Source organism: Oncorhynchus masou, chromosome 31 (genome assembly GCF_036934945.1).
Source record: "Oncorhynchus masou masou isolate Uvic2021 chromosome 31, UVic_Omas_1.1, whole genome shotgun sequence".
Classification (NCBI taxonomy): Eukaryota; Metazoa; Chordata; class Actinopteri; order Salmoniformes; family Salmonidae; genus Oncorhynchus; species Oncorhynchus masou.
This window is the reverse complement of record NC_088242.1, coordinates 46,295,070-46,365,219: the sequence shown is the minus strand read 5'-3', so window position 1 is coordinate 46,365,219 and position 70,150 is coordinate 46,295,070. Positions and strand designations below refer to the sequence as shown.

Sequence of the window (70,150 nt, the reverse complement as noted above, 5' to 3'; positions counted from 1 at the left end):
GAAATACAGTGTGGACATTGTTAATGTTGTAAATGATTATTGTGGCTGGAAACGCCCCAATTTCTTTTTTAATGGAATATCTACATAGGCGCACAGAGGCCCATTATCAGCAACCATCACTCCTGTGTTCCAACCAGTGTTAGCTAATCCAAGTTTATCATTTATCACTTTTGCAATTATTTTAGCACAGTTGAAAACTGTTGTTCTGATTAAAGAAGCAGTAAAACTGGCCATTTTTAGACTACTTGAGTATCTTGGGGCATCAGCATTTTTGGATTCGATTACAGGCTCAAAATGGCAAGAACAAAGAACTTTCTTCTGAAATTCGTCAATCTAACTGGCTCTAACCAGAATAGACAGAGCAGTGGGAGGCCACGGTCCACAAATGAGCAAGAGGACAAGTACATTAAAGTGTCTAGTTTGAGAAATAGACGCCTCGCAAGTCCTCACTGGCAGCTTCATTAAATAGTACCCACAAAACACCCGTCTCCAAGTCAACAGTGAAGTGGCGACTCCGGGATGCTGGCATTCTAGACTTGCGAGGCGTCTATTGTTGTAGTAACCGAATAGTTGTTAGATCAAATCTCTGAACTGACAAGGTAAAAATCTGTAGTTCTGCCCCTGAACAAGGCAGTTCACCCACTGTTCCTAGGCCGTCATTGAAAATAATAATTTGTTCTTAAAACCTCTTGGGGCTAGGGGGCAGAATTTTCACTTTTGGATAAATAGCGTGCCCAATTTCAACTTCCTGCTACTCATGCCAAGAATATAAGATATGCATTTTATTCATAGATTTGGATAGAAAACACTCTGAAGTTTCTAAAACTGTTTAAATCATGTCTGTGAGTATAACAGAACTTATGTAGCAGGCAAAACCCTGAGGACTAACTGTTCAGAATTATTATTATTTTTTTGCCTCTCTCTGTACCCTCAGTTGTTATTGCCAAGGGATATTTCTTAGGAACCTGTTTTCAGTTCCTATCGCTTCCGCTGGATGTCACCAGTCTTTGGAATTTGGTTGAGGTTATTCATTTGTGCAATGAAGAAGTAGGCCAACTAGGAACTGGGTAACACTTTTGTGAGTTGCGCAAGACGTGAAAAGTGGTGGTGGTTTGTTTTCATTCCTTATTGAACACAGATTGCCCCTTCTACAAATTGATTGATTATTAACGTTTAAAAATACCTAAAGTTGTATAAGAAAAGTAGTTTGAAATATTTTGGCAAAGTTTATAGGCAACTTTTGAAATATTTGTAGTGACGTTGCATTTTTTGTAAGCTGTTTTTTTCTGGACCAAACTCGCTTTATAAATGGACATTTTGGATATATATGCACGGAATTAATCGAACAAAAGGACCAGTTGTGATGTTTATGACAAATATTGGAGTGCCAACAAAAGAAGCTCGTCAAAGGTAATGCATGTTTTATATTTTATTTCAGCGTATGTGTAGCGCCTGCAGGGTTGAAATATGCTAACCCCTTTGTTTACTGCTGGTGCCATCATCAGTTAATAGCTTCTTATGCTTTTGCCGAAAAGCATTTTTTAAATCTGACATGTTGGCTGGATTCACAACGAGTGTAGCTTTAACATGTGTGATTTAATGAAAGTTTGAATTTTATAGTATTTTATTTGAATCTTGGCGCTCTGCATTTTCCCTGGCAATTGGCCAGTTGAGACATTTGCATCCCGCCTATCCCAAAGAGGTTTTTAACTAACGTGCCTAGTTAAATGAAGGTAAAATAAATACTTTTGCACGGGGGCCTTCCTCTCATTGTATTCTGGTTAGAGACAGTTTGCGCTGTTCTGTGAAGGCAGTAGTACACAACCTTGTACTAGATCTTCAATTTCTTGCAATTTCTTCATTTCTCAGAACAAGAATAGATTGACGAGTTTCAGAAGAAAGTTCTTTGTTTCTGGCCATTTTGAGCCTGTATTCGAACCCACAAATACTGATGCTCCAGATACTCAAATAGTCGAAAGAAGGCCAGTTTTATTGCTTCTTTAATCAGAACAACTGTTTTCAGCTGTACTAACATAATTGTAAACGGGTTGTCTAATGATCAATTTGCCTTTTAAAATTATATAAACTTGGATTAGCTAACACTATGTGCCATTGGAACACAGGAGTGATGGTTGCTGATAATGGGCCTCTGTATGCCCATGTAGATATTCCAAACAAAATCAGCCGTTTCCAGCTACAATAGTCGTTTACAACATTTAGCAATGTCTACACTGTATTTCTGATCAATTTGATGTTGATTTTAATGGACAAAAAAATTGCTTTTATTTAAAAAACAAGGACATTTCTACGTGACCCCAAACTTTTGAACGGTAGTGTACAGTTGAAGTTGTAAGTTTACATACACCTTAGCCAAATACATTTAAACTCCGTTTTTCAATTCCTGACATTTTAATCCTAGTAAATATTCCCTGTCTTAGGTCGGTTAGGATCACCACTTTATTTTAAGAATGTGAAATGTCACAATAATAGTAGAGAGAATTACTTATTTGCGCTTTTATTTATTTCATCACATTGCCAGTGTACTATTGTTTGTACAGATGAACGTGGTACCTTCAGGCATTTGGAAATTGCTCCCAAGAATGAACCAGACTTGTGGAGGTCTACAATTTTTACTGTAAATTATAAGTGAAATAGTAACTTTCAGTACCTCACCGTGCGAAGATAACAGCACCAGACTTTTTCTAAAATGTTTTATGACGTTGGAGAGGGATTGGGCGGGATCTTAGACCCTAACAAGGGCCCCAGGACCAGTGGATCAAAATAGCCCCTTAACATCAAAGCTCCACCAACATATTTTACAGTAGTTATGGGGTTATTTTCTGCCTATACATTATTCTTTCGACGCAAAACACACCACTGGTGTGCGTGGCCAAAGAGCTCTGGCATTGGCACTTGGATTGGAACGGGTGCCATGGTCAGATGACTTGAAAATAGCTTTTTGGCCATACACGCCAGTGGTGGGTTTTGCGTCAAAAGGAGAATGCATAGGTAGAAAATGACACTATACCTACTGTAAAATATGTTGGTGGAGCTTTGATGTTATGGGGCTATTTTTATTCCACTGGTCCAAGGTCAACAACATCATGAACTTTACCCAGCACCAGGAGATTTTCTGGAGTTACATCCAGCCTGGACGTTTTGATTAGACTTAGTATAGTACACATTTCTTTAGGTACCACCAAAATAGGGTTGAATGGCGGGAACACGGTTACCGAGATTCACATCCCAAAAACACTTTTCCCGGGATGGATAAATAACTGCGAGAAACCAGTCACATTATAATACATTATGTATATGAACAACATGGCATGAAAAGGAACTGTTAAATTATATTTGATGTCTAAATCTCTACGGCCTCTGCATAATGAATCAACGCTCAGGGTTGGGACAGATAGCCCATCTCAGTAATGAGCGCACTTCACAATGAATATAGACCTATAATCTCATCATAGGGACTTTTTGTCTTGTGACAGGTAGGCCTATATTGTCTGCAGCATAGCCTATGCTACAGTAATACAAAGACCGAATGCACGTCCATCTCCACCTGTTTTTCGGGGGTCACCATGTTTTTTTAATTGTAAAGATATATATATTATATTATATTTTTTTGCAGCTGGAGAATTTTAAAAACAGCCTTTCACTTGAATATCTTTGCTTTAAATCAGTGCACACGCAAGCACTCTCTCGCAGTCTTTCTCTCTCTCCATCAACTTCATTAAAATTGCATCCAAAATAGATCATCCTGTTCTGGATTGGTCTATAGCCCAATATATGCATTCAGAAAGTGTTAGGAAAGTATGCAAACCCCTTCACTTTTTACACATTTTGTTACGTTACAGCCATATTGTAAAATGTATTAAACCAATCTACACACAACACCCCGTAATGACAAAGTCAAAACAGGTTTTTTGATTTTTGTGCCAATGTATTAAAATAAAACACAGATACCTAATGTAAAATAAGTATTCATTCCTTAGAATTAGATTTGTACAGAAAGTTAATTAGTTAATTTATTTTTTGGTACTTTGCATTACTTGATTTATTTTTACCCAAATGTTTTCCTTTTTGTGATCCTTATTATCCACCCTCACAGTAGGTGGCGGAATGCACATCTAATTGTTGCAAACGCCATTATACCGTAGAATAAGTAGTGCATGTCAGAGCAAAAACCAAGCCATGGGGATGGAAGGAATTGTCCATAGAGCTGAGACAGGATTGTGTCGAGGCACAGATCTGGGGAAGTGTACCCAAAAATGTCAATAGCATTGAAGGTCCCCAAGTACACAGTAGTCTCCATCATTCTTAAATGGAAGAAGTTTGGAACCACCAAGACTCTCCCTAGAGCTGGCTACCCGGCCAAACTGAGAAATCGGGGGAGATGGGTCTTAGTCATGAGGTAACCAAGAACCCGATGGTCACTCTGACAGAGCTCCAGAGCACTCCACCAATCAGGCCTTTATGGTAGAGTGGCCAAGCGGAAGCCACTCCTCAGTAAAAGGCACATGACAGCCCGTTTGGAGTTTGACAAAAGGCACCTAAAGGACTCTGACTCTCCCATGAGAAACAAGATTCTCTGGTGTGAGGAAAACTAAGATTGAGCTCTTTGGCCTGAAAGCCAAGGGTCATGTCTGGAGGAAACCTGACCAATACCATCCCTATGGTGAAGCGTGGTGGCAGCATCATTCTGTGGGGATGTTTGTTTTTCAGCGGCAGCTACAGGGAGACTAAGCAGGATTGAGGGAAAGATGGATGAAGAAAAGTACAGATAGATCCTTGATGAAAACCTGCTCTAGAGTGCTCAATAACCCCAAGACTGGGGCGAAAGTTCACCTTCCAACAGGCCAATAACCCTAAGCACACAGCCAAGACAATGGTTTTGGGACAAGTCTCTGAATGTTCTTCAGTGAACCAGCCAGAGCCCGGATTTAGACCTGATCTAACATCTCTGGAGAGACCCGAAAATAGCTGTGTAGTGACGCTCCCCATCCAAACTGACAGAGCTTGAGAAGATCTGCAGAGAAGAATGGCAGAAACTCCCCAAATGCAGGTGTGCCAAGCTTGTAGCGTCTTATCCAAGAAGACTCAAGGCTGTAATCGCTGCTAAAGGTGTTTCAACAAAGTACTGAGTAAAGTGTCTGAATACTTATGTAATTGTGATATTTCTGTTTTTTATTTTGAATACATATGCTAAAATTTCTACAAACCTGTTTTTGCTTGGTCATTATGAGGTACTGTGTGTGGTTTGATGAGGGGAAAAAACTATTAATCCATTTTAGAATAAGGCTGTAACGTAACAAAATCTGGAAAAAGTCAAGGGGTCCAAATACTTTCTGAGTGCACTGTATAGATGTCCTAGCCTGCTTCTTTCAGGTTATTCATTCATTGCAGTATTAGCCTTATATTTAGCTAAATAATGATGGGTTATGTATAATAAGCTTGTAACTTATAGCCTCTGTCTTTTCCGCAATGCGCATGCACCTGTGCTCCGCTGGCCTCCTTAAAAAACGCTCCTTAGCTCTTGGAGTCCCATGCAGGAAAAGCTAGACCAGAATAGCTTGCTGGACATACATTTCTTATACCAATAGACTATTTGAAGAGGGACGCCAGCTCCTTTTTGCTGAATGCTAAATACTGCACCCAATAGAACTCACGGGTAGTTTGAAAGAAGAGCGAACTCACGATGGCGGTAGGCTATAGCAGTTACTTATTCAGCCCCATTAACCATTCAATTTTTATGAAGAGTAGTGAAGGCCTTCTTCATCTACTTATAGTCCTGTATTATTCAAGGATATCATTAGAATGATGAAGATAAGGACAACAGAACTTTTTTCATTTAACTGTTTAAAGGGAGGAAGGAATGAAGGAACAATGGAGAGAAAAATAAGAGGTAGGCTAATAACATTAGGGGAAATATTATGAAAGGTGTATATGCGTCAGCCAACTAATTATACAAATGAAAATCAACTTGGCTAGCCTATACTTGTAACTATGTAGGCCGCATGTGCTGCACCAGAATCGCATGTTCTCTTCTGCTTTATAATGGATTGAACGATGTGCGTAATTTCAGTCTATATAATCCAGTATAATACAGTGCAGTAATACAGTTCACACCAAAAAATATTAGCCTACTGGAGCTAGTTTAATTTATTTTACCCAAGAGAGCATATAGCTAGCTACATCTGAGCTTTTATGTTTTTCTGTAGTGCGTAACGTGCAGTATTGGATAATGGCCAGTGGTGTAAAGTACTTAAAAGTATTTTGACTTAAGTACTACTTAAGTAGTTTTTTTGAGTATCTATATTTTACTATTTATATTTTGGACAGCTTTTACTTCACTACATTCCTAAAAAAATATATATATTATATCCCTTCTTTCTTTTCTCTCCAAAACTCTTGAACGTGCCGTCCTTGGCCAGCTCTCCCGCTATCTCTCTCAGAATGACCTTCTTGATCCAAATCAGTCAGGTTTCAAGACTAGTCATTCAACTGAGACTGCTCTTCTCTGTATCACGGAGGCGCTCCGCACTGCTAAAGCTAACTCTCTCTCCTCTGCTCTCATCCTTCTAGACCTATCGGCTGCCTTCGATACTGTGAACCATCAGATCCTCCTCTCCACCCTCTCCGAGTTGGGCATCTCCGGCGCGGCCCACGCTTGGATTGCGTCCTACCTGACAGGTCGCTCCTACCAGGTGGCGTGGCGAGAATCTGTCTCCTCACCACGCGCTCTCACCACTGGTGTCCGCCAGGGCTCTGTTCTAGGCCTTCTCCTATTCTCGCTATACACCAAGTCACTTGGCTCTGTCATAACCTCACATGGTCTCTCCTATCATTGCTATGCAGACGACACACAATTAATCTTCTCCTTTCCCCCTTCTGATGACCAGGTGGCGAATCGCATCTCTGCATGTCTGGCAGACATATCAGTGTGGATGACGGATCACCACCTCAAGCTGAACCTCGGCAAGACGGAGCTGCTCTTCCTCCCGGGGAAGGACTGCCCGTTCCATGATCTCGCCATCACGGTTGACAACTCCATTGTGTCCTCCTCCCAGAGCGCTAAGAACCTTGGAGTGATCCTGGACAACACCCTGTCGTTCTCAACTAACATCAAGGCGGTGGCCCGTTCCTGTAGGTTCATGCTCTACAACATCCGCAGAGTACGACCCTGCCTCACACAGGAAGCGGCGCAGGTCCTAATCCAGGCACTTGTCATCTCCCGTCTGGATTACTGCAACTCGCTGTTGGCTGGGCTCCCTGCCTGTGCCATTAAACCCCTACAACTCATCCAGAACACCGCAGCCCGTCTGGTGTTCAACCTTCCCAAGTTCTCTCACGTCACCCCGCTCCTCCGCTCTCTCCACTGGCTTCCAGTTGAAGCTCGCATCCGCTACAAGACCATGGTGCTTGCCTACGGAGCTGTGAGGGGAACGGCACCGCAGTACCTCCAGGCTCTGATCAGGCCCTACACCCAAACAAGGGCACTGCATTCATCCACCTCTGGCCCGCTCGCCTCCCTACCACTGAGGAAGTACAGTTCCCGCTCAGCCCAGTCAAAACTGTTCGCTGCTCTGGCCCCCCAATGGTGGAACAAACTCCCTCACGACGCCAGGACAGCGGAGTCAATCACCACCTTCCGGAGACACCTGAAACCCCACCTCTTTAAGGAATACCTAGGATAGGATAAAGTAATCCTTCTCACCCCCCCTTAAATGATTTAGATGCACTATTGTAAAGTGGCTGTTCCACTGGATGTCATAAGGTGAAGTCACCAATTTGTAAGTCGCTCTGGATAAGAGCGTCTGCCAAATGACTTAAATGTCTTAAATGTAAATTTCCCTGACACCCAATGCTTAGCAGCACAGGAAAATGGTTAAATTCACACACTTATCAAGAGTACATCCCTGGTCATCTCTTCTGCCTCTGATCTGGCGGACAGACTCGCTCAACACAACTGCTTTATTTGTAAATTACGTCTGAGTGTTGGAGTGTGCCCCTAGCCAGCCATAAATAAATAAAAAAACAAGATAATTGTGCTGGCTTAATATAATATAATATTTATACTTTTATTTTTGATATTTAAGCATATTTAAAACCAATTACTTTTACTCAAGTAGTATTTTACTAGGTGACTTTCACTTTTACTTGAGTCAATTTTTATTAAGGTACTGTATCTTTACTTTTACTCAAGTATGACAATTGACTACTTTTTCCACCACTGATGATGGCACAATCATTTGTGCTTTTTTGGTCTTGGTTTCATTAAATGTTAATATCAGGCTCAGATAGCATCAAGTTTTAATTTTCATGCTGATCAAAGCTCTAATCAAACCCAGACATATTTATATGCTTTATAATGTTTTTGAATGTCACTTCCGGTTTATTCTCAGGATGGAACATTTGTAAAATACTGGGAAAATAACCCTACATCAAAAAATATGATCTGGTTAGTTAAGACAGAAGGTTGGTTGGGCATATTTTATTTGACCTTTATTTAACTAGGCAAGGCAGTTTAGAAAAAATTCTGTATGTATACCATGTCGGCTTGGGGGTTTGAACCTGCAACCTTCTGGTTTCTAGTCCAACGCTCTAACCACTAGGCTACCCTACCGCGAACGTCTAGCAATCTGAAACTGGTCAGCAAGTGGATCTTCAGGCAGAACAATAACCACAAGCACACAACAAAATCCACAAACAAATCAACATTTTGCAAGTCTCTGGATTTGAACCCCATTGAAAACCTGTGGTTTGAATTGACAAGGGCAGTCCAAAAGCACAGACAAAGGATATCAAGGATCTGGAAAGATTTTGCATGGAAGAATGGTCTAAGATCCCTCCCAATGTGTTCACCAATCTCATAAAACATTTTAGAAAAAGTCTCAGTGCCGTTATCCTCGCAAGGTGAGGTATTAAAATGTATCGAAAACAGGTATATTACTTGTTAAACAAAATCTCTTTCTCTGAGCAATTTTATTGGGATAAAGTAATATAATAAAAAAATAGCATACAATTATAGCTTAGTATTTTTATTTATTTTATACAGTCTTTTTTGCTCATCTTTATCAAGGTTGCCAATAATTTTGGACCTGACTGTACAGTAAGTATATTATGGTGTATATTGACTGCCAGTGTGGACTAAAGCATGCTACAGATGTATGCATCTACAGAACCCGAGCTATTCTGAGGGTTGGAGAACCTAATATGAGCCAACCAAGAGTAGTACTCTGACGGAATGGGTGAAATCTAATCTTGGTCTTGGCTTGGCTTCTGCAGGGTGCAGCAAAAGGTCAGGCCAGGAAACCACCTCACTAACATCAGGGAGGACCATTCTGGTCAATTAACATCAGTATTACACCTACCAACAGGTTTGGACCTCTTGGTGTAGCGGTAAAGGTGTTGGTCTGACAGCCAGCGCGACCCGGGTTTGAGTTGATTTCTCTGGTTCACTACAGTACTCATTTCCCACTGGTCAAAAACTGGTTGAATCAATGTTGTTTACACAATTTCAACCTCAAAAATCTATGCGATGACGTTGAATCAACATGGAAAACTGATTGGATTTTTTAAAAGTCATCAACGTAAGGGCATTTTGTATTTTTTCACCTAATTTTTAAACTAATTCCAATGACATGGTGACATTTTTTGTTGATTTCACGTTGAATTCATATTAGTTGACAACTCAACAAAATGTAAATCAAAACTAGACATTAAACTTATGTCTATGCCCAGTGGGTCTATATCCCATATCCCAGTCTATATCCCATTGCATTACCAAACAATTATGCAAACTAAATGTCAATGCTTAACTGTTGACATTGAAAAATGAATAACGTTACAACATTATTTTTTCAGATTAGATATGTGACCAGTTCAGTGACGCTGTACTCGATGTTCACCTGAAGCAGGACCCATATGCCAAGGTAGACTGTGGTGAGTGGAGGAGTGCATCTCACCACTAGAGAGCAGCCGAGGACCAACTTCTCAGCCTTTGATCAGGGAGCATAATATACACCATATACACAAAAGTATGTGGACACCCCTTCAAATTAGTGGATTTGGCTATACTCTCCCTTCCTTTCCAATGTTCAGTTTTATCTAAGAACATTCTGCCCTTCCACACACACAAATAATCCACATTCATGTGCACATTCTTATAAGTCATGGTGATCGACTTTCATTGAACCCAGTCATCGATATTGCTTTACACCGTGAGCTTGATGACATAGAGAACATGGATTCCAAGGGCTGGAATCTTTCCATGGTCTGCTTTTGCTCTCCTCCCGCATGTTTCCATGGACAAATGATTAGTCTTCAGGCGAGTCCACTGTCCACCTGTCATTCCCCCTGCCCTTTGGAAAAGCTCTAGCTCTAAAACGATTGGTCCTCTTTGGAAGCAGAGAACACTCTCAAGGTGCTATTTGGAGTTCCTGGGGTTCAGCAGTGACCAAAGGGAAGTGCCACATTTCATCTTGTCGTAGGAGATCTATCAAACCATGACATGAATTATAGGATGTGAAGGCTTTTCTTCCATCCAAGCAGTAACACACCTGATGGAACAACGCTGTCTCACACCCATTCAGATAATATTAGATTTTTTTTGTGTGCCTCCAATTCGTAGGATATGTTTACGAATAGTCCGGTGGTGGAATAGCGGTCCTACAGCATCATACATCTTATTGCGTTAGCATTTGTGGCTAGGTCAGCGGTTAGGGTTAGTTAGGTTAGCGGTTAGGGTTAGCTAACATGCTAAGTTGTTGCAAAACGCCATGGTTGTGGTTAGCTAAAGTTGTCGCCAAAATGATTTGAACATGTGTAATCGATGTGAAATGGCTAGCTAGTTAGCGGTGGTGTGCGCTAATAGCGTTTCAATCGGGTGACATCACTTGCTGAGACCCTGAAGTAGTTGTTCCCCTTGCTCTGCAAGAGCCGTGCCTTTTGTGGCGCAATGGGTTACGATGCTTCGTGGGTGACTGTTGTTGATGTGTGCAGAGGGTCCCTGGTTCGAGTCCGGGTAGGGGCGAGGGGATGGATGAAAGCTATATTGTTACACATGCGGCATTTGCATTATACGTACCATGCCAGTCCAATCAGCCTCCCTACTTTAGTTTATGTCTTAAGTAACCAGATAATTTTGAACATATCATACGTTTTGGAGGTACCCCCAAAACAGTGTACTATAGTACTAGTCAAAACATCCTGACTGGATGTAACTAAGCAGCATGGTTCAGAATAAAGATTGTGACTTGATTAGAGATTCTTGTAGAGGTGTGTTAATGCTGGGCTGGAACAAGCTGGGATGGAGAATAATGTAGTTCCACACACTCACTGTCCCAGCTCTCTCTTCATTTTAACCTTCTCTTCACCTCCCTCCCTTGCTCCCTTTCTCTCCTCTCCAGGTGACAGTTCACTATACCCAGGAGAACAGGGCAGTGATCCCTCGTAGAGTTCACACTGTGGTCATCCCAATGCAGCACGATGACTACGTGACCCTGGAGGAGCAGAAGGAGAAGGTCATAAAGGTCGTGGTGCCCTCCAAGTACCTGGACGACAACACTGTCTATCACCTGCATCCCAGTGGACGCTTCGTTATCGGCGGGCCCCAGGTAACAATTGTCATTCTCATTTGTTAGCTCAACCTGGATTGTTAGAACCTTTCTGAGCTATCAAAGAGCCTCACCTTGTTAGGACAAAGTGAATGTTCCTCCCTCCACTGAAGAGATCTGCCCAACTTCTTGATATCTACTTCCAGTTTGCTTCCAGTTATCAGCAAGAGTTCCTTCTTCTCCAGCAGTTCAATTAGGAAGGACGGCTGAATGTTTGTATTATCTGGGTGGAGATTCATGTAGAATCCACAGCCTGTGAACACACTAAGTGTCTGCTTGAATCTTGAGGGGCTACAACCTCTGGTCTTTGTCCGCTTTCACACATTCACACATCTCTGTTTATGACAGGGTGATGCTGGTGTGACCGGTAGGAAGATCATTGTGGACACGTATGGTGGCTGGGGTGCCCACGGAGGCGGGGCCTTCTCTGGTAAGGACTACACCAAGGTGGACCTGTCTGCCGCCTATGCGGCACGCTGGGTTGCCAAGTCCTTGGTCAAGTACAATCTGTGCAAGAGGGTGCTGGTGCAGGTGAGAGATTCAACCGTATACTTCTCTAACTTTTGGACACTGTCAACCGAACAGTGATGAGTGGACATCCTGTATTTGTGATCCAGGTGTCCTATGCCATCGGAGTGGCTGCCCCATTGTCAATCTCCTTGTTCACCTATGGTTCCTCCCAGAAGAGTGAGAAGAACCTGCTGCATATCGTCAACAAGAACTTTGACCTCCGGCCTGGGTTCAATGTCAGGTGGGACACAATTCTTTATCTATTGCCCCTTAGTCATACATAGGGCCAGGAGTTTTTCCTGATCAGGCATCCAGGCCAGGAGAAACTCTGGGCCTTAGTTAAAGCACCATCATTCCTAATCAGGTCACATACCAAGAAAATCTTATTGCCCTAGTCTCTTATATGTATATATTCCCTGACCTTCAACACTAAGTGGCAGCAATGAGATTTGACTGGAATACCTTGGATCTTTGTCCACAAAGACCCATCTACCAGAAGACAGCCTGCTATGGCCATTTTGGCAGGAAGGAATTTCCCTGGGAGGTGGCCAAGATCCTCAACTTCTAGTGTGTGGCGCGTCGAGCATGGGGCAGCAGTGACATGGGCAGCAGTCTGTCTTGCTGTTACCCAGTACGTGACAGCCAAGCCGGCAGCTGTTAGGGGTATGGGGAGGGTAGGCAAGGGTGGAGTAGGAGGGAGTGTACTCTCTCTTTGGGTGAAACCCCAAACATCTTGGTCATCAGACGGGGGTGCATAAGGGACGGTGGCTATAATTCACAACATCAATATCCCCCTCCACCTCAATGTTCATCAGATACGTGAGATGGCTGTTTGGTATTTTTTAAATACAGTACATGCGGCAAGTCTCACATACACAACTTCCTTTTTGGTGCAGTTTTCATTAAGTTTTTCTTTGGTTTCAGTCAGTAATGCCTAAAGCATTAAACTGGATTAAATACATTGTGGGTTGACTCCACTTTAGGCTTTTTGTATCCGCTAAAACCGCCTTTTGTTATAAAGTGAATGACCAAATCTGAAGGTAGCAGTGACGTCTTACTACTACTAATTGATACCATACCAAAGTACACGCATTAACGACACTGTATTTTACATGTTGTGATTGACACATGAAGTGGTATTCTTTATTAATTTCCTTTTTCAAAACTTTTCATAATGAAATTCAGGGAAGGGTCGTCAAGTAACGTCGATCAATTAGAGAGGTTCAATAGTTAAGTTGAATGCTTTATGTGAAACTTCATTCAAATGTATGCTGTTTTACTGTTACTGCTCTAAAACCTTGTAAACTCAGATCCTTCATACACAGTTTGTCAATGCTGGAAAATGTAAATGGGCTTTGGAACAATAAAATATTTGAAGAAACATTTTTTTTTTTTTAAATGTATCCGTTATTTTACCAGGTAAGTTGACTGAGAACAAGTTCTCATTTACAGCAACAACCTGGGGAATAGTTACAGGGGAGAGGAGGGGGATGAATGAGCCAATTGCAAACTGGAGATTATTAGGTGACCATGATGGTGTGAGGGCCAGATTGGGAATTTAGCCAGGACACCAGGGTTAACAACCCTACTCTTTCAATAAGTGCCATGGGATCTTTAAGGACCTCAGAGAGTCAAGACACGGTTTTAACATCACATCTGAAAGACAGCACCCTGGGGCATTGGGATATTTTTTAGACCAGAGGAAAGAGTGCCTCCTACTGGCCCTCCAACACCACTTCCAGCAGCATCTGGTCTTCCATCCAGGGACTGACCAACCCTGCTTAACGTCAGAAGCAAGCCAGCAGTGGTATGCAGGGTGGTATGCTGCTGACATAACATGTATTTTCATTAGTCTCCACAAGAGTTCATTAATATTCTTTGCTATGGTATTGATAAAGCGCACTTTGGGAAATTATTAATTAGAAAATAGGTTCTAGGTGATAGACAGATTTAGTTTAGTAAATTAGAATAGTCAAAAATAACATTTTGAATAAAATGTTTATAATAATATTTCTTATTCATGTAATACATTTGGACAAGGACACACATTCAACAGAAAAGTGTTTCTCTGGTTTGCTTCCCAGAATAATATATTTTCCACTAAAACTCATCTCTGTCAGATGACGCTGCAACAAATACATTCATCAGGGCGCCCCCCACTGGTTTCAATGTGTTATGCAACACCAAGTCAAACGTTTTGCATAACCCCTCACAAAATGAAGTGACAAGGGACACTGCACCAGGACAAAAAACCTTCGGTCACTCTATTTGCCTTTCATACAATACAACAATTAAGCCTCTGAAATAAGACATATCTCTGATCACAGAAAATAACAATATCCCTATTGTTTGACTTTAAGAATGCTTTTCCCTTTAAGGCATTGAGCAACAGTTGGAGATGTAACAAAATTTTCCTGAGTAGAAACAATGCAGAGTTCAGTGAATGGCCAAACATAATAACAAACATACCCATACTGATCCAGCCACATTCTCCTTAGTCATGATAGCTTTCCAGGTACTCAAGACATCGGCTCTGACACAAGGCAAGCCAACACGTTCTCGTAATCAAGGGTGATTACATAATGATGAAAGGAAAGGACACGGAAGGTCTGTGTGTGTGTCTGCCTCCCTGCCTGTGTTCCAAAAGGCACTAGTAACATCACATGTTGTGCAATTCACACTGTACTGTCTGCTGTAACACAGTACAAATATGGCAAGAACATGATATTAGTCTTTGGTCATTGGTTAGAAAAGCTTTGGGTGTTTTAGCCATCTGCAATAACTAGCAGGTCAGTTTTCAGTGTCCGTCGTCTTCATGCCCTCTGGTGGACTATGATCGGTCAGGCATCCAATCTTCCCACTTCCTCCCTGTTTGTGATTGGTGTATGACCACGTAGCCTTGCTTTGATAGGCCGACAGCATGGCTATGCCATCTGGTTGATAGTGGTGGTTGGGCCCTCCTGCCTCCTCAGCCTTTTGGTCACTGCTAGAGAAGCCCTGGACACCCCCTCTTCTGGCCAACACCATCAGGGTGTCCCAGGAGATGTCCTCAAACTCAAAGGCAAAGGTCCCAAAGAAGAGCATGATGATGATGCAGAAGAGCCACTCAAAGATTGCGGAGGCGTGCTGTTGGGCAAAGCTCTCCTGGATGAAGAAGACACCGCCTGGGAGAGACAGAGGGTTAAGGAGAACAACGTAACCTATCTAGACAGAAGGAGAGCTGAGAGATAGCATGTGGACACACACTTGGTAGTTGACAGAACATACCACCCTGCATCCCAATCCTGGCTTGCCTCTGAAGCTAAGCATGGTTGTTCGTGGAGACCAGATGCTGCTGGAAGTGGTGTAGAAGGACCAGTAGGAGGCACTCTTTCCTCTGGTAAAAACAACTATATATATTTTTTTCCAAAGCCCCAGGGCAGTGATTGGGGACATTGACCTGTGTAGGGTGCCATCTTTCGGATGGGACATTAAACGGGTGTCCCGACTATCTGTGGTCACTAAAGATCACATGGCACTTACTGTAATAGTAGGGGTGTCTTGGCTAAATTCCCCAATTTGGCCCTCATACAATCATGGTTACCTAATCATCCCAAGCTTCCAATTGGTTAATTCATTCCCCCCTCCTCTCACCTGTAACTATTCCCAAGGTCGTTGCTGTAATGAGAATGTGTTCTCAGTCAACTTACCTGATTGAATAAAAATTAAATACTAATGCTTCTACTCATCTCGACAGCATGTATGCAAAACATGTATTTATCAAGCAGGGGGCCATGTAACACATAACTACTGCACATTCTTTCTCCATTTCGCTCTTTCACAGTGACAACCATCATAAAAGATACTGATGGTGATGAAGGCTAGCAGGCTCATCCCGAGTCGCAGGTGGCCCACATTGTACTCCCCATGGGTCTAGGCCAGCCGGTATGTCAGGGCTGACTGCAGACATACAAACAAAAAAAAGCCACCCCTGCCTGCACCCACGTAGTGTAGCACTTTGGCATAATCCACCTGCAACATAAATACATAAATGGACTCTCGCAGGCAGGTGGGAAGCACACACATATGTATATATGTACTTCCAACACATGCACGCGCACACACGCGCACACGCACAGATCAGCATGACCCAATAAAACTAGTCACTGTTAAAAGAGTATTACTCCATTATTGGTGAGACTGACACAAAATGACTAATTTCCAGGAAAATAGAACAATCTGCAGTCATTGAAAAGTATTTCCCAGTAGATTGTCGACTTGATTCATGATTCATGAAGATGACTGCTTGTCTAGCTTGCTAGCTAAGATTTTGAAGTATGACGTTGACATGATCAGCCCAATCAAAGCTACGATAGATATAAATGTGATTTCACAGAATTTTATCTGTGGCCAATGACCTTCAGGCTTCTTGGATGGGCAATTCTATCTAATATAAATCTATGGCAGAACCTACAGTAGGGTGTATGAATTTTCAAGCTCTCCTCGTAGATCTTGCGGTGACGTAATGTCCCCATGAGTGACAGAACACTGATCCAATCATGACACAACTAGAGAACATTATCAACCCCTACACTCTTTTTTTTCCGCTGGCTGACCCACCACAACAGAAAGCACTGAACTAGGCTGAAACACAGGCCATTTGTTTTGCAATTTTATTTAAAAAAATTGCAAACCAGGTAGGGCTCAATGGAGCATCTGAATGACAAGTCACCACTGAGTTTTCTGTGTGTGTGTGTGTGTGTGTGTGTGTGTGTGTGTGCATGTGACTGGAGCGTGTAAGTACATCTTTGTCTGGCTCAGTCCTTACCGACTGCTCTAATTTGAAGTGAATACAAAACAACCTTGTCGATCACACAACCACTCTCCTGTCCATCACACTAATCACACCTACAGAACTTCAGAACCCTGGGAACAGAGTGTGACTGTGATCAAAATAAACTCTCCTATCTAAATCTGCATTTAGAGTGTCTGTATTACTTCATGGTTGCCCTAGCCATGTATGATGGGCCTCATTTTCCCAGGGATGGGCCTCTTCCTCAGGGCAGTAGGTAAAATAAGGACAACTATCCCTGTCACAAGAGCCCAAGTCCTGAGATTGACCTCAAGAAGCCTACAGAGTGTAGGAACGCAGCAGCTTGCCAAAACCTCATGTTTACAAGACCTTTCCAAAGGCCTGCCTCAAACTGATTATCTCCAAGAACATCAAGAGAGATGTGTTTGGAAGACCTACAAAGAGATGAGTAGCTGTGCGGGAGATGGAGATCAGACGTGCTGAAAGACCACAACAGGACAATGTGTTACTGAACGAGACTGCACTCAAAGCCAGGCTGTGGGGCACCCAGAGTTCACACAGCTGGAGGTCCAGGCTGTAGGGATGATACTAGTTAGGAGGAAAATGTATTCTCTCCTCCCCTCCATCATTCTACAGTCAGGAAATCAGAACTTGAGGGGGAATGATTTATAGGCTCACTTCCCACCACAAATGTGGGCCTTGGTTCAAAGTAACAGACAGCTAGGGATGTTCTTCGGAATCAGCATGTGATGTTGGAAATCGACCGCTTGAGAAGAGAAGGTAATCTACCTACAGGTAAATGCCTAAATAAAGGAAACACTTGAGTAAATTAGGGATACAAAGTACATTAAAATAAGGTGCTTCCACACGTGTGGTTCCTGAGTTAATTAAGCAATTAACATCCCATCATGCTTAGGGTAACGTATAGAAATGCTCAGTTGCCCAATTTTTGGGCTAGCATGGCTCGAAGAAGAGATCTCAGTGACGGAAAGGGGGTTCTCAAATGAGTATGGGGGTTTAAAGAGTGTGTGTGTCAGTGGAAGCTGCTGAGGGGAAGATGGCTCATAATAATGGCTGGAATGATGCAACTGGAATGGCATAAAACACGTGGAAATCATGGAAATCAAAACAGCGTTTTCCACCACCATCAACAAAACAACCAATTAATGGAATTTCTCGGGGAAGAATGGTGTCGCATCCCTACAATAGAGTTCCAGAGACTCGTAGAATCTATGTCAAGCTCTCACAGTCTCATGTAAAAATGAGATATACAGTATATTCATCTTTCTCAAACATTTTGAAATTGTTGCAAACGTCAAATTTTGAAGTGTTTAAGGTTAAGTTGAGGCATTAACGCCGAATGGTTATGGTGAGGTTTGGGATAGGCTTAAAACAAAAAATGTAAAAACAAATTTTTATCGCTGGATTCGATCTTGCAATCGTAACCCAAACCTTAAACTTTACCTTAACCATTTGGAGTTAATGCCTAACCTGAAAAATTCTGAGTTAATGACTAAACTTAACCTTAAGCACACTTTCTATCGCTGGATTTGAACTTGCAACCTTTTGAATCAGATGCTTATGTCCATCCATCATCCATGTCCATAAGGCCCTAATAAAACAGAAACCTACTTGAAGGCATTGCCCCTAATGTCCCGTTTTCACATCTACCCACGTCCTCAGACCTCAGATAGCCTTTGAATACTTACTTGTATCATGGATTACCTGGTTGGCCAAGGAACATTGAAGCTGTTCTGGCAGCTTGTGGTGGCCCAAATGCCCTTTAAAGACACTTTATGTTGATGTTTCCTTTATTATGGCAGTTACCAGAATGTTAGAAAGAGGCCAAGGAGACCTTGTGTTGCCATGGCACCCACCTACAAAACACTTCTTGCAGTTCATCAACCTGCATTGCGGTCAGCAAGCTGTCAAAGAAGCATGTTTACTATACAGTACAGAGCACCCAGAGGAGACCATTTCCATTTATTTTGGGCATTATATGAAAATTGTCATGAAAATATTTTTGTAATTTATTGAACCTTTTAAATTATGTTCATGACCAAAATATGTGTAATGGGCCATGCAGCAACAAAATCCCCCCTCAGAGTGACTAAACCACACCTGAGGGAACTACAGCTTACTGGGAACATCAAACACTTGGCAAGACTTAAATAAAGTAATTGTGATTTACAATGCCCAGATGTAGTGAAAATCCCACAGGCTAAGATAATAATTACAAGTGCCTTTTTGGAAATAAAGGTAATTTTCTACGTATGTAATACTGTAATAAAATTGTATGCAATCATACATAAAATGGACATGCTGTCTTAGTTTAGAAGTGTGGAGTTGCATCTTGTTACTATCTACTATACCACAGACAGTAGCCTATACAGTGGTCAAACCTGAGCACAGGCCTCTAACAGTTAAGCACATTTCACCTTCATCCTACACATCTCAAGAGCTTAGTGAGAGAGATGCTCCACTGTGGGAGTGATGTCACTTCTGTTCTTACCTGGAAGTTGCCCACCATGATCAACCAGATCCAGCCAGTGGAGAGGCTGGCCTTGTAGAGGACACAGTTCTGGTGCTTCTCTATGACGTGGGCATACCGCAGCAGTCCTATCAACATCACTGGGGGAGGGAGGAGAGAGGGATAGACAGATGAGGGAAAAAAATGAAGATTTTAATTTTGACCTAACTATCAAGCAGAGAGAGCCACTCATCTGTTGACAGTTCACTATCAAATCTGCTAGAGCATGGAAGCAACATCAAACAAACTCTATATGTGCCTCTTGGCAGAGTAAAGGAAAGGAACGGGGGATACCTAGTCAGTTGTACAACTGAATGCCTTCAACTTAAATGTGTCTTCCACATTAAACCCAACCCCTCTGAATCAGAGAGGTGGGGGTAGGGAGCAACCTTGTACATCTTCCCAATCCACTACATATTCCTCCACTTTTGGTGGTGAGTTGCAGATGGAAAATATGATTGAGTGCACATCACTAGGGACAAGACGTGCCAACTTTACCAAGTTGTTAAGAACTGGAAACCACGTTGTGTGCCAATTCCTAACGGCTGTTTTCCAAGCTGCCCAATGAAGGCTTCTCTGCAGTCGCACAACACTTCCAAGAACAGCAAACCGTTCTCCCACAATTCCATTGGATGCACATGGTGGTGGTCACATCTGGTGTCCATATCACCACCAAGCGAGTGAGTGTGTAAAGATGTGTGTGTCGTCAGTGAGAACACGGGCTGTTCTTTAATAATACAGCGGATAATGCTATAAAAAATCCCTGTTTGGTAGTGATTTTTCGGCAAATTCATTAGTTAGGATCTACTTTGTGGTTAGTGCGGTTTCAGACATGATCATTCTTCTCATCTGTACGCCACACCACACCTCAGAGTTAAGTAAATGCTCTCACAGTGCGTGTGCTCTAACAAAAACAGGGTTTTGTTTGTGGGAGTGGGAAGAATTGAGGAATGCTTTGATGTGTGGGAGATTTCCAAGGTGTGTGTATGTGTGTCACCTGTAGTAAGTAAAACAAAGAACACAATATCACTGTTAGAGTATGCTACAATCCTGCTAAAAGAACAGTAAACATGACCCTGTCCTTTTCTCTCTGACCCCTGACCTGCCTGGTTTTAAAAGGGTTAAGAAATGGGTCTCACGGGACTGGATGACCTCACAGGTTTTGCTTGTCATACTGGGTTTGTTTATGCTTTCAACAGGTCATTAAAATATTTGAAGTACTGTAGATGTGCAATTAATCAGAACACTGTGTTCTAGACCCAAGGAGTTAATGTTTGTAATACAATTCAAATTCACTAAATTCTTTGCTTCTACTGTAAGCTGCAAAACATTTTCCAAGATGTTGACTATGATGATGTATTACTGGCTACATACCACATAACAAACCATGAGCTTTAAGAAAAGTTTGGTGTTTTCTCTTATGACCATAGTGATCACTGTTTTACAGCCTGTGTTTGTAATGGCTGCTCAGTGAAACAACCTGTCCGGATTTGTCTTTCACACTTGCTAAAAAACTTCAATGAGCAAGCCTTCCTTCATGAACTGGCCTCTGTAAAATGGTACAGTGGGGCAAAAAAGTATTTCGTCAGCCACCAATTGTGCAAGTTCTCCCACTCAAAAAGATGAGAGAGGCCTGTAATTTTCATCATAGGTACACTTCAACTATGACAGAAAAAATGAGGGAAAAAAATCCAGAAAATCACATTGTAGGATTTTTATGAATTTATTTGCAAATTATGGTGGAAAATAAGTATTTGGTCAATAACAAAAGTTTCTTGATACTTTGTTATATACCCTTTGTTGGCAATGACAGGTCAAACGTTTTCTGTAAGTCTTCCCAAGGTGTTCACACACTGTTGCTGGTATTTTGGCCCATTCCTCCATGCAGATCTCCTCTAGAGCAGTGATGTTTTGGGGCTGTTGCTGGGCAACACAGACTTTCAACTCCCTCCAAAGATTTTCTATGGGGTTGAGATCTGGAGACTGGCTAGGCCACTCCAGGACCTTGAAATGCTTCTTACGAAGCCACTCCTTCGTTGCCCGGGCAGTGTGTTTGGGATCATTGTCATGCTGAAAGACCCAGCCACGTTTCATCTTCAATGTCCTTGCTGATGGAAGGAGGTTTTCACTCAAAATCTCACAATACATGGCCCCATTCATTCTTTCCTTTACACGGATCAGTCGTCCTGGTCCCTTTGCAGAAAAACAGCCCCAAAGCATGATGTTTCCACCCCCATGCTTCACAGTAGGCATGGTGTTCTTTGGATGCAACTCAGCATTCTTTGTCCTCCAAACACGACGAGTTGAGTTTTACCAAAAAGTTATATTTTGGTTTCATCTGACCATATGACATTCTCCCAATCTTCTTCTGGATCATCCAAATGCTCTCTAGCAAACTACAGATGGGCCTGGACATGCATGTACTGGCTTAAGCAGGGGGTCACGTCTGGCACTGCAGGATTTGAGTCCCTGGCGGCGTAGTGTGTTACTGATGGTAGGCTTTGTTACTTTGGTCCCAGCTCTCTGCAGGTCATTCACTAGGTCACTAGGATTTTCTGGATTTTTTTTCCTAATTTTGTCTGTCATAGTTGAAGTGTACCTATGATGAAAATTTCAGGCCTCTCTCATCTTTTTAAGTGGGAGAACTTGCACAATTGGTCGCTGACAAAATACGTTTTTTGCCCCACTGTATATAAATAAGCTTGATCCCTCTGTCGAAGACGCTTGGACTTCTTTTTTTGGTATTTTCAGTGGTATTGTTAACAAACACACCCCCATAAAATAAAATTTGAATTAAAAACAGGTTCAGCCCCTGGTTCGACCGTGATCTTGCAGAGTTACTCCACCTCAAGAATTGCTTTTGGAGAAAGGCTCGGCAAATGCATATTCAGGCTGACTGGCTGTCGTTCAGGCAAATGAGAAATAAGTGTACTCAGGCTATCTGGAAAGACAAAGGTAGTTACTTTAAGGAGTAGTTCTCTCTCTGTGGGTCTAACCCCAAGAAGTTTTGGAAAATGGTTAAAGACCTGGAGAATAAACCATCCTCCTCACAGCTGCCATTGTCCCTTAATGTTGATGATGTGGTTGTTCCTGACAAGAAGCACATCGGTGAGCTCTTTAAATCACCACTTCATTAAGTCAGGATTCCTATTTGACTCAGCCATGCCTCCTTGCCCGTCCGTCTCTCACCCCTTCTAATGCGACTAGCCCCGAAGCTTCTCCCTCTTTTTTTTTTGCTGTTATAGGCCTATTTCTATTTTGCCCTGTTTACCGAGTGTCTAGGACAGGCTGTGGATTACTTCATTATTCCTGCTGTCGCGCATATTGCTCGGAAAATGGTGGGGGAAAGGCCAATATAACTATACAGCCAATTCCTTCATCAAACAACAGTGTTTCACGACGCATCAGTGACATGGCAGGAGACAATTACTGCTTAGCATACAAGCCAGTGAATTATATGCGTTACAGCTGGATGAGTCAACAGATGTGGTGGGCCTGGCACAGCTCCTGGTATATGTCCGTTATGTTTATGGGGGGTCAGTTAAGGAAGACATCCTCTTCTGCACGCCACTGGAAACCAGGACAACATGAGAGGATAGTTTTAAAGTACTGGACAGCTTTGTGACATCAAATGGACTTTGGTGGTCAAGATGTGTTGGTATCTGTACTGATGGCGCAAAAGCCATGACAGGGAGACATAGTGGAGTGGTAACGCTTGTGCAAGTAGTTGCACCCGACGCCATTTGAGTACACTGTAGCATCCACCGAAAGGATCTTGATGCCAAGGGAATGACTGACAGCTTGAACGGCTTTTTGGACACTACAGTGGTTAACTTTGTTAAAGCAAGGCCCCTGAACTCTGGTGTATTTTCTCCATTAAGCAATGATATAGGCAGCGATCATGTAACGCTTTTGCAACATGCAGAAGTGTGCTGGTTATCAAGGGGCAAAGTATTGACAGTTTTTTTTATTGAGAGACGAGCTTAAAGCTTTCTTTATTGACCATCATTTTCACTTGTCCGACCGCTGGCATGATGACAAGTTTCTCACACGACTTCCCTATTTGGGTGATGTTTTTTCTCGCCTGAATGATCTGAATCTAGGATTAGGAGTCTCCACAACTAGGACTCTCCATAACTCTATTCAATGTGTGGGACAAAATTGAGGCTATGATTAAGAAGTTGGAGCTCTTTTCTGTCTGCGTTAACAAGGACAACACACAGGTCTTTCCATCACAGTATGATTTTTTTGTGTGCATATGAACTCAAGCTTACGGACAATGTCAAATGTGATATAGCGAAGCACCCGAGTGAGCTGGGTGAACAATTACGCAGGTACTTTCCCGAAAAGGACGACACAAACAACTGGATTCGTTATCCCTTCATGTCCTGCCTCCAGTCCACTTACCGATATCTGAACAAGAGAGCTTGATCGAAATTGCAACAAGCGGTTCTGTGAAAATTGAATTTAATCAGAAGCCACTGCGAGATTTCTGGAAATTGCTGCACTCAGAGTTTCTTGCCTTGGAAGATCGCACTGTTAAGACACTGATGCCCTTTGCAACCACGTACCTATGTGAGAGTGGATTCTTGGCCTTCACTGGAATGAAAACTAAATACAGACACACACTGTGTGTGGAAAATGGTTTAAGACTGAGACTCTCCAATACAACCCAGCACTGCAGAGTTATGTGCATCCTTTCAAGCACACCCTTCTCATTATTAACCTGTGGTGAGTTATTCACAATTTTTTTATAAACAAATAAGGTTTTATATCTAAGATGGCTAAATAAAGAGCAAAATTATGGATTATTATTATATTATTATTTGTGCCCTAGTCCTATAAGAGCTCTATGTCACTTCCCACGAGCCGGGTTGTGACACAAACTCACACTCATTCTTATGTTTAATAAATGTATCATACATAGTGTGTGTGGCAGGCTTTCAATGATGGCAAAAAACAACATTTGAGAGTGCGCTGACCCTGTTGCTAGAGTTGGCACGCAGTTGGACGTTGAACTTTTGAAGGGGTACGGGACTATAAAAAGTTTTTGAACCACTGCGGTAGACCATTTCAATCTTGTGGGCCGGCTACAGAGTATTAGTGTCTCTGAGGGGTCTTTGGCCTGGTTTGCTAACTACCTCTCTCAAAGAGTGAAGTGTATAAAGTCAGAACATCTGCTTTCTCAGCCACTACTTGTCACCACAAGGTTGTACCCCAAGGCTCGATCCTAGGCCCCACGCTCTTCTCAATTTACATCAATAACATAGATCAGGCAGTAGGACACTCTCTAATCCATTTATATGCAGATGATACAGTCTTATACTTAGCTCACCCCTCCCCAGATTTTGTGTTAAACGCTTTACTACAACAAAGCTTTCTTGGTGTCCAACAAGCTTTCCCTACCCTTAACCTTGTTCTGAACACCTCCAAACAAAGATCAAAGGTGTGATTACTACCTCTGAGGGTTTAGAGCTTGAGGTAGTCACCTCATACAAGTACTTGGGAGTATGGCTTGACAGTACATTGTCCTTTTCTCAGTACATATCAAAGTTGCAGGCTAAAGTTAAATCTAGACTTGGTTTCCTCTGTGGTAATCACTCCTTTTTCACCCCAGCTACCAAAATAACCCTGATTCAGATGACCATCCTACCCATGCTAGATTACAGAGACATAATTTATAGATCGGCAGGTAAGGGTGCCCTCGAGCGGCTAGATGTTCTTCACCATTCGGCCATCAGATTTGCCACCAATGCTCCTTATAGGACACATCACTGCACTCTATACTCCCCTGTAAACTGGTCATCTCTGTATACCCGTCGCAAGACCCACTGGTTGATGCTTATTTATTAAACTCTCTCAGGCCTCACTCCCCCCTATCTGAGATATCTACTGCAGCCCTCATCGTCCACATACAACACTGGTTCTGCCAGTCACATTCTGTTACATGTCCCCAAAGCACACACATCCCTGGGTCTCTCGTCTTTTCAGATCGCTGCAGCCAGCGACTGAAACGAGCTGCAACAAACACTCAAACTGGACAGTTTTATCTCTCTCTCTTCATTCAAAGACTCAATCATGGACACTCAGTTGTGGCTGCTTTGCTTGATGTATTGTTGTCTCTACCTTTTGGATTGTTGTCTCTTTGCCCTTTGTGCTGTTGTCTGTGCCCAATAATGTTTGTACCATGTTTTGTGCTGCTACCATGTTGTGTTGCTACCATGTTGTTGTCATGTTGTGTTGCTACCATGCTGTGTTGTCATGCATTGCTGCCTTGTGATGTTGTTGTCTTAGTAGGTCTCTCTTTGTGTAGTGTTGTCTCTCTTGATGTGTATTTTGTCCTATATTTATTTGTAATTTTTTTAATCCCATCCCCGCAGGAGTTCTTTCGCCATTTTTGGTAGGCCGTCATTGTAAGTAAGAATTGCCTAGTTAAATACAAGTTAATAACCTGTTATGGCTGCAATCCTCCTATCGGGATAAGTGTCATCAACAACCGTTGAATAGCATAGCGCTACATACAATAAATATTTATATTCATGAAATCACAAGTGCAATATAGGAAAACACAGTTTAGCCTTTTGTTAATCCACCTGTCGTGTCAGATTTTGAAATGATGCTTTACAGCGAAAGCAATCCAAGCATTTGTGTAAGTTTATCGATCGCACAATAAAACACTAAGTACACTTAGCATCAGGTCACGAAAATCAGAAAAGCAATCAAATGAATCGTTTACCTTTGATGATCTTCGGATGTTTTCACTCACGAGACTCCCAGTTACACAACAAATGTTCAGTTTGTTCCATAAAGATGATTTTTATATCCAAAATACCTCAGTTTGTTTGTCGCGTTATGTTCAGAAATCCACAGGAAAGAGTGGTCACGACAACGCAGACGAAAATTCCAAATAGTTTCCATTATGTCCACAGAAACATGTCAAATGTTTTTTATAATCAATCCTCAGGTTGTTTTTAAAATATATAATGGATAATATATCAACCACAAATGTCTTTCACAGTAGGAGAGGGAAAGGAAATGGCTGTCCGAATTCTGTTGCGCAAGCAAAACTCATGTGACCACTTGACGCGATGTTATTGTTCTGGCTCATTTTTCAAAATAAAAGCCTGAAACTATGTCTGAAGACTGTTGACACCTTGAGGAAGCGAAAGGAAAAGGAATCTGGTTCATATCCCTTTAAAATGGGAGGCTATGGAACATGGAGTTTTCAAAATAGAAGCCACTTCCTGTTTTGATTTTCCTCAGCCTGCAATATCAGTTCTGTTATACTCACAGACAATATTTGGACAGTTTTGGAGACTTGAGTGTTTTCTATCCAATACTAGCAACTGAGACGCTGGCCGTTTAAAATGGGCACCTTTTCATCCAAGCTACTCAATAATGCCCCTGAAGTTAAATAAATGCACACACGCACACACGCACACACACACACACACACACACACACACACACACACACACACACACACACACACACACACACACACACACACACACACACACACACACACACACACACACACACACACACACACACACACACACACACACACACACACACACACACACAGGTTAATGACAAGTTTCCCAATTCCTGTGTTTTCCCTTAAAAAAACATATAGGAAACAGGTGTGCCTTAGAGACTTGTTCATGTTTAACCTTATTTGATATATTTTTCAGTGAGCAATGCCCTCTGGCCTCTAAAGGTCCAAAGGAATAACCATAAAGTGCAATTATGTTGCACCATATTTCAAGACCCTCAAACCACTAACTAGCCCTTTGTGGCTTTAGGTGGTGAGTTATTTTAGTCTGTTTGAGTAGGTGATCACTAGCTCTTCAACCGGCAAGCAGTTCCTCTAACCGCTACTCGACATAAGAGAGGCCTGTTCAAACAAACTGAACCTTGGGGGATATTACATGTACTGTACTGTTTGATTATCACTTCAAAACCAGCCATTCTAACTGTACTGGGGAGGGGAGAAACTTGTTTGTGTGGATCAACTGTACAAATTATACAATTGCAAATACTGTACATAATTCAACCTGAAAATAGACTATTTCAACAGGGTTCAATAAGCTAATCATAGGTTTAAGGTCTCCAGTCCTTATTCGGGAAATTCCTCGACAGTTAAGGTTTCTGAGGCTGAATATTCCAAAAAGGCACAGTCTGTGTCAAAGAAGCAGCGCTGCTGTAGTTTCCCACGGTCGGGCTGCTGCTTTTAGTTCACGTGAGGTTGGAGTGGGGGACATACAAAAAGTGCTCCTTTCAGACAGTGGAGTACAGGGGTTAGCAGGGACCATAAGGGGTTCGGGCATAGCTTTCTGTTTGTGGAACACAAGTCAGCATAGTGACATTTCAAAGGCTCATGGAGGATCAACTTATCAAAACGTTTCACTTCCTGCCAGAAGGCAGAGGTCTCATCCTCATTGACAGCAGATTTCTGTTCAAGGCTAGCAAGTGTGGGCATATCTCTTTAGAGTAGAATATGGTAGAATGCACAGTAAAATACCATCAATGTGTTTTATTGCTGTAGCTAGTAAGCTAGCTCAAGTTTACACAAGCTGTTTCGGTCTTAATTGCTCATAAATATCTTTTTGTATTTGTGTTTAAGGCAGTAGCTACTCTTCCTGAGGTCCAATTACACAATAAAAAAAATACATAACACATTGTTACATACTACTCTACCATAACATATCTACAACACAAAATCAATAATACAGCAAAACAACAATATCAAATCAAATCAAATCAAATTTTATTTGTCACATACACATGGTTAGCAGATGTTACAGTTTTTTTCGATTGCTAAACGACAGTGGACACAACTGGAGTCACATGTGCAAAACTCTAAGTACAGTCTGCACAGCAGCAGTTCATGTGGACCAAACTCTAGTTCGTTTTTCATTGCTTGAACACAGTTTTCAAAACTCTACACACTTATCCCATGACTTTAACCACAACCTGCACAACACTGTGGATTTACAGCACTTTGTTCAAATGCTAACACACTGCTGTCAAAACTGTGAACCACACATTCAAAACGGAATAGATTTCAGCCTTGTGCCTTTCAAACACTGCTGATTGCAATTTCAGCTGAAAGGCTAAGCACGTGTCTTGTTTTACACTTGTTAGTGAACACACACACATATTACAGTATATATAGGTAGAGCTCAGAAAGACTCATTTTGGAAATGGAACAAGGAAGATGGGTTCGTGGAGGGAGAAGGGTGGCAGGGAGAGGGCGGATGCGTGGAGGAAGACAAAGAAGACAAAGAGCTGTTATTTCAGATGAAATAAGGGCTACACTTATAGACCATGTCGTGAACCATGGTCTCTCATTGAGAGAGGCAGGGTTGAGGGTGCAACCCAATCTGCAAAGATCCACAGTGGCATCTGTAATGCGAATTTTCCATCATACAAACAGGTGAGAGTTACATCCTTACAGTAAATGAAAACATTACAGGAATCTATTTTGTATTGCAATTATAGAATATTTACACAGATATATATTACAGTAAGTTTGAAAGTAAAATATATTTTTACAACAGGACCCAAAGGCTGCCCCCAACAGGGGGAAGAGGAAAAATATTTTCAGATGCGCAGGAAAATGCTATTGTTGACATGGTTGTTGTCAACAATGCAATAAAACTGCGGGAGATTCAAGATAGAGTGCTGGCTGATAATGATATATTTGAAAATGTTAATTCTGTCAGCACAACAACTATTGCTCGAGTCCTAAAGAAACTCCAAGTTACAATGAAACAGTTATACACTGTACCGTTCGAGAGAAACAGTGAACGGGTAAAAGAACAAAGATACCAATATGTCCAGGTAAGACGTCTGAGGTTACGTACACAGCTATACAAAATATTTACAGTAAAAAAAACACTAGCATTTCTACAGTAAAACTGTGCACTTACTGTTTTTCAGAGAGTAATGGAGGTGGAAGCACTGGAAATACCACATTCATTTGTATTTATCGATGAAGCTGGATTTAACCTTGCCAAAACACGGCGCAGAGGAAGGAATGTTATAGGTCAAAGGGCCACTGTGGAGGTTCCAGGCCAAAGGGGGGGAAATATCACCATGTGTGCTGCAATGGCCAATGATGGTTTGCTTCTCAACACACCACTCATTGGCCCATACAACACAGAAAGGCTTTTTGCTTTCCTAGAACTGCTCTATGCTCAGCTAGTGCCAGCAGAACAGGGGAGCCAGTAAGAAACCCCCAAGTTTTTGTCATAGTTTGCGATAACGTTGCTTTTCACCACTGCAGCTGTTACAGATTGGTTTGCAGCACATCACAGATTTATGGTTTTGTACCTGCCTGCATATTCACCCTTCCTCAAACCAATAGAGGAGTTTTTCTCTGCCTGGAGGTGGAAAGTGTTTGGTCACCACCCACATGACCAAATGTCTCTTTTGGAAGCCATGCGTGCCGGATGTGAAGACACGAGTCCAGAGGACTGCCAGGGATGGATAAGGCACTCCAGAAGGTTCTTCCCCAGGTGCATGGCAAGAGAAAACATTAGATGTGATGTTGAAGAAAACCTGTGTCCTGATGCTAGAGAGAGGCAGGATTAGCCCCTCAATTATTTGTTCGAATTACAGTATGTATTTTTAGTTTCTACCTTTTTTTTCTCATTACTGTAATTCCGTAAATTATTACAGACTATTGAAGCAAACTGCTCTAATTTTCATTTACCTTAAATTGTTATGTTCTAAAAATGTTAATAAATCATGTGAAAGAAATGTCACTCTTTTCTTTGAAGAAAATATTACTTTGTATGAAGTCACTGAAATTGTTCAAACTGTAAAGATGAAAAGTTTGTATTTTCTGTATTGGTGTTTGATGCTAGTGTTTTTACTCTCAGTGTGTTCTGAGTGACAGTGTGTGTTATCTCAGTGAGGGTTGTGCATAGTGTTTGGCTGCACTGAGCGTGTTTTGAGCCATGTGTTAAGAGTTGTGTTGCTTGGAATGAGCTTTTCAGGTGATGTGAACTGTTTAGCTCAGGTGACTGTTGGTAGTGCAGACTGTAGTTAGAGTTTTGCACATGTGACTCCAGTTGTGCCCAATGTCGTTTAGCAATCGAAAAAAACTGTAATGCGAGTGTAGCGAAATGCTTGTGCTTCTAGTTCCGACAATGCAGTAATAACCAACAAGTAATCTAACTAACAATTCCTAATCTACTGTCTTATACACAGTGTAAGGGGATAAAGAATATTACATTACATTTAAGTCATTTAGCAGATGCTCTTATCCAGAGCGAATATGTACATAGTGATATATGAATGAGTGATGGTACAGAGCAGCATAGGCAAGATACAGTAGATGGTATCGAGTACAGTATATACATGTGAGATGAGTATGTAAACTAAGTGGCATAGTTAAAGTGGCTAGTGATACATGTATTACATAAGGATGCAGTCGATGATATAGAGTACAGTATATACGTATGCATATGAGATGAATAATGTAGGGTAAGTAACATTATATAAGGTAGCATTGTTTAAAGTGGCTAGTGATATATTTACAACATTTCCCATCAATTCCCATTAGTGGCTGGAGTTGAGTCAGTGTCAGTGTGTAGGCAGCAGCCACTCAATGTTAGTGGTGGCTGTTTAACAGTCTGATGGCCTTGAGATAGAAGCTGTTTTTCAGTCTCTCGGTCCCAGCTTTGATGCACCTGTACTGACCTCGCCTTCTGGATGATAGCGGGGTGAACAGGCAGTGGCTCGGGTGGTAGATGTCCTTGATGATCTTTATGGCCTTCCTGTAACATCGGGTGGTGTAGGTGTCCTGGAGGGCAGGTAGTTTGCCCCCGATGATGCGTTGTGCAGACCTCACTACCCTCTGGAGAGCCTTACGGTTGAGGGCGGAGCAGTTGCCGTACCAGGCGGTGATACAGCCCGCCAGGATGCTCTCGATTGTGCCTCTGTAGAAGTTTGTGAGTGCTTTTGGTGACAAGCCGAATTTCTTCAGCCTCCTGAGGTTGAAGAGGCGCTGCTGCGCCTTCTTCACGATGCTGTCTGTGTGAGTGGACCAATTCAGTTTGTCTGTGATGTGTATGCCGAGGAACTTAAAACTTGCTACTCTCTCCACTACTGTTCCATCGATGTGGATAGGGGGGTGTTCCCTCTGCTGTTTCCTGAAGTCCACAATCATCTCCTTAGTTTTGTTGACGTTGAGTGTGAGGTTATTTTCCTGACACCACACTCCGAGGGCCCTCACCTCCTCCCTGTAGGCCGTCTCGTCGTTGTTGGTAATCAAGCCTACCACTGTTGTGTCGTCCGCAAACTTGATGATTGAGTTGGAAGCGTGCGTGGCCACGCAGTCGTGGGTGAACAGGGAGTACAGGAGAGGGCTCAGAACGCACCCTTGTGGGGCCCCAGTGTTGAGGATCAGCGGGGAGGAGATGTTGTTACCTACCCTCACCACCTGGGGGCGGCCCGTCAGGAAGTCCAGTACCCAGTTGCACAGGGCGGGGTCGAGACCCAGGGTCTCGAGCTTGATGACGAGCTTGGAGGGTACTATGGTGTTGAATGCCGAGCTGTAGTCGATGAACAGCATTCTCACATAGGTATTCCTCTTGTCCAGATGGGTTAGGGCAGTGTGCAGTGTGGTTGAGATTGCATCGTCTGTGGACCTATTTGAGCGGTAAGCAAATTGGAGTGGGTCTAGGGAGTCAGGTAGGGTGGAGGTGATATGGTCCTTGACTAGTCTCTCAAAGCACTTCATGATGACGGAAGTGAGTGCTACGGGGCGGTAGTCGTTTAGCTCAGTTACCTTAGCTTTCTTGGGAACAGGAACGATGGTGGCCCTCTTGAAGCATGTGGGAACAGCAGACTGGTATAGGGATTGATTGAATATGTCCGTAAACACACCAGCCAGCTGGTCTGCGCATGCTCTGAGGGCGCGGCAATATTAAAATGTATGTGTGTAGAGTGTGTGTTTTAGCATGTGTTTGCGAAGGCTGTGTGTGCACCTGTGTGTTTCTTCACAGTGCACGCTCTTCCATTTAAGGTATAGTTTTATTTATTATTTTTAACTCTGATTTTACTGCTTGAGTTACATGATGTGGAATAGAGTTCCATGTATTCATGGCTCTATGTAGTACTGTGCATTTCCTATAGTCTTTTCTGAACTTGGGGACTGTGAACAGACCTCTGGTGGCATGTTTTGTGGGGTATGTATGGGTGTCAGGGATTTCAACATCCACCCTGAGCCAGGAGAGATTGACATGCATATTAACAATGCTGCCTCTCCGTGTACATCTAAGGGCCAGCCATGCTGCTCTGTTCTGTCTCCTCTTTGTGGCACTTGACCATATGACTGGACAGTAGTCCAGGTGAGACAAAAGTAAGGCCTGTAGTACTTATTTTGTTGATAGCGCTGTTAAGAAAGCAGAGCAGCGCTTTATTATGGATCGATCTTAGCTACCATTGCATCAATATGTTTTGACCACTTCAGTTTACAATCTAGCCTTACACCAAGCAGTTTAGTCTCCTCAACTTGCCCGATTTCCACATTATTTATTACACGACTAAGTTGAGGTTTAGGGTTTAGTGAATGATTTGTCCCAAGTACAATGCTTTTAGTTTAAAAATATATATATATATTTAGGACCAGGTATTTTCTTGCCACCCACATTATGAAACTGACTGCAGCTCTTTTTTAGTTGTTGCATTGATTTCACTTGCTGTGGTAGCTGACATGTACAGTGTTGAGTCATCAGCATACATAGACACACAGGCTTTACTCAGTGCCTTTGGCAGGTCATTAGTAAACATTGAAAAAAGTGAGGGCCTAGACAACTGCCCTGGGGAATGCCTGACTCTACCTGGATTAGGTTGGAGAGGCTTCCATTTTAAAGAACACCCTCTGTGTTAAGTTAGACAGGTAACTCTCGATCCACAATATAGCAGCGGATGTAAAGCCATAACACATACATTATTCTGGCAGCAGATTATGACGATAAAATCAAAGCAGCACTATTATTATTATTATTATTATCATCAATTTCTCTCATCCAATCATCAGTCATTTGTGTAAGTTCCTTACATGTTCAATGCCCTTCCCATAAGCATGCGGAAAATCTGTTGTTAAATTGTTTACTGTGAAATAGCATTGCATCTGGTCAAACACCAAGTTCACTAAAGGTTTGTAACAGGCTGATTGGTCTGTTGTTTGATCCAGGTGCTTTGATATTCTTGGGTTGCGGAATTACTTTTTGCTTCCCTGCAGTCCTGAGGGCATAGACCTTCCTCTGGGCTTAGATTGAAGTGATGGCAAATGTGTGGTAAGTGGTAATATAGTCTTCTATCATCTTCAGTTATTTTCCATTCAAGTTGTCAGACCCAGGTGGTTTGTCATTGTTGATATTTATTTGTATATATATATTTAAAAATAAAATAAAAATATTTAAGCACTTGGCAATATCAGTGATTTTTGTGATGAGCCATCTGATTCAATGAATGATGGATCCGATTTCGCCTTTTAGCCCAAAATTTAATTTAAGGTGCTCCAAAGCTTTTAACTTTCATTCTTTATATAACATATTTTTGTTTCATAGTAGTTTCTTCTTCTTTTTGTTAAGTTTAGTCACGTGATATCTCAATTTACAGTACCTTTGCCAATTGGCTATGCAGCTAGATTTATTTGCTATTCCTTTTGCCTCATCCCTCTCAACCTTATAAGCAATCTCAGAAATGCTTCAGTGCAGCATCAGGATCTTCCTTTTTACACACATAAGACCACCAAATATTTTTCACAATCACAACTTCAACATAGGAATCATTGCAAAACCTCTTGTATGATCGCGTATACACTATTTTAGGTCCAATCTTTGGAACTGTGGTTTTCCTTGATATGGCTATTATATTATGATCAATACATCCGATGGTTGTGGATACTGCTTTAGAACAGATATCTGCAGTATTAATAAAGATGTGGTCAATACAAGTGGATAATTTAGCTCCTGTTCTGTTTATAAATACCCTGGTAGGTGGATTTTTTTATTTAACCTTTATTTATACAGGTTTTTCTCATTGAGATAACATCTCTTTTCCAAGAAAGACCTGGTCCAATAGCAGCAGGGGGAACAACGTTTCAGACAAAACAAACAAAATTATAAACACATATGCAGTACAACAATTACATATTACGTTAAAAAACACAAAAGTCTTGACTAAAAAAACAGCTGTCCTAAAGACAATTACACTCTTCCATGATATATAATTGATAACCAGAACCAGGTTGCAGGCACTGGTTACAGTTTGAAGCTTTTTTTGAGTGGACAGTGATGAAAGCTAGTCAATATTTAGGTCACCCAGAAAATATACCTCTGTTTATATAAGATACATTATCAAGCATCTCAAACATATTATCCAGATATTGACTGTTAGCAGTTGGTGGTCTATAGCAACTTCTCACAAGAATAGGCTTTAGGTGAGGCAGGTGAACCTATAACCTGAAACTTCAACAGCATTTGACATGAGATACTCTCTAAGATTTTCAGTAGTGGTCACCAACAAGTCGAGGCATTCCTAGTCAATCACCAAACGTTTCTGTAGAAAAGCCAACGATTAAGGAAAAAAGTATTGCGCTCCTTTTTTATCTTGTGTTGCGCTATAGGCGGTAGGTGCACTTGATTCAGAAGCCCTGCACTATGGGTAGGCAAACTGTTCCCATTTTTAACCATTTAATTTGTCTGAAAAGTTTAACTCCGCTTACCCTGCGATCTGTTTTATTTTTATTTTTCTACTAGGCAAGTCAGTTAAGAACAAATTCTTATTTTCAATGATGGCCTAGGAACAGTGGGTTAACTGTCTGTTCAGGGGCAGAACGACAGATTTGTACCTTGTCAACTTGAACTTGCAACCTTCCGGTTACTAGCCCAATGCTCTAACCACTAGGCTACCCTGCCGCCCCAGTGGTCATATCCAGTGTGTCTACTGTGCTGGCCAATAGGATAGGTCAAATCACCATGCCTACTGTATCTACAGCTTCCACTACCGGAGTCTATTTTAGTATCGAGGAGAAGGCCCATTTCACAATCTCCGGTCATAGGAACAACATGAATTTGTGCCTGAGGCAGATGCGGTGCAACTCAAGTTTCTCCATCTGGTGGAGACTGTGTCCCCTCTCTTTGGGCAGTCTGCCCGGAGGAAAGGAAGGAGAGAGCAGAGACCGTGAGAGGTGGACCCTCTGGTGCTCTCTCCCTCCCTCCCCGGAGACTAATGCTGTGTTCAAAACAACTGGAAACTCAGAAATCTCCAACTTCAGTGCATTCAAGACAACTGGGAACTCTGAAAAATTAGATTTTTGCTTTGACGGGTCATTCAACTCAGAAACTGTGGCGTATTTCTAGAGCTCTGGCTTTCCAATCTGTAGTTCCCAGTTGTCTTGAAAGCCCCATGACCATCAGTGGTGTAAAGTACTTACGTAATGCTTTCAAGTATTTTCTACTTAAGTGTTTTTTGGGGGGGTATGTATATATATATATATATATATATATATATATATATATATATATATATACATATATATATATATATATATATATTTGACAACTTTTACTTCACAACATTCCCAATTCAAATTATATACTTTTTACTCCATACATTTTCCCCAACACCCTAAAGTGCTCGTTACATTTTGAATGCTTAGCAGGACAGGAAAATGATCCAATTCATGCACTTATCAAGAGAACATTCCTGGTCATCCCTACTGCCTCTGATCTGGCAGACTCACTAAACAGACATGCTTTGTTTATAAATTATGTTTGAGTGTTGGTGTGTCCCCCTGGCTATCCGTAAAAAAAGAAGAAAAGAAAATGGTGCCGTCTGATTTACTTCATAACATTAAGAAAAATTATAATAATACTATTATTATGCAAACCAGACTGCACCATTTTCTTTTTTTATGAGGAATTACTCAAGTAGCATTTTATTGGGTGACAGTCACTTATACTTGAGTCATTTTCTATTAAGGCTTTTCTATTTACTTTTACTGAAGTATGACAATTGGGTACATTTTCCACCAATGATGACCATCATATGCAGGTACAATCAGTCCAGTAAAATAAAAAGCAAATTATTTGCAAATTATTTCATTTTATGCTCAGCTGTGCCTCGCAAAAGGTTTTGTTATCAGCACTTGAGTTTTGATAAGCACTTGGCAATATTGGCAGGCCAGGCATATAGCCAATATGATTTGATAATGAATTAGGCCTACTGCACAAACCTCATTTCTACATAACTGTTTTTATTATTAAATTTGTGGTGTGGTTGAAAATGTTAATGACTCCAACCTAAACTTTAACTGTATAACATGCATCAAAACCCTGTTTGATTTTGTTCACTTGGCTATGTAATTGTTTTGTAGGCCAGTAGTGTCCGTATAGCCTTTCTCCCGCTAACCATTAATTCCATAATGTATAAGCAAAACCTATTCACTTTACTAGTATTTTGCATACATTTGGTGGCACAGAAATAAAATAAAAGGTTCTGAGTTTGGTAAAATAATATATGGTATTGTGTAGAGTATAGCAATGTTTTATTAGTTTAGCTAGCATTTGAAGTAGGTGTCAAGCGATCTTCAAATGTATTTGTTCAATGCCTCAAATAATTTCATCAACTATATTTGATATACAGTATAGCTGTACAGATTCCTAGTTCAAATCAACCCAAGATGAACTCTGAAGATAAGACAAAGTGCAATGTAAGGAAGCCTGACCCAGAGGACGCCATCTGTTCTTTACATTGCCCCATTCTTCCAAGAGCTCATGTTTTGCCGAGGTTTGATATAATATGGAGGACTCAGCATGCAAACTTATTAGCCTATACTGAAAACGCCAACAGAAATAACTTAAAATATATAACTTAAAATTAAACCAAATTAAATACAATTCTGCCAACTCACAAGAAAATGCTTTTTGACATTGTTACAAATTGCTAGCCAACTAGCATACTAACGTTAGCCCTACTAGCCTGCTAACGTTAGTCCTACCAGTCTGCTAACTTTACATTAGCATTGAATGAGTCAGCCAGTTGCTATCAAAACCTTAATTTTTTATGTCGAGGTAATTTGTCAATGTCGAGGTAATTTGTCAGAGTCAATGTAATTTGTAAAGTGACTGTGCATAGATAAACAGCGAGTAGCAGCAGTGTAAAAACAAAGGGAGGGGGTCTTGGATGTCTAATATATAGGTCTTGGATGTCAGGAAGCTTGGCCGAAGTGATGTACTGGGCTGTACGCACTACCCTCTGTCGTGTCTTCCAGGCTAGATGCCGAGCAGTTGCCATACCAGGCGGTAATGCAACCGGCCAGGATGCTCTCGATGGTGCAGCAATAGAACTTTGAGGATCTGGGGACCCATGCCAAATCTTTTTTCAGTCTCCTGAGGGGGAAAAAAAGTGTTGTGACCTCTTCACAACTGTCTTGGTGTGTTTGGTCCATGATAGTTTGTTGGTGATGTGGACACTAAGGAGCTGGGATGCTATGGTAGGCTAGTCAGGTAGCTATAAATTAGTGGGTTGTCTCCAACGGTGGCACTCGGTGTGATGGCCGGATACCATTTCCGAAAAGACAGATAGAAAAGATAGGTTGGTGTAGCTAGTAAAAAAATTATTTTTTGGGTGAAGCAAAACTGCAACATTTTGAAGCTAACTAGTGTGGTGGCTAGCTTACTAACGACCAGTCACTGGCCATGTCCAAATACCCATATTTACGTCCTAAATAGTTGCCGTTTGAGTATGCAAAAATGTATAGTTTTATACACTGCTCAAAAAAATAAAGGGAACACTTAAACAACACAATGTAACTCCAAGTCAATCACAATTCTGTTAAATCAAACTGTCCACTTAGGAAGCAACACTGATTGGCAATAAATTTCACATGCTGTTGTGCAAATGGAATAGACAACAATTGGAAATTACAGGCAATTAGCAAGACACCCCCAATAAAGGAGTGGTTCTGCAGGTGGGGACCACAGGCCACTTCTCAGTTCCTATGCTTCCTGGCTGATGTTTTGGTCACTTTTGAATGCTGGTGGTGCTTTCACTCTAGTGGTAGCATGAGACGGAGTCTACAACCGACACAAGTGGCTCAGGTAGTGCATCTCATCCAGGATGGCACATCAATGCGAGCTGTGGCAAAAAGGTTTGCTGTGTCTGTCAGCGTAGTGTCCAGAGCATGGAGGCGCTACCAGGAGACAGGCCAGTACACCAGGAGACGTGGAGGAGGGCAACAACCCAGCAGCAGGACCGCTACCTTCGCCTTTGTGCAAGGAAGAGCAGGAGGAGCACTGCCAGAGCCCTGCAAAATGACCTCCAGCAGGCCACAAATGTGCATGTGTCTGCTCAAACGGTCAGAAACAGACTCCATGAGGGTGGTATGAGGGCCCGACGTCCACAGGTAGGGGTTGTGCTTACAGCCCAACACCGTGCAGGACGTTTGGCATTTGCCAGAAAACACCGAGATGGGCAAATTCGCCACTGGCGCACTGTGCTCTTCACAGATGAAAGCAGGTTCACACTGAACACATGTGACAGACGTGACAGTCTGGAGACGCTGTGGAGAACGTTCTGTTGCCTGCAACATCCTCCAGCATGACTGGATTGGTGGTGGGTCAGTCATGGTGTGGGGTGGCATTTCTTTGGGGGGCCGCACAGCTCTCCATGTGCTCGCCAGAGGTAGCCTGACTACCATTAGGTACCGAGATGAGATCCTCAGACCACTTGTGAGACCATATGCTGGTGCGGTTGGCCCTGGGTTCCTCCTAATGCAAGACAATGCTAGACTTCATGTGGCTGGAGTGCGTCAGCAGTTCCTGCAAGAGGAAGGCATTGATGCTATGGACTGGCCCACCAGTTCCCCAGACCTGAATCCAATTGAGCACATCTGGGACATCATGTCTCGCTCCATCCACCAACGCCACGTTGCACCACAGACTGTCCAGGAGTTGGCGGATGCTTTAGTCCAGGTCTGGGAGGAGATCCCTCAGGAGACCATCCGCCACCTCTTCAGGAGCATGCCCAGGCATTGTAGGGAGGTCATACAGGCACGTGGAGGCCACACACACCACTGAGACTCATGTTGACTTGTTTTAAGGATATTACATCAAAGTTGGATCAGCCTGTAGTGTGGTTTTTCACTTTAATTTTGAGTGTGACTCCAAATCCAGACCTCCATGGGTTGATAAATTTGATTTCCATTGATAATGTTTGTGTGATTTTGTTGTCAGCACATTCAACTATGTAAAGAAAAAAGTATTTAATAAGAATATTTCATTAATTCAGATCTAGGATGTGTTATTTTAGTGTTCCCTTAATTTTTTTGAGCAGTGTAGTGTGTGACATTTTGAAAATGGTATGCTTTAAAATGCTTTTCATCTAGTAGAATTTTCTGCACACATTTCAGGAATTTCACAGCCACAATCCATTGGAAGATGTGGGTTGTGAGTTTTTATAGCTACATCTATTCAAGTAAACAACAAAACCGCTTGGAAGATGTGTAAGCTTCTGCGGTGGAGTTCAAATGTAAGTAGTTTTTGTTCTCCTTAATATGATCACGATTATTTAACCATACATCTTTGAACACAGATTTGAAGCCTACTGCCTGCCATGCCTTTAGCTACGTGCTTTAGTTGGACTAGAAGTTATAACTCTTTAAAGAGTAACTTTAGCTACATGGTTACTTGTGGTTGAGCGACAACATCATATTTAATGTTAGCCTAGTTAGCTAGCACATAGGGATGTAATCATTCCTCCAAACAGTCATAAAATATTCTGTTTTGCACGGAAAAGTAGTGTTTCTATTGGACAGATTCAGGTAGGTCCCTCCCTGTTTACTAAAACTGTCCAATAGAAAAGCTAGTTTTCATTGCAATACAGAACATTTTGCAACTGTTTGGATTGATGATTACACCCATATTATGGTGAATGTAATGGGAGGCTGTACTCGTTACTGTTTCATATTGGCACTCCAATTTGATAAAATATGTCTAGCCTACTTTGCTCATGTTTTGGTTAATGTTGTACTTCATCTTATGTCTTTTCAGGATCTATGTGAAGGACTGTGAGCTGGAGGGGTAACTGACTCCTGAAAATACACTGCAGCTGGAGGGCTCTCCCTCCTAGAAGGGTCCAGATGTGGAGATGGGAGAAAGTGACTGCCAGGGAGGCAAGACTTATGGCCATTTTAGAGGCCATGATTAAGATGAAGTTTTATATCATTTGCATGCATTTTATTTATAGCTATTAGTTTTTATTCATTTTCTACTGTTTTTGGTGAAGTCCTTTCTTAAATTCCAAAGTGGATTTCTGTTCTTATTAAAAAGTGTTTCTTGTTTGAAATAGAAAAAGTGATACCGGTACATCTACTGTTGGTGTGTTTGCCCTTGCACATCTGAGCTCTCTTATTGCAGGTGCATGGAAACAACTAGATAAGTTGAAAGAAACCCACCCACTACTGTTGTAGTTTTAGTTACATATAGAGACAGATATGACACTATACATTAGACCACAAACAGAAAGCGGACAGGAAACCAAAGATTAAACAGACATAAGTGTAATGGCCGAAGCCATACGTGCTTTACTGTGCATAAGGGCTTAGGGCAAAGAGGAGGAGGTGACCCTTAAATACATTATCTATTATGGAAGGAGCAGGACATCATTATAAAGATTAGATAGAGAGGGTAAAGGACATAAGTGCTTAGATTAAAGGCCATAAGTGCTTAGGGTAAGATATATATACATTAATTGTAGGACACAAGAGGGTCCTGCCACCATTGTAATCTAATCAAGAGCAGATACAGGCGTTATTAGGCATGAACATGGAGGAAGCCTGGACTGAAAGATAATGGTGGCCGATGACCTGAGGGAAGTAACTTCATTAACATATGGAATGGACTCATATACTGTGTGTGTATAAATACAGAGCCAGTGCTCTGGGAAAGTGTGTGTTCCGCGGACCATCTAGGCTTCTGATATGTTTGTATTAAAAGCCTATATTGAATTCACAAGTTCTTGTAAGTGTTATATTTTGAAATGATTCTCCACGACATAATTTGGCGAGCTTTGCCAGGAGGGACAGGGATCGCAAAGAGTGACGTTCCGGGCTAGTTTCTTTGGACAATCTTGCAAACAAATGTGGCCACACAACTATAAAAAAGGTAAGCTTGTTCTTACGTAGTTGAAATGTTTGTATAGATTGCTTCAGAGATCCTGTCTCAGCGAGAAGGGCGTCACGTAGGTCTCTCTTTAAAATGTCCTAAAAACCCAGTAAAAGCTAAAGAACTTTTGAATTCAATGAATTGCATGCATGTGTGAATGTGGGGTTGTTTTAAAAGTAAATGTATGTGCGCATGTGTAGGGACTAAGTGAATAGGAGCTGTGAACCTTACTGGAGTCAGGCGTTTAGTGGAGGGGGCTTGCACTCGTTCTGGTCGGACCGTTCGAACGGACCCACGTGTCTGGTTTGATTGGGAGGAGTTGTTCCGTCTGATTCTGCTTGACCAGGCTCGACTGTCTCAGGATCTGTTTTGGGATGTGCGTAAACACAGCCCAATCAACCTGAGCGGGCGACCTGTGTTGGGTGTGTGTGATTTGGACTGCCCCTTTCACCGAGCCATTCATTTGGGGACCTTGTGTGGTTTGACTAGGTGCGGTTGTTTGCGCTCTCTGGCTGAGCTGCATGGCCTGGTGTGGGGCAACTGTTGCCTGCTCATAGGGTCATAAACGTATAAAACAAAGGGTATGCGTGAAAAATCCTATAGGATAATACCAGCTTATGTAGAGGAAGTGAATTAAGTCAGTAGGTAAAAAACTATAGGTCGTTTTTAGGTAAAACGAAGGGTGTATGTGAACGAATGTGAATAAAGAAATTGAACGAATGAAAATAAACGCATGAGAATTCTCTGTGGTGAAAGGAAGAAGAACAGGTTGTGTGTGTGTCGTGCCAGAGGATGTCCAGAGGAGGGACAGGGGAGTCTTTCTATGACAGGCAGGGTAATAAGATTAAGGGGAGACACTCTTAATCGCTAGACAAAGGGAACAAAATCGATAAACATTTGGGCAAAAGAAGGTAAAAACAAGAATAAAACATTGACGTGATAATGTGTTAAACAACCATTGTAAAAAATACAATAGGTGTTAAAAATAGGAATTAAAAAGGGCACAGATATATAATGGGTGCAAGGTAGGAAGAAAGAATATACAGATAAGCAAAAACTATACTACGTGGTTAAAATATATCTAGGCGGTCTAGAATAAAGTGACAAAACTGCATGAGACACCAAAATAGAAGTCTAGAACACATATTTGAAAATATCACGAGCCCTGTAACGAAATAGGAGGAAAACAGCAGGTGACAGAGGCTGCAGTTTAGAAATAGCGACTTTGTTTCACTAAAACCATGAATCAGGAATTAAACAGTAAAATAGGCTAAGAGAGAATATAGCAAGTGGATAAATAAAGAGATAAGAAAGTGCAGACATTATAAATAGCTGAATTAGAAGGAAAATTATATGAAACGGGATTTAATACACTGAATAAAGTTAAAGTAATAGAATAAGCAAACTAATAAAATGATGATAGTAATGATATCTGTGAAAGGGAAAACATAGTGATATTGAGGTACTGTACTAGAATAAGACATTAAGGCTTCTGTAGTATTCAGTAATACAGTTGTAGACATTATAGAGTAGGCTTTAATAGGAGGTATTAAGTGCTGTAACTAATGAATTATTATCTGGGAAAGTGGGTGGCCATACCCTGGGAAATAGTTAATAAAAGGGAGTGTTTAGGAAAAAGAAATAAATAGTGGCATGGAAACAAATGGACTGTTTCTCCCTGGAATATAGAGATAGCAAAATTTAATAAAGCCATAGAGTCGCTGAAAGAAGCGCACGTTAATTTTACAAATTCGGCTTGAATATGAAAGAGCAAACTGGATAATGTAGGGCAACATTACCCGGTAAACAGGATAAATAAAATAATGAATTGGAACAATCACATAAAACCATAACAAGAAGCTTAACTTACCAGCGTTTTAATGTTAATTAACATTCCATCATCATAAAATACATTACCATGGGGGACAGATATGATTCTGCTTGCCCTCGCAGACATGCGAGTGGTTTGCAGAGCTATAGAAAATATCTAAGCGTAAGAAGTTGTAGATGTGGAGCTAACAAGTATGGGGGAAAATGAGTGTAAGATGACACTGGAACTTAGTGCGGTAGCAGGAAATGCCGCTATAAAAGAGTTTGCATCTTTGTCAAAAGAACAAACTAATCGTTTTGAGGTTAGTAAGAATGGAATTTTCACCTGGCGGTGTATAGTCTCTGATCGATCAATGAGTGGTTCATAGAGATTACAGTTTATATATGATGAAATAAGTATTAGATCATGTTTTACCTAACTTCTAGTAAGGTACCGATGGGATTTACAAATAGTCCCACTTGGAATCTTTTTGAATTTAAACAATATAGTTTCAGTGGTGATAAAAATGTGGATAATTTGTTATTAGCGTCAAAAGACGGAAAATTAACGTATATGAGAAATCACCACCTTTGTAAAATTAGTTTGAAGAAAAGCAAAATGTAATATATGGATGTTTTCAATTTCTAAGGGTAAGATACAGATAACCGACCAGGAAGAAACTATGCGTTCTGTGCATGGCTAAACTTTTCTCGCATGTTCAGAAAAACGTAAGGGGTTTTCAGTTTTGTTAGACATTCTATAGCCTCACTCTGAAACTGCTAAAACGCTTATAGAATGAAATCGATATATAAGTAATACTATTGGCCTGCTGATTAAAAGGTAACATTGTAAATGTTAATGAAATGTGCATTTCTTTTCCAGAAAAAAAGGGTTACATTTTCTCTGGTCAAAATGTCATTGGAGACTGTGGTACTGAGGAAAACAGTTAGAGATATTCGGCCACTTTAAAAGTCTTAGTATCTGGATAAGGCTATAACTGGAGTTCCGGATAAGTGAGGCCAGTTCCTGTGTGTTATTGGCCTATGATTCACTAGTAACCAACACACCTTATACCGGGAATGAATATGCGATAGTGGATTTATTTTGGAAGGGGTTTTTTCAATTCAGTTTCAAATTGGGTATGCAGAAGGATGGAAATGTTTTTGAAAATGTATTTAAGTTATTTCTAAAAAAAAGGGAGTGGAAACATTTTAATGGTGTCAAATGCCCTAAATCCTAAGAATTTCCTGTGAAGACTGATCAACTTCACTAGAAATTGTTAGAACAGGTGGGATTTAATTATAAAATTATTAAGAAACACCAGTCTCTATTCAAAGTGTACAATCACTTTGAAATTCTATTATTTCCTTGGGAAAATGATGAAGAGTTGTAATATTAAATTGACTAGTTATTCAAAAAGGTTTATTTTTTATTTAACATGGGTTCATAGGAGAAATTATCAGTTCCCTGGGGTTATGGTCTTTGGGTAAGTACAAATGTGCTTTGTTAATTCTGCATATAAAAGGTAATATATGTTAAGGGATAACAGTTACTCCAAATGGTTTATTGGAGTGGGGGTCTCTGCGAGGGTTATGTTGATAACTACATAATCTGTAACTTGTCTGAGAGATCGCTAGTAGAATAAGGGAGTTATCATGGAAGGTGACGTCAGAATGCTTTAATGCATGGGGGAGAATATCATCACAACAAGTGTGTGTGAAACTCAAACCCACCCTACTGGCTGAAAAGTGAGGGGCAACTGTGTCTGATGACCTGTGAACTGTATCTAAAATAGACATGAATGATATGTGCTGGGAGAAGAAAGACTAAAGGGGATTGGGGTAATGACCTTTTATTACCAGGCCTCTCATAACAGAAAAGACACAAAAGGGCGTATTGGAAAATAGATATTACTGGTACTAAAAGTTTTTAGTATAAATGTTAATTATTAAAGGGAAGATGTGTATTGAATTGAGAAGGTCAAATTTGAGTTAAAGTAAGCACTAAGGACTGTTATCCTGAATATTGTGTTGGACAATTTATAAACAACATTTAGTTATGTTTTGGATATAGGACTGTTTAAATTTACTAGGCCTAGGGAAGCTCTGGAAACTAATCCTGAGACAGGGTGATTGACAGAATTTGCAGAATATTAGATTAAAGGTTTTTGTTTTTTGTTTTACAATGTCATTGGAGTGATAAATTGGAATGATATAAGTAATTGAATAAAAGGTAGTCTGTTGTGCGATAACACCCAAGGATGAAGAAGAAAGAGATCAACATGGGCATAGAGCAAAACGGATGGACGTTTTCACCAGGTTTAATTACATTACAAATAGTGGTAATTTATTGCAAATATGCAGTCATTATAATTTACTTTACTATTTTTCTTGTTTGGTCAATTTATTTTTGTTTTGAGGAAAATAAGTGTGTATATTGTTCCTGAGGAGGGACTGATATAAATTGACTAAAAATGATTTGAGAATGTTTAAGTATGTATCAAACTATGGAAGGAAATTAGGAGTTGTGACATATGTGTTATGGGTTAGCAAAAACTGTAACTACATTGGGGGCTCATACATGAAGGTTATGGTAGTGGAGGGGTGTTATTTCTAGAAACAATGTATATTAATAGACAAGATAACTCACAGAAAAGGAAGGACAGTTGGTCTTGTAAAAATATAGGGATATAAAATATAGGGACAATTCTAAAAGTAAATAGAACATTACACATACCTAGATTATGGTAAAAATAATAAGTAGTGGCATTTTGAACACTAGAGCAAACGTTTAAGAAACTTATGACTTAGTTTTGTTAGGATTGGATATTCTTCCAACTGGAAGACACTTGACTGATTACATGTTATTCTTACATCAGTTGCTACAATATTATGAATATTCTTGTGGCAGGAGGCCAAGTATTTGAGACAGAATGTTTACATAGGGCTGTTATTTAAAAAAATGATATTTAGTGATCTTGCTATAAGAAGAAAGTCTGTTGTCAGGAAATAACCCATGTGTTAGTGTGTATGTCCTCAGGAAAGAACAGCACATAAGAGGCCAGATGGAAGGGCATGGGCTGAATTCTGGAGACTGAGTGTACATAAAGATACACCAGGCTGGGGGTATACTTCTTACAGCACCTGCAGTGGTAAAGATTGTCATGTCTCTCTTTGGTGGGTGCATAAGTCTCACAAGAAGTAAGGTCCAGCTGAATAATGGGTGAGCTTGAAAACACCATGACAGAGGACGTGAAACAAAAGAGAGAGAGAGAAAGACTAGAATTCACTGTAGAAATACTGGGTTGAGTTTGGGGGTTACTTGTTTTATTTGTTAATGTATCATGTGAAAAAACTCTAATCAACATGAAGGCTTGATGTGAAAGCCCATTCAGTGTTGAATTACTTCAAGAAGAAATAATGTTGATTAAGGTTATGCACATGCTTATCAGTTGAAATAGAGCAGATGGGGAACTAAGTAAAAAATGACATGATTTGGGAACACCTCTCAGAACCTGGGACCGAAAGGGGTAGACTGGGTGAAAGCATGAGGAAGCTTTTCAGGGCTTTCATTTTTGTGGAGTCCAGCAGAAAAGTATACTGGAGGCATAGAGTCAGGTGAAGAGAGAGTGGGGATTGTCATGGTCTCAGATTTCATGCATATTCATGCATAACACATAACATTGTCAATACTGTTATGTTCTTTGTTTTCCAAGTCTTATGTTTAGGAAACCAGATGGAGAAGGGTTCGCCAGCTTCAGCTGGAATGTCAGTTTGTTGTGTGATGAGAGATGGAAGTAAGAGAATGTATGGTGTAATCATAGAACAGAGGCCATAAGTCTCTAGGTCTGAATGCCTCACAGAAAGAAGGCAGAAACCTGAACCAGGACAAGAGGTTCCACGTCTGATGATCCAAGGGGACCAGACGGACCTCTCCCAGTGATACCAGGAGATCTAGTCTACGTTCGAGTGTTCCGGAGGAAGTGGGATCAACCGAGGAGAGAAGGACCCTACGAGGTGGCTGCAGCAACAAACACGGCCGTCCAAGTGAAAGGAAGCAAGACGTGGTACCATCTGAACCACTGCACCCGAGTCCTAACAGAAAGAAGGACACAACCATATAGAGATGAGGACACAGAGCATGCTGATTCACCAGGAGGGAGCCCGGAGGGAACAGGAACAGCAAAAGCAATCGAGACGCCAGGGAGGATCCAAGAGAATAGCAGACCAAGTGAAAGCCAAAATACGACAGGTGCATCGCCTAATGCACCCAGAAGAAGACGAAGGAGAGACAACACTGGAGAGAGAACCTGCGAACAACCAGAATTTACTCCTGTGGGGCCAGAGAGTCCAGGGATTGAAGGGAGTAACATGCCTGCTACTCTTGATGACATACCTGTTGTGGCAGACCTCTTTGACAGAAGCCCCCCACCGTGGGACCCTGAAGTACCACCTACAGAATGGGAACATCTCTTCCCTAAAATTGACACCCTTCCAGATGGAAGTTCAGTCCGGCCTGAGGAGGGAGCCTCAGGGGAAGAAAGAGGAGGAGAGGCCTCACAAGGAACAGAACGAGAGACCCCACAAAGAGGAGGAAAAGTCCCGCAAGCTGAAGAAAATGGGGATTTCCCCACAATTGACTTTTAAACTCTTGAATGGTCCCCTTAACAGACAATTGAAGTTAGAACGACAGATGAACAAAGGCATTGACATAGCAAAAGGAATAGTGAACACTAGTACAGAAAAAACAGACTCACACACAATCAAGAAGTATGGTGGAAACAGGAAGAGAAGAGAGGAACCAGCCGAACAATCCAAAAAGACTGACAAGGTTAGAATCTCTGTTCCACCTCAACACATAACTGAAACAGGTGAACAGAAGACAATCTCAATCAAAAGGATCAAGCCTCTACCTGAGATTGCATTCTGTGGATGGACACATCATCAAACGAAGGGAGAAGTCATATGGGATCCGAAAGGATGTGACCTGACATTAATCAAAGAAGAAGACGAGTGGGTGCTCATCATGAACAAGATTGAACCAGTGGAAGGTGAGGTTGAAATAACTGTAGTTGAAATAACAAGAACAACAGTGACCGAAGGGAGTAGCACCATGGTCATTAAGATTGATCCCACCCCTGCACCTGAACAGGAAGAACCTGTGACAACTAGAACAACGACAACAACAATGGTGGCAGCTGCTGTGAAGACCACAGTAGCTACCACTAAGATAACATCAACTGCCCTTACCAAGCAGTCCACTGTACCCACAAAGAAACCTGAAGCATCAGAATCAGGAGGGTTTCTTACTGACATTTGGAACTTTTTTACAATCTCTAATGATATACCTCAAGACAAAAACATTGTAGAATCGACAGATATCTCAGATTCAGAACCACTCAAGAACACCACACGAGAAGAAGTAGTGAAGAGCGAGTGGTACGAATGGGCTAAGTATACAGCAAACAAACATAGGATGGACAATTGTATTTTGTGTAGCAAATCACCTTTGTCTGATCTTTTGATACTACCTGAACTTGCATCATTTGAAGAATGTGTTAAATGTAAAATGTTCAATGTTTTCAGAGAAAATACTACATTCCTTTGTGTAACACAGAATGCAGTTTGGCACTAGGTAACACTAAAGGCAGAAGTGAATTAAATAAAAATATGCTGGGAGAACATGAATGTGCAACATAAGAACTGAATTGAATGATCCTCATAATGATAGGTTTACTATTGTAAAAAGAAAATAAAAAATTATGTTTTTACAGTTATGGAGATAATGGGATGGATGTGGGAAGCAGTATAGTTATTAATTGAATAAACTATTTGGGTGTTAGAAACTACAGGAGTTAGTAAATTTGATAAAGGAATGATTGTGAATCACAAAGGTAAATGTGATAATATGACTCAAGTAACATTATCTGTTGAAATGTTAAAGAATCAGGATTGAGGAATAGCTGATAGTTTCTGGTTGTGTGGGCATACTACATGCTCATTGCTTCTTCACAATGAGCATGTAGTATGAATTATATTATATATTATATTGATAATAAGTGTTTTATTTTTTACAGACTAGATCTTTTACTCCTATGTTATTGTTTGGAGATGTTTGGTCTAGTTGGGATTTGTAAGTGTTTGTTTCAAATTGGATCTTTTACTCCTATCTGTGTTTATGTATTGGAGATGTTTGGTCCAGGTGATTTGTAAGCTTTATTTTTGATAATGTCTTTGTCAACTGTTGGTATTGGCCTTCACTCTATATGTCGTTTTGGTGTAGTTTTTGGGGCTAATTAGCCCCAGAGGAGGGATTTGTTGTAGTTTTTGTTACATATAGAGACAGATATGACACTATTGAGCAAAGATAGGTATACATTAGACCACAAACAGAAAGCGGACAGGAAACCAAAGATTAAACAGACATACGTGTAATGGCCGAAGCCATACGTGCTTTACTGTGCATAAGGGCTTAAGGGCAAAGAGGAGGAGGTGACCCTTAAATACATTATCTATTATGGAAGGAGCAGGACATCATTATAAAGATTAGATAGAGAGGGTAAAGGACATAAGTGCTTATATTAAAGGCCATAAGTGCTTAGGGTAAGATAGATATACATTAATTGTAGGACACAAGAGGGTCCTGCCACCATTGTAATCTAATCAAGAGCGGATACAGGCGTTATTGGGCATGAACATGGAGGAAGCCTGGACTGAAAGATAATGGTGGCCGATGACCTGAGGGAAGTAACTTCATTAACATATGGAATGGACTCATATACTGTGTGTGTATAAATACAGAGCCAGTGCTCTGGGAAAGTGTGTGTTCCGCGGACCATCTAGGCTTCTGATATGTTTGTATTAAAAGCCTATATTGAATTCACAAGTTCTTGTAAGTGTTATATTTTGAAATGATTCTTCACGACACTACTCTTGCTAGTATCACTTTTCTATTGCAGCTTACGTGTCGGTCTCTTGGTCTTTGTCAGGGCTTTATTCTACGAAACTAAATAAACCATCTTTGCTATAATAATAATAAAATATTACATTTCTGTAGTGCTTTTCATAATCTCAAAGCAAAACAAAAGCCAAAAAATAAACACGCAATACATTATCATTATAATGAGCAGGCTAGCTATAGTTGGCTAGGTCAACCAATAGATGCCAAGTCTTTGAGTGCATGCGTCCTTCAGAGATGGAGAAGTTTATGGCTTGATCAGTGGAAGGTGGCCAGGGAGATGGTTGATGAAGATGGAGTCTGGTGACAATCTTGTAGAGGGCTAGCTACTCCTGGAACCAGCCTGAGTCGTGTAGCCACTGGACTTCTTGAGGGATGCCTCAGCAGCTCTAAGCTCCATAATGCTCACCACACAGTTCAGATCAGTAGCCAGTTGTCCTCATTACGAGCCTTCTGCCTCAGCACTGCATTCCTCTACTGTGTCTCCAATTCCTCTCAAGCTTCAGGTGACTCATCAAATGACACATGCGTAGGCCTACGGTACACTCAAGTTTACCCCAAATACTAGCTACTTAGTTAACGTTAGCCAAAACAACAACATGAAAGGTCACTGGGGGGGAAGGCTACAGACAATCCTTTCTGGTTCATATGTGAAGCCGACACTGAGTGTATTCAAGACAATGAGGAACTTGGGGAAAAAACATGCTCCGGGCATCCAACTCGGAATTACAAGTCAGAAACTTGGCCATTATCCTTGAGCTCCGACTTCTCCTACCTATAAAGATAATGAGGTCACAATCTTTCCTAGTCTGAGCTCGTTTTGCTTCCGAATTCCCAGTTGTCTTTAAAACACCAAAAGCAATACATTTTGACCATGGCATATTGCATACATTTTTACTAAACAGTACGTGCTAAATAGTATGAAGTACGATTAGTACACAGTATGCCGTTCAAGTAGATTTTGGACATGGCCACTATTTGGATACAGATAACTTGGCCGTGAAATGAGTTAGCCGTGTCACTGCTGCACCTGTTCCTCCCCCTGAAAATCTTCCTCCGAATATGGTGAAGGAAAAGAAAAATTGCCACCTTGCCACCACTGCACAGCCCAGAGAATATTGCCCGGCGAGTGAGTTGTAGGCTAAGGTGTGTGGACAGTTTAGCTAATTACGGAAAAGGCAGTTGTGTCGAGGTAAGCTTTCTGATGAAAAGCAAGAAGAAGTGTTTAAATGACTTGGAGACACTGTGTTGGACGCCCCTCCCTGACGCACACGTCTCAACGTCCAACCATTCATGTCTTGCGTAGTGTAATAAAGGCTTCTGATGAATACGCTGGGAGTGTACCCCATAAGTGAAATACCTAAACAAATACTTGAAAGATAACTAGGCTACAGAGAGGAACTAAACAAGGAGAAGAGGTAAAAAATGAGAAGAACAAAAATTGTCATAATAGGAGATTCTTGCTCTTCTTTGCCACCTGGTATGTATATTCACCTCATGCACACCAAGTGCTTGCTTTTACTAATCGTAAATGACAGAGGCATTGATCACTAGTTTAACACAATGGATGACCTTGACCAATCAACTTGCAGCTCTATTCGTGTGTGGCGGGGGTCAAGGGTACAGCACATTGTCAAGGGTACAGCACAGGACCCCTCTGTAGAGACAACTTCTCCTCACACGACTGATTATACAGCCTGGATAGAAACAGACATTTTCTTCACACTTTTGCTGTCAAATGGAACACACTAACTTCTCTGATGGAATTACATTACCACTTCAGATTTTGTAAATGTTATTTTTATTAAGATCCCCATTAGCTGTTGCAAAGGCAGCAGCTACTCTTCCTGGGGTCCACACAAAACATGACATCAATAGAACATCAATAGACAAGAACAGCTCAAGTACAGAACTACACAAAAAAAATTAAAGGCACACGTAGCCTACATATCAACGCATACATGCAAACTATCTAGATCAAATAGGGGAGAGGCGTTGTGCCGCGAGGTGTTGCTTTATCAGTTTTTTGAAACCAGGTTTGCTGTTTATGTCAGGATTTGGCCAGGGTTGTTCCGGGTTTTGGTCACTAGATGCCCCCATTGTGCTTTTTGACCTTATGTTTTTTCCCTTGTTCCCCATTATTATTTGCACCTGTGCCTCGTTTCCCCTGATTGTATTTAAACCCTTAGTTTCCCTCAGTTCTGTGCTCTGTGTTTGTATGTTAGCACCCAGCCCTAGTGTTCTGTGTATTCTTGTCGATTCCGGTGGATGCTCTTGTGGAATTCTGTTTTTGTTTTCGAGTATCTCTTGAGGCTTTTTTGTGCTATTCCTATCACCTTTTGGATTTGCCATTTTTTGTATTGAAGGACTTCTCCTTTTTACTTTATTAAATACACCGTCTTAAGTACTGCTGTGTGTGCCTCATCTTCTGGGTTCTGCTGACTATTCGTGGCTCAGTTGGTTAAGTGACTGTTTCTCACTCTGGAGACCCAGGTTCGTAACCGGGTCCTGACAGAAACACAGAGCCAAAAATGAACCCAGAGGCAGCCAGTTCCCAGGACCTTTTTGCCATGCTGTCCCACCACCAGGAGACTGTCCAACGCCACGAAGCCGCCCTGGTTCAGCAAGAGGCCTTAATGGCTAGACATTCTCATCTTCTGTCGGAGATGCTGACTTCCATTAAGCAAATATCTGATCGTCTTACCCCGGCAACAGTTCCCGTCCCAGTACCTCAGATTCACGTACCCATGGCAGTTAACCCCCTGGCTGAACCTCGTCTTCCACCTCCCCAACGGTTCTCAGGTGATCCAAGTGCTTGTAAAGGGTTTCTCACCCAATGTTCTCTCTCCTTTGAGCTACAACCCTCGTCGTTTCCCACCGACCGGTCTAAGATCGCTTATATCATCACCCTGCTGTCGGACAAAGCCCTGGCCTGGGCTACTGCTGTGTGGGATGCCCATAGTTCCTGCGGTGCCAGCTACTCTGCCTTTGCTGAGGAATTCAAACGAGTGTTTCAAGGCCCAAGCAGTGGTTCTGACTCAGCCAAACAGCTCCTGACTCTCCACCAAGGTTGGCGCAGCGTGACGGACTATGCCATCCAGTTCCGCACGGTGGCAGCAGCAAGTGGCTGGAACAACGAGGCGCTCACGGTGTGCTTTCTGAAAGGCCTTTCCGACACTATCCAAGATGAACTGGCCACTCGGGAACCACCGGACAATCTCGAGTCCCTGATCAAGTTGGCCTCACGCATTGACCAGCGTCTGAGAGAGAGAGAGAACTCAACCGTAGACCTCTAGCCCCTATCAGTCCCAGCTCCGAGTCCCCACCTTTATCCTCGCTGGCTCCATCGGAACCCATGCAGATTGGACGCATCTCCCAGGCTGAGAGAGACCGCCGGATGAGGGAGCGACGCTGTCTATATTGCGGCAAACCGGGCCATTTCCGTTCCACGTGTCCCGGGCTCCAGGGAAACGCTCTGTCCCGTACAGACCGGGGGGAACTGTAACGGGAAACATAACCTCCTCCCATCCGTCCAACTCCCGTCTGCTCATTCCAGTCACCCTCTCCTGGGACAACCACAAGCTTCACCTTCAAGCCTTGGTAGACTCTGGAGCCGCAGGTAACTTCATGGATGGTGTCTGGGCGAAGGAGAATGGCGTTCCCTCTGAACCTCTAAGTGAACCCATGAGGGTCACTACATTGGATGGAAGCCCTTTGGGATCTGGACTTGTCACTCATGTCACTACCTCCTTGCGACTTTCAGTCTCACAACACCAGGAATTGATGAACTTTCATTTGATCTCCTGTTCCGAGTTCCCTCTCGTCCTTGGATACCCCTGGCTTCACAGCCATAACCCTCACATCGACTGGTCTGTGGGCACTATCAAGCAGTGGGGTCCTACGTGCCAAGCTACTTGTATTTTCCAGAATTCCCGAGTTCTACTCCCGAGTCTTTAGAATCCATCGACCTGACCCGAGTTCCCGAGTGTTACCATGACCTCAAACTGGTGTTTAGCAAACAGAGGGCCACCATGCTACCACCCCATAGACCTTACGATTGCCCCATCGACCTGTTTCCGGGCACTTGCCCCCCAGGGGTCGGATCTTTTCCCTATCTCCACCCGAACGAGCTGCTATGGATACCTACATCAAGGACGCTCTGGAAGCAGGCCTCATGCGTCCATCCACCTCCCCGGCGGGAGCAGGGTTTTTCTTTGTGGCCAAGAAAGACGGTGGATTACGTCCTTGCATCGACTACCGGGGACTCAACGCCATAACCGTCCGTAACCGTTACCCGCTACCCCTTATGGCCACAGCCTTCGAGCTGCTCCAGGAAGCAGTTGTTTTCACTAAGCTTGACCTGCGGAACGCATACCATCTTGTGCGGATCAGACCTGGTGACGAGTGGAAGACCGCTTTCAACACGCCTACTGGTCACTATGAATACTTGGTGATGCCCTTCGGCCTGACCAACGCCCCAGCGGTGTTCCAAGCGCTCATAAACGATGTGCTTAGGGATATGCTTAACATATTTGTGTTCGTTTACTTGGATGACATCCTCATCTTTTCGAGCTCCCTTCAAGAACACACTAAGCATGTCAGACAAGTACTCAAACGCCTCCTGGACAGCCATCTGTACGTTAAGCCGGAAAAATGTGAATTCCATTCATCCCGAGTACAATTCCTGGGATTTGTAGTGGAACCCGGTCGAGTCCAAATGGACCCCAGGAAGGTAGGGGCGGTAGCGGATTGGCCCACCCCCAAATCCGTTAAGGAAGTTCAGCGTTTCCTGGGCTTCACAAACGTTTACCGCAAGTTCATCAAGAACTTCAGCTTGGTGGCAGCCCCTCTCTCAGCTTTAACCAAGGGTGGCAATGCAAGGTTTTTGTGGGGAAGAGAAGCTGAGACGGCCTTCCAAGGACTCAAGCAGCGCGTTCTCTCTGCTTCCATCCTGATACTACCGACTACGGATGAACCATTTGTGGTGGAGGTAGACGCATCAGAGGTTGGTGTTGGAGCTGTCCTGTCTCAGAGGGGTGAAGACAAGAAGCTTCATCCGTGCGCTTTCTTCTCACACCGGCTTACCCCGACTGAGAGGAACTACGATGTGGGGGATCGTGAACTCCTAGCGGTTAAGATGGCATTGAAGGAATGGAGACACTGGCTCGAGGGGGCTTCTCACCCGTTTCAAGTGCTTACGGACCACAAAAATCTGGAGTATATCCAGCAGGCGAAGCGGTTGAACTCTAGACAAGCTAGATGGTCTCTTTTCTTCAATCGATTCCAGTTTATCCTCACCTATCGGCCCGGGTCGAAGAATCTCAAACCGAATGCCCTGTCCCGAGTCTACGCTCCTGCCATTCGAGATGACACGGACATGCCTGTCCTTCCTGCTGCTAAGATTGTGGCTCCGATCTCGTGGCAAGTTGAGGATACCGTGAGACGTGCTCAAGCTAGCGAACCGGACCCGAAAGGAGGTCCTGCCAATCGGTTGTTTGTCCCCAAGGCAGTGAGGACTCCGGTCCTTCTGTGGGGGCACTCCTCTCGCCTCACCTGTCATCCGGGCGTAGGTCGCACCTTGGAGTTCATCCAGCGTATGTTCTGGTGGCCTACCATAAGAGAAGACGTTGCCACTTTTGTCAATGCCTGTCCCGTGTGCTGCCAGGGCAAATCTTCTCACCTCCGCCCTCAAGGACTCCTTCACCCTTTACCTGTTCCCCACAGACCCTGGTCCCATATTTCATTGGACTTTATTACTGGACTTCCTCCATCCCATGGCAATACTACTATCCTAGTCATAATCGACAGGTTTTCAAAGGCGGCCAGGTTCGTCCCTCTGACTAAGTTACCTTCTGCCAAGGAAACGGCTGAGTTGGTAATTAATCATGTGTTCCGAGTCTTCGGCATTCCTCAAGATATGGTTTCTGACAGAGGTCCCCAGTTCGCCTCAAGGTTTTGGAAGGCCTTCTGCCAACTCATGGGGTCTTCTGCCAGTCTATCTTCAGGGTACCATCCGGAGTCCAACGGCCAAACAGAGAGGATGAATCAAGAGCTGGAAACCACCCTCCGATGTATGACTCGTGACAACCCGTCCACATGGTCATCCTTTATTGTTTGGGCCGAATACGCGCACAACACCTTGCGCTCCTCCTCCACTGGTATGTCCCCGCACGAGTGTCAGTTTGGCTATGCTCCTCCATTGTTCCCGGACCAGGAGGCAGAAGTCAGAGTGCCTTCAGCCTTGAAGTTCGTCAGACGCTGTCGGCTTATGTGGAGGAAGACCCGTCTTAATCTTATGCGTTCCTCACAGAGGTACCAACAACAAGCCAACAGACGTCGCCGTCCCGGGCCTACCCTGCGCCCCGGCCAGAGAGTCTGGCTCTCCACAAGAGACTTACCTCTACGGGTGGAGTCTCGCAAGCTGTCCCAAAAATACATCGGTCCCTTCAAGGTTGCCAGGAGAGTTAACCCAGTTTCTTATCGCCTACACTTACCCAGATCCCTTAAGATTAATCCCACATTTCACATTTCATTGTTAAAACCTGTTGTTTTTTCTCCCCTTGTCCCGGCAGACAGACCTCCCCCTCCGCCTCGTGTCATTGGAGGCCAGCCGGCTTATACCGTCCATCGGATACTGGATTCCCGCCGGGTGCAGCGGTCCTGGCAGTATCTGGTGGACTGGGAAGGCTATGGTCCCGAGGAGCGCTCCTGGGTTCCTGCCAAAGACATCCTGGACCCTGACCTCATTCGTCAGTTCAGGGCCCTCCACCCTGAGAGAGCTGGTAGGAACGTCAGGAGCCGTTCCTAGGGGGGGGGGATTCTGTCAGGATTTGGCCAGGGTTGTTCCGGGTTTTGGTCACTAGATGCCCCCATTGTGCTTTTTGACCTTATGTTTTTTCCCTTGTTCCCCATTATTATTTGCACCTGTGCCTCGTTTCTCCTGATTGTATTTAAACCCTTAGTTTCCCTCAGTTCTGTGCTCTGTGTTTGTATGTTAGCACCCAGCCCTAGTGTTCTGTGTATTCTTGTCGATTCCGGTGGATGCTCTTGGGGAATTCTGTTTTTGTTTTCGAGTATCTCTTGAGGCTTTTTTGTGCTATTCCTACCACCTTTTGGATTTGCCATTTTTTGTATTGAAGGACTTCTCCTTTTTACTTTATTAAATACACCGTCTTAAGTACTGCTGTGTCTGCCTCATCTTCTGGGTTCTGCTGACTATTCGTGGCTCAGTTGGTTAAGTGACTGTTTCTCACTCTGGAGACCCAGGTTCGTAACCGGGTCCTGACAGTTTACTTATACAATATGAGATGGAAGGAAGTTCTATGCAATAAGAAAGCGTTCTCCAATCCGGAGCCTCCAGCGACGGTCTCTAGTTCGGGGCTCGCAACGAGGGTGCCCAGTCTGGGGCCCGCAGCGAGGGTGCCCAGTCCGGGGTCGGCAGCGAGGGTCCCCGCACCTGAGGCGCTACCAAAGTGGGGTGAGCCAGAGGTGGAGCGGGGTCTATGTTCCGCACCAGAGCCACCACCGCGAATAGATGCCCACCCAGGTTTTGCGGCCGGAGTCCGCAACTTTGGGGGGGGGGGGTACTGTCAAGCCCTGACCTTAGAGCCATTTTATTTCTCTATTTGGTTATGTCAGGGTGTGATGTGGGGTGGGCATTCTGTTTTGTTTTCTATGTTTATTTCTATGTTTTGGCCGGGTATGGTTCTCAATCAGGGACAGCTGTCTATCGTTGTCTCTGATTGGGAATCATACTTAGATAGCCCTTTTTCCCTCCTTTCAGTGTGGGTAGTTATCTTTAGTGGCACTATTGCCCTGTTAAGCTTCACGGCCGTTTTGTATTGTTTATTGTTGGCAACATTAATAATAAAGTAATGTAAGCTCACCACGCTGGCCGTGACAGGACTGTCGTTTCACTTTGCTTATTTTAGCTGTTCTTGCAATAATATGGACTTGGTCTTGGATTTTCTGCAGTTTATTAAAAACAATATTTATTAATTATGATATGTCTTAAAAATATTAATAACATTCCACCCATGAGGCCACTAGGTCAAATGCTACTTAGACTTTACTAACAAGAGAGATGTGTTGGCGCCTATTTCATCCTATTTAATAAATAAGAGGTATATGCTTATCTGTTAGATTCCGCTAATATGTAAAATTACGTCCAATTGCATGAAATGTTTATAAAAATTAAATTCTCTCGGACCTGCAAATACGATTATATATTCATGCAGGGCTTTTACTATAAAGGAGATCTTTCCACCCTTACTCTTGTCCACGGTGGTCTACGAACCCACAACCTTCTGGCCCGCAGCTCTGTGTGCTATCAAAAGTCCTGTGTTGCCATGTAATAGTTAAAATTGCATATCTAAGGCTCTGGTCTGTCCAACAAGTGAGGGTAAACATGTTCTCTGCTATCCACTTAGTTTTCATTATTATTTGGGGTACAGTGCAGGGTCACTTGTTGTTTTTCAAGCGTTCAAGGAGGGTTTAAGTAAAATACAGGAGGGCCACCCATTTTCATTAAAGAGTTGTATGATTTTTTCCATGTACCTCTTATTATAACATTCAGACCCTAACTATCTCTAAAATTACAGCTGAAGAAACCTGATACCAATGGCCACCCCACAGACAGATGCAAAAACGTACATCAACCCATAACAGCTATTACAGCTCATTTCATCCATAAAGACTCTATTGCCAGTGTTTTCAGTGTAAAGGGTAATTAAAACTATTGCGGCAGGAGTGTACTTAAGACACTAGCTGAATAGAGATGGAGGCCACACAGGATTTGCTTGAATTTCGATGTTTGACTGCATAACAGTCAGCCTACAAGTTTATCCATGGCCCTAAAGAGAAATGTTGGCTTTCCATCACATTAGTTTTAAAAGGTTTTCAGTGGCAACTTAAGGCATCTTGAACTCGGCACCCCGCCAAATTAAGTTTAAAAAAAGCAGATACAGTCTCACGTGTAGTACATGTTTCTGTTTTGTCTTGACCGAAGATCACTAAGCATTCAGTCTTATTAGGAATCTATCAAAAGAGGAATCTTAGGAATCTAACTATCAAAAGTGACAATTGGTACAATCTGCAATTATAAACATTTTAGAAGACCTTTGGACAGCATACCTTATCCTCTAAAACAACATAATTTAAAAATACACTGAGAAACCTCCCCCACCCCTTTGCCCTCAGAACAGCCTCAATTCGTCGAGGCATGGACTCTACAAGGTATTAAAAGTGTTCCACAGGGAAACTGGCCCATGTTGACTCCAATGTTTCCCACAGTTGAGTCAAGTTGGATATCTTTTGGGTGGGGGACCATTCTTGATGTACACGGGAGACTGTTGAGCGTGAAAAAACCCAAACCATGCGCCTTACCCCTACTACCATACCCCGTTCAAAGGCACTTAAATATTTTTGTCTTGCCCATTCATCCTCTGAGTGGCATACATATACAATCCATATCACAATAGTCTCAAGGCTTAAAAATATATTTTTTAACCTGTCTCCTACCCTTCAACTACACTGATTGAAGTGAATTTAACAAGTGAAATCAATAAGGGATATTAGCTTTCACCTGGATTCACCTGGTCTTTCTATATCATGGAAAGAGTTCTTAATGTTTTGTATTATTAGTGTATACTCACAACACAACAGCGAAATCTAACTGGAGTCCCTCAAGAATACACAATACAATACTTTTCTTGTTGGCAATCATAAATAAAACAGAACGCTTTTACTTGTACCTCTTAGTTATACTTATGCAACCCATATTCCAGTGATGCTGAAGACAGGTAGACTGGATGGGTAAGATCACCCAAATAGACATGTTGATCACGTTGGTCTCTGTGGTCTGCTGGGGACTTGTGCCTTCAAATAAAAAAAGGGATGAATCCACTTCTCTCCCTCTTCAGGCATGCCTTCCACAGCAAACATCAGGACTGACTAAGAAATAATCTGTAATGAAAAATGTTTATTATGGTATTTCATTATAATGTAATAACATAGATGTTTGAATAAAGGTAACATACAGTACAGTAGGATAACAAGGACAGAATGAGTTTATCATACCTTAACACCTCTCTAGGCAATATGGTTCAAGATCTGTAGATAGTTTTCCCAAATCCGAGAAGTGTAATCCTTGAAAAAAAGCAAAGTCCCAGAGCATTTTCCAGCAGTCTGAAGTCTCTGGTCGTTTGCTAAACATGTTTTAAAGCAAATCCTATAGAATTCATGTGGTAAAGCAAGGCGAGATCAGGTGTGTTGCTGCTGTTCATTTGTCCCCTACTCTTTTTCATCATGAGTGTGTCTGCTGTGTCAGTCTCAGTGAAAAAGCATGAACTCTATTAAAGGGAGCCAGATGTTGCCCCTAACTCCTCCCACCAAAAGGAGCTTTTATGTTTGAAAAACTTTAAGACAGTACAGCACACTAGCCTATCGGTGACTTTTGAAATCATGGTTGTTTACTTCTTTATTTCGCAATGTGCTGTACTCGGATGTTTTTCAAATACTACAATACATTTCCCATGTATTCTCCCCATATGTCATTGTTTAAATAGAGACAGTTATTCAAACTCAAAAAAGTGTGATAAAATAAAATGAACAATTTCGTGTATGTGTGCTTGAGACTATCATCATTCTCAGACGTCAAGAGTGGTTGCTTGTCACAAAGTTGCAAAATATCTGTTCATCATTAGGAGCTCTGCATAAGTCACTGATATGTAGCATTGTTTATAAGCACATCTGCAGACGATTCTAGCACCGAGACCCCTCGAGCGAACCCCTGTAGGTATAAAAAAAAATATACACACTACCATTCAAAAGTTTGGGGTCACTGAGAAATGTCCTTGCTTTTGAAAGAAAAGCAAATTTTTTTGTCAATTAAAATAACATCAAATTGATCAGAAAAATTGATCTACAGTGTAGACATTGTTAATGTTGTAAATGACTATTGTAGCTAGGAACTGCAGATTTGTTATGGAATATCAACATAGGCGTACAGAGGCCCATTATCAGCAACCATCACACCTGTGTTCCAATGGCAAGTTGTGTTAGCTAATCAAAGTTTATAATTTAAAAAAAGACTAGTTGAAAAAACCCTTTTGCAATTATGTTAGTACAGTTGAAAACGTGTTCTGATTAAAGAAGCAATAAAACTGGCTTTTCAGACAAGTTGAGTATCTGGATCATCAGCATTTGTGGGTTCGATTTCAGGCTTAAAATGGCCAGAAACAAAGAACTTTCTTCTGAAACTCATCAGCCTATTCTTGTGAAATGAAGGCTATTCCATGCGAGAAATTGCCAAGAAACTGAAGATCTTGTACAACGCTGTGTACTACTCCCTTCACAGAACGCAAACGGTCTCTAACCAGAATAGAAAGAGGAGTGGGAAGTCTCGGTGCACAACTGAGCAAGAGGACAAGTACATTAGAGTGTCTAGTTTGAGAAACAGATGCCTCACAAGTCCTCAACTGGCAGCTTCATTAAATAGTACCCGCAAAATACCATTCTCAATGTCAACAGTCAAGAGGCGACTCCAGGATGCTGGCCTTCTAGGCAGAGTTGCAAAGAAAAAGCCACATCTCAGACATGCCAATAAAAATAAAATATTAACATGGGCAAAATAACAGATAACACACTAGACAGAGGAACTCTGCCTAGAAGGCCATACATCAAAAGTATGAAATAACACATATGGAATCATGTTGTAACCACAAGTGTTAAACAAATCCAAATATATTTGAGATTCTTCAAAGTGGCCACACTTAGCCATGATGACTGCTTTGCACAAACTTGGCATTCTCTCAACCAGATTCACCTGGAATGCTTTTCCAACAGTCTTGAAGGAGTTCCCACATATGCTGAGCACTTGTTGGCTGCTTTTCCTTCACTCTGCGGTTCAACTCATCCCAAACCATTTCAATTGGGTAGAGGCCTGGTGACTGAAGGCCAGATCTGATGCAGCACTACATCACTCTCGTTGGTTAAATAGCCCTTACACAGCCTGGAGTTGGGTCATTGTCCTGTTCAAAAACAAATGACAGTAACACTAAGTGCAAACCAGATGGGATGGTGCATTTCTGCAGAATGCTGTTTAAGCCATGCTGGTTAAGTGTGCCTTGAATTCTAAATAAATCACAGTGTCACCAGTAAAGCACCCCCACACCATCACACCTCCTCCTCCATGCTTCCCAGTGGGAACCACACATGCGGAGATCATCTGTTCACCGACTAGGGTGGAACCAAAAATCTCTTATTAGGATTCATCAGACCAAAGGACAGATTTCCAAATTGCTCGTGTTTCTTGGCCCAAGCAAAACTCTTATTGGTGTCCATTAGTAGAGGTTTATTTGCAGAAATTTGACCATGAAGGCATGATTCACAGTCTCCTCTGTACAGTTGATGTTGAGATGTGCCAGTTACTTGAACTCTATGAAACATTTATTTGGGCTGCACTTTGAAGCTGGTAACAATAATGAACTTATCCTCTGCAACAGAGGTAACTCTGGGTGTTCCTTTTCTGTGGCGGTCCTCATAAGAGACGGTTTCATCATAGCACTTGATGGTTTTTGCGACTATACTTTAATTTTGAAGATTGACTGACCTTCAGATCTTAAAGTAATGGACTGTCATTTCTATTTGCTTATTTGAGTTGTTCTTGGACTTGGTCTTTGACCAAATAGGGCTATCTTCTGCATACCACCCCTACCTTGTCACAACACAACTGATTGACTCAAATGGAGGAAAGAAATTCCACAAATGAACTTTTAACAAGGCACAGCTGTTAATTGAAACATAACCAAACATTGACAGAAAAAATAATAATAAAGTCCTCACCTTTCCAATAATAAAGTATAATATGCCGTCGCAGGTAATGCAGGTTTCACTTCGACTACAGCCAACTTTAATATACAAAAAATGGAGAATATACAGATTTACAATTCCACCGCTTCTACAATATCACCAGTTTGCACCAGTTTGCAAAAACTCACAAAACACAACCGAAATATTATGAAATTCTGGGGCTTTCTTTTTCACTATACAAGTAAATCTTTCAAGAGCCAGGCTTCGTGTTAATTATGTTAACCAATGACCAAGAACTGACATACTTCCAGTGGAGAGCAATTGAACCTATATCTTGTAATAGACAGAGGTCAACTATTTTTTCTCTCTCCTATGTAAAGAGATATTCTCTGGGTAAAGATTTAGGATGCAAAGTTTAGCAATTAGTGGTATTGGGATAAAAGGTAATCTCAACGATATAGTGCAGTACTAAGCTGAAATGTTGTATCTCAGCACATTCCCACAGGCAGTGATACAAGGTGCCTAAATACGTGTTACATTTAACACACATGTCTGGGATATTAGGGTCAAAATTGTGGAGCTTAGCAGGGTTGATATATGTTCTCATTATCCAATTGTATTGCAACATTCTTAGGCGGGCGTTTATTGTCAATATCTGAATTCTAGAGGATATCATACCCCAGTCCTCTGCTAAAATATCTTCCTGCATATCTTGTATCCACTGAAGTCTCGTACTATCAGAGTTGTCTTTAGGAGTAGCTACCATTTTCCTATATAGTGACTGTCACGACTCCGACCGAAGGACGCTCCCCTTCCCGTTCGCGTGGCGCTCGGCGGTCGTCGTCGCCGGCCTACTAGCTGCCACTGATTATTTCCTCCCCCTCCTTATGTGTTTATTGAGTGCACCTGTTTTGAGTTGGGTAATATAGTAGTGAGGCTTTATTAGTCAGCCGGCCCGCCTGGTTCCTTGTGCGGGATTAATTATTGTGACCTTCTGTTTGGTGTACTTGTGTGCACGTCTATGGTTTTCGTGTTTTTCCCATTTCGTGGTTTTTCCTGGACAGTTTAAGTCCCCCTGTTTGGGGCGTTTGTTTGTTCATTACACCCTGTGTTTTCGTGGGGTTGGCTTATGTTCGCCGTTTCTTTGTGCATTAAAATAGCAGTCCCCTGAACTCTCTGCTTCCTGCGCCTGACTTCTCACCCACTACACTCAGATCGTTACAGTGACGTCATTTGACCTCTCCCATAACACATTAACACAGAGCGTTTCTAAGGTGGTCAAAGGAGGTTAAGGCAGATTTATTTTTCCAATTTAAAACAAGCTTCTCAATTATAAGTAGTTGAAATGACATGTGCCCGTTATCATTGTATAATTGTCATTGCCCCAAATTGGTGTAAAACTGGATAATACAGGGGATTCGCCCAGATATTGCTGTACATCGTGCCATATAGTTAGGGTGTTTTTAACAAAGGGATTAGTAGTATTCTTATTTAGTTTCTTCAAGGGAGCAGAGTACAAATATTCATCCAAAGTTAAGTCTTTTCTGGACTGCATTTCAGTCTGCAGCCTGTTAAGTATTTGTATTTATTATGGATCCCCATTAGCTGCTGCCAGAGCAGCAGCTACTCTTCCTGGGGTCCAGCAAAATGAAGGCAGTTTGTACAATTTTAAAAACATTACAATACATTCACAGATTTCACAACACAGGATCTTTTGACAATAGAGTTTACATTGATAGTATTGGTGTTCCAGGGGGGTGCCAGACGAGTTCAAAGCAAGAAATCAGATCTTAGCAGGATTAGAGTCAAGTATTTTCTGGTGGTCCACTCTCAATGCAAATTAATTACTTAAAAATCATACAATGTGATTTTCTGAATTTTTGTTTTAGATTCAGTCTCACAGTTGAAGTGTACCTATGATACAAATTACAGACCTCTACATGCTTTGTAAGTAGGGAAAACATTTACATTTACATTTAAGTCATTTGGCAGACGCTCTTATCCAGAGCGACTTACAAATTGGTGAATTCACCTTATGACATCCAGTGGAACAGCCACTTTACAATAGTGCATCTAAATCATTTAAGGGGGGGGTGAGAAGGATTACTTTATCCTAATCCTAGGTATTCCTTAAAGAGGTGGGGTTTCAGGTGTCTCCGGAAGGTGGTGATTGACTCCGCTGTCCTGGCGTCGTGAGGGAGTTTGTTCCACCATTGGGGGGCCAGAGCAGCGAACAGTTTTGACTGGGCTGAGCGGGAACTGCACTTCCCCAGTGGTAGGGAGGCGAGCAGGCCAGAGGTGGATGAACGCAGTGCCCTTGTTTGGGTGTAGGGCCTGATCAGAGCCTGGAGGTACTGCGGTGCCGTTCCCCTCACAGCTCCGTAGGCAAGCACCATGGTCTTGTAGCGGATGCGAGCTTCAACTGGAAGCCAGTGGAGAGAGCGGAAGAGCGGGGTGACGTGAGAGAAAACCTGCAAAATCGGCAGTGTATCAAATACTTGTTCTAACCACTGTATGTAAACAGACATTTTTAGTGATGAAATATAACAAATCAAGGAACAGATCATCTATTACTGACTCTCACCTCAGCAATGCTGCTCATAGCGACATAAGACCCTATAACTGACTTCACTACTTTTTTGTGCATACCCGTTAATGAGAGTTCTGTCAGTGGTGCTGAATGCACAGTGTACTTTTCCCTCCGTGGAGTTCATTGCATGTTTAATACTGAAAATATACCAAAAGGAGAACATGGATGTAGTTTATTTCTGTGCATGTTAAAAAAGTTAAATAAGTAGCATATCTGGACGTGATTTACAGTAGATATATCTGACACAGTCATGAACATGATGTATAATTGTAATGGTTTTCTTGTGGGGAAAGAGAGGCGGACCAAAATGCAGCGTGGTTAGTTTTGTGCATCTTTAATAAAGATGAAAGTACTGCAATCTACAAAACAAGAAACGTGCAAAAACCAAAACAGTCCTATCTGGTGCCACAAACACAAAGACAGGAACAATCACCCACAAAACCCAACACAAAACAGGCTACCTAAATATGGTTCCCAATCAGAGACAATGACTAACACCTGCCTCTGATTGAGAACCATATCAGGCCTAACATAGAAATGGACAAACCAGACAAACAACATAGAATGCCCACCCAGCTCACGTCCTGACCAACACTAAAACAAGGAAAACACACACGAACAATGGTCAGGATGTGCCAATAATGCTGTAATATGGTTCAGGCCCACGATGGCAAAAATGTATTCTAATGTGGCCCTCCATGGAAAATAGCAGAGACTTGTAGATGACCTGTAGCCAGTGGGTTTGGCAACGAGTATGAAGCGAGGGCCAAACAATGAGAGCGTACAGGTCGCAATGGTGGGTGGTGTATGGGGCTTTGGTGACAAAACGGATGGCACTGTGATAGACTGCATCCAGTTTGTTGAGTAGAGTGTTGGAGGCAATTTTATAGATAACATCACCGAAGTCGAGGATCGGTAGGATGGTCAGTTTTACGAGGGTATGTTTGGCAGCAGTGAAGAATGCTTTGAAAAAAGGCAATTCTAGATTTAATTTTGTATTGGAGATGCTTAATGTGAGTCTGAAAGGAGAGTTTACAGTCTAACCAGACACCTAGGTATTTGTAGTTGTCCACGTATTCTTAGTCAGAGACGTCCAGAGTAGTGATGCTGGACGGGCGTTCAGGTGCGAGCAGTGATCGGTTGAATAGCATGCATTTAGTTTTACTTGCGTTTAAGAGCAGTTGGAGGCCACGGAAGGAGAGTTGTATGGCATTGAAGCTTGTCTGGAGGTTAGTTAACAGTGTCCAAAGAGGGGCCAGAAGTATACAGAATTGTGATGTCTGCATAGAGGTGTATCAGAGAATTACCAGTAGAAAGAGCAACATCATCGATGTATACGGAGGAGAGTCAGCCCGAGGATTAAACCCTGTGGCACGATAGAGACTGCCAGAGGTCCGGACAACAGGCCCTCTGATTTGACACACTGAACTCTGTCTGAGAAGTAGTTGGTAAACCAGGCGAGACAATCATTTGAGAAACCAAGGTTGTCGAGACTGCCAATAAGAATGTGATGATTGACAGAGTCGAAAGCCTTGGCCAGGTCAATGAATACGGCTGCACAGTAATGTCTCTTATCGATGGCGGTTATGATATTGAGCGTGGCTGAGGTGCACTCATGGCCAGCTCTGAAACCAGATTGCATAGCGGAGAAGGTACGGTGGGTTTCAAAATGGTCGGTAATCTGTTTGGCTTTCAAAAGACCTTAGAAAGAAAGGGTAGGATAGATATACAGTGGGGCAAAAAAGTAATTAGTCAGCCACCAATTGTGCAAGTTCTCCCACTTAAAAAGATGAGGCCTGTCATTTTCACCATATGTACACTAGGTTCAACTATGACAGACAAAATTAGAAAAATCCAGAAAATCACATTGTAGGATTTTAAATGAATTTATTTACAAATTATGGTGGAAAATAAGAATTTGGTCAATAACAAAAGTTTCTCAATACTTTGTTATATAACCTTTGTTGGCAATGACAGAGGTCAAATGTTTTCTGTAAGTCCTCACAAGGTTTTCACACACTGTTGCTGGTATTTTGGCCCATTCCTCCATGCAGATCTCCTCTAGAGTAGTGATGTTTTGGGGCTGTTGCTGGGAAACACGGACTTTCAACTCCCTCCAAAGATGTTCTATGGGGTTGAGATCTGGAGACTGGCTAGGCCACTCCTTGAAATGCTTCTTACGAAGCCACTCCTTCATTGCCCGGGCGGTGTGTTTAGGATCATTGTCATGCTGAAAGACCCAGCCACGTTTCATCTTCAATTCACTCAAAATCTCACAATACATGGCCCCATTCATTCTTTCCTTTACACGGATCAGTCGTCCTGGTCCCTTTGCAGAAAAACAGCCCCAAAGCATGATGTTTCCACCCCCATGCTTCACAGTAGATATGGCATTCTTTGTCCTCCAAACACGACGAGTTGAGTTTTTACCAAAAAGTTATATTTTGGTTTCATCTGACCATATGACATTCTCCCAATCTTCTTCTGGATCATCCAAATGCTCTCTAGCAAACTTCAGACGGGCCTGGACATGTACTGGCTTAAGCAGGGGGACACGTCTGGCACTGCAGGATTTGAGTCCCTGGCGGCGTAGTGTGTTACTGATGGTAGGCTTTGTTACTTTGGTCCCAGCTCTTTGCAGGTCATTCACTAGGTCCCCCCATGTGGTTCTGGGATTTTTGCTCACCGTTCTTGTGATCATTTTGACCCCACGGGGTGAGATCTTGCGTGGAGCCCCAGATCGAGGGAGATTATCAGTGGTCTTGTATGTCTTCCATTTCCTAATAATTGCGCCCACAGTTGATTTCTTCAAATCAAGCTGCTTACCTATTCAGTCTTCCCAGCCTGGTGCAGGTCTACAATTTTGTTTGTGGTGTCCTTTGACAGCTCTTTGGTCTTGGCCATAGTGGAGTTTGGAGTGTGACTGTTTGAGGTTGTGGACAGGTCTTTTATACTGATAACAAGTTCAAACAGGTGCCATTAATACAGGTAATGAGTGGAGGACAGAGGAGCCTCTTGAAGAAGAAGTTACAGGTCTGTGAGAGCCAGAAATCTTGCTTGTTTGTAGGTGACCAAATGCTTATTTTCCACCATGGATTTTTTTTCCTCATTTTGTCTGTCATAGTTGAAGTGTACCTATGATGAAAATTACAGGCCTCTCATTTTTTTAAAGTGGGAGAACTTGCACAATTGGTGGCTGACTAAATACTTTTTTTCCCACTGTAGGTCTGTAGCAGTTTGGGTCTAGAGTGTCTCACCCTTTGAAGAGGGGGATGACCACAGCAGCTTTCCAGGTCTTTGGGAATTTATCAGTGGGTGTTTCCTAGCCTCAGAGCAGTGGGCAGCTGAGAGGAGGTGCTCTGATTCTTCATGGACAGTGTCCCAGAACGTTTTAGAGTTAATTCTACAGGGTGAAAATTTCTGTTTGAAAAAGCTGGCCTTTGCTTTCCTAACTGCCTGTGTATATTGGTTCCCTGAAAAGTTGAATATCACGGGGGCTGTTCGATGCTAATGCAGAACGCCACAGGATGTTTTTGTGCTGGTCAAGGGCAGACAGGTATGGAGTCAACCAAGGACATTTACATTTACATTTAAGTCATTTAGCAGACGCTCTTATCCAGAGCGACTTACAAGGACTATATCTATTCCTAGTTCTACATTTTCTGAATAGGGCATGCTTATTTAAGATGGTGAGGAAGGCAGTTTTAAAGAATAGCCAGGCATCATCTACTCACGGGATGAGGTCAATGTCATTCCAGGATAATAGGGCCAGGTCGATTAGAAAGGTCTGCTCGCTGAATTGTTTTAGGGAGCGTTTGACAGTGATGAGGGTTGGTCGTTTGGTTGCAGACCCAATACGGACGCAGGCAATGAGGCAGTGATCGCTGAGATCTTGGTTGAAAACAGCAGAGGTGTATTTTGGAGGGCGAGTTAGTTAGGATGACATCTATGATGGTGCCCGTGTTTACGGATTTGGAGTTGTACCTGGTAGGTTCGTTGATAATTGGTGTGAGATTGAGGGCATCAAGCTTGGATGGTAGGATGGCCGGGGTGTTAAGCATGTCCCAGTTTAGGTCACCTAGTAGCACGAGCTCAGAGGGGCAATCAATTCACATATGGTATCGAGGGCACAGCTGGGGGGAGAAGGAGGTCTATTGCAAGCGGCAACCGTGAAAGACTTGGTTCTGGAAATGTGCATTTTTAGAAGTAAAAGCTCGAAATGTAGTACAGAACATCTTTGCAGTGGATTGCAACAACACCTCTTCTGGCAGTTCTATCTTGGCGGAAAATGCTATGGTTAGCGATGGAGATTTCAGTGTTTTTGGTGGTTTTCCTAA

General features: G+C 42.2%; 1 pseudogene; it reads right to left on the bottom strand.

Moving 5' to 3' along the window:
• Positions 1-14,033: 14,033 nt before the first annotated feature.
• Positions 14,034-60,717, bottom strand: LOC135524032 (transmembrane protein 150A-like; annotated as a pseudogene).
• Positions 60,718-70,150: the final 9,433 nt, after the last annotated feature.